Below are 70773 nucleotides of genomic sequence, written 5' to 3' on the forward strand. Positions count from 1 at the left end.
TCCCCAAAGGCAACTATATTTACCAGTGTGTGTCTTGTATGGTCTTTCAGAGACGGTCTTTATGGAGACAAGGACATCGATAGTAAATATATATATATATTAGTATGCACATCCCTTCGTTATGTAACACAAGTGGGACCCCACACACTAACCTACACCTTGCTTTTTCCTCCCCAGGTCCAGTATCCAATGCCTTGAAAAGTGTTCCATATCATTAACACAGCTATCTCTTGCAGGACTGCAGACTTCCATTGTATGGATTATACCTTAATCACACAATTTATCTAACAAGGGGACTGGTGGTGGGCACTTAGACTAGATTAAAATGGTCTGCCCCTACAAACAAGGTGGCAGTTTCAATGAAATATCTTGTACACACGTCTTTTACTCCTGATCAAAGGTGTGTTACATAAAATGTTGATAGATTTGTCCAAATGTCTTCCCGAAAGGTTACACTAAATTACACTTTCACCAGCTGGGAGGTGAGGGCCCCTTGGAGAAGCCGGGCAGGGGCAGGGTATTATCTGTTTTCTCTCTGCTTATCTGATGAGGGAAAGTGAGATCTCACCGTTACAATTTGCATTTCACATGAGTGGGATGGAGCGTTTGTTTTTTGGTTTTTTACATATCCAAAGCCTTTTCTGTCTCTGTCTCTCTACCTTCTAAACCACACCTTTGTGTCCTTTGGTCACCAAGTTGATGAATTAAGAGCTCTTAGGCTAACTGGCCCTGCTGATTAGATTAGATCATTAATCAGCGAGTCAATCAATCAGAGTCGGTGTTAATCTTCACTGGGAAGAATACATTGTCTCTGGAGAGTTCAATGAATGATGAGTCAACCTCCACCTTTATCCTTGATTTAAAAAACAAAAACCTTTTGAGCGTCTCACACTTGCCTGAAAACAAACAGTGATTCAGCCTTGGGCCTGACCCAACAGGCCCCTGTGAAGCAATCCAAGTCGCCCTCCCAGGGTCCCAGTGGCCTTCAGGGGAAGTTCCGGGGCCAAGTCTGTTGGGTGTGGTCCAGAGTTGGGGGCTCCAAGAAAAGATGTATATAGAAACCCTTTCACTCCCATTCGCTGAGCACCTGCTCTGTGCCAGGTTCTTGCCCTCGAGCCCACATGGGCACCAGTTAATAAATGACAGTACAGTCCTATTACCCACCTGTCACACAGGAGAAAGCTCTGTATGTAATAGGTGTGGAATCATGTCAAGACATTAAGTGGTGCCCTAGCTGGTTTGGCTCAGTGGATAGAGCATCGGCCTGCGGACTGAAGGGTCCTGGGTTCCATTCCAGTCAAGGGCACAACATCAACGTGTGCAGGCCAATCAATGATTCTGTCTCATCATTGATGTTTCTGTCTCTCCCTCCCCCTTTCTCTCTGAAATCAATAAAAATATATTTTTTAAAAAGATATTAAGTGGTAAAGCGCAAAGTGCAGGACAGCATGTACACTGTGATACCGTTTGCAGAGAAAGAGAGCAAAGTATGTAGATATTTCTTAGAGACAGAAACCAAACTGGTTGTCTCTGGGGAAGGGGATCTGAGTGGGCAGGAGTGGGAGGGAGTGGGAGGGAGATTTACTACATGCCCTTTCCCGTGTCTTACATTTTTAAAAATTTGCAGGTATTTACCTCATTAATTTTAATAGCATAGCAAAGTTGTCCATCATCGAGAACTTGTTAAATACATAACAGTCCAGTCAGTGGAATGTTATGCAGCTGTTAAAATGTTGAAACTCAGCCCTGGATGATTGCTCAGTGGTTAGAGCATTAGCCCTGCACCAAAGGGTCTCGGGTTCAATTCCTGGTCAAGGGTATGTATCTGGGTTGCAGGTTCCATCCCCGGCCCCAGTCAGGATGTGTGCGGGAGGCAACCAATCAATGTGTCTCTCTCACATCAATATTTCTCTCTCCCCCTCTTCCTGCCCCCCTTCCACTCTCTCTAAAAATCAATGGTCCTCAGGTGGGGATTAACAAGCAAAAAAAAAAAAAAAAATGCTGAAGCCTTACTATGTCCACATCAACCCTCCATGGTTACCATCTCTCATTGGAAAAGCCAGCCTTCACTGTGGCCACAGGACGCCTGCAGGACCCGGCCCCCTGTGGCCTCTCTGAGCTCACCCAGCCCTGGAGGCTCCAGCCACGGTGGACCCCACCCCACGCTCCAGCCCCGGCGACTTTGCAGGGGGTGTCTCCTTTCCTGAATGTCCTTGTCCCACCTGTCCCATCCCACTCCCTATCCCTCCTCCTTGTTTAATCTTTCTCCCCAGCACGGGCCACAGTGTGACAATAACAGTGAATGTTTTCCTTATTTTGCTGGTTGCCCTTTAGACCAGAGTTTAGCAAACTACAGCCCTGGGCCCAAATCTGACCTGTGGGTTTTGTATGGCTCTTGAGCCAAGAATGGCTTTTACAGATGAACATTTGCAATTGATCTGAGATTAGGACACGAACTTGGAGACCCAATGACAGGGGACTATTCATCTTCAAAAGAGAATTCCATACTCATTCATAGATCTGTAGTACAAGAAAAAAGAAAAATTATATTTAAATACTATTGTATTTTCAATTTTGTCCATCAAAAAATTGTGGACATTTGTTTTCTCTTGTTATATAAGTACCTACATACCACCCTCACTGTGGAGGCCCCAAAACCTAAATATCCACTCTTTGCTCTAGAGCCCTGGGAGAGACTGTCCCTCTTGTTTACTGCTGTGACTTGAGCACCCAACACAGGGCCTGGTTTATAGTAGGTTCTCAATAAATATTAGCTGAATGAATGGATGAATGAATGGACTTTTAAGTGAAAAAAAAAAGTCAAGTGAGCAGAATATCTAATAGGCTGCCCTTTGTGCAGAATCAAATAAATAAGTTAATATCCACCGTGTAAGCCCAGCCTGGCTGTGGAAGGAGAAGAACCTGGTCCTTCTGAGGAAGGGAGGAGACAAGGGTGGGAGGAGCTTTCTTTTTCTCCAAACCCTTTTTGAAGGGTGGGAATGTTTTACTTCAGATACATGTGTTGCCATTTTTAATAAAAAGCCCAACCACAAAACCCACTCAGATACTGACTGCCTCTGAGAGTCGGTTTCCTCATCCGGCCAGTGGGGTAGTAAGTAGGGTGACCGACTGTCCTGGTTCGCCCAGATCTGAAGGAGTTCTGAGACCGTCCCGGCAACCAGAACAAGGTGGGCACAGGGTTAAAGGAAGTTTCCTCACCTAGAGGGTGGCAGGTGGATGTGTGAGGGCCGAGGGGCTCTGAAACCAGTCTCTCCCCACCTGCTGGCTTGGCATCACCCCAGGAGGTCCACCGTGGCACCCCAGGGCTGAGACAGGGTGTTGGGATCTCCCTGAGGTGCAGGGAGCATCTTCCCCAGCTAATCTCCGAGCAGTATCTTTCAGACTGTGTTGCAAACTAATTGGGCCCGGGCTGCCTCGCCCTAGGCCCGGACTGATAGCACCCTGTTATCTCCATCTTCCTGGCAGAAGTCTGAACCTGTCTCCAGGAAAAGCCCCCGGGGCCTCCGCTCTCAGCACCCACCAGTCACACCTCTAGACTTTTGTGTGGGAGACAAAGGCAAGGAGGGGAAAGTGTCAGCAAACCATTTTCTTAGGTAACAGTTAGCTTTCGGTTATGGACATAAAATAAAACCCCAGCCCGACTCGAGACACCAAATAACTGGGGCTCATCTCCCCCACTCTCACCCTTGCTGGTCTGCTCCAGCCTCGAGGGCCTTCTTTCTGCCCCCTGTTCGCAAAGGTTCTTTCCCATAGCATTGCCTTTGTCCTTGCTGTTCCCTCTGTCCAAAACACCCTTCCCCAGAAGTTTCCTAGAGCTTTTCTCAGTTCCAACTTCATCAGAGATGCTAATGTCAATGTCTCCCTTTCCCCTCTAGGTCACATTGGCCCCTTTGATCCCCACAGCCAGCCCTGCCCAGCAGGCAAGATTATTAGCCCATTGTACAGATGAGGAAAGCAAGGCCCGAGAGGTGAGGTACTAACAGACTCAAGTCACAGTGAGCAAGTGGTGGAGTGTACCTGGCTTAGTGGACAGGGCCATTGTGATCAACCAGACAGGTCCCCACTCCCGTGGAGCTCACAGGTGAGGGACCCAGGGTGAGTCAGAGGAGTGACTTCCAGATTGACCCCAGGCTGAGGTCACAGGATGGACAGGTGAGAGGAGGGGAGAGTGGGAGGACATTCCGGACAGCAGTGACCAGTAACCTCCATGAATAAGAAGCCCAGGGGTAGATGAGTGCTCCCGGATGTGAAGTCCTTCGTCCTTCGTCCTTCGGCAAGGCAGAGGCCACAGCATGGAAAGCCCAAGCCCACTGGTGTTTCTGAGACTGCCAGTATGGTTTTGTTGTTGTTTTTAAATATATTTTATTGATTTTTTACAGAGAGGAAGGGAGAGGGCTAGAGAATTAGAAACATCGATGAGAGAGAAACATCGATCAGCTGCCTCCTGCACACTCCCTACTGGGGATGTGCCCGCAACCAAGGTACATGCCCTTGACTGGAATCGAACCTGGGACCCTTGAGTCCGCAGGCCGATCCTCTATCCATTGAGCCAAACTGGTTAGGGCTGCCAGTATGTTTTAAAATCAGAAATGCTCCAATGGAGTGCCAAAATTTGTGGTCTTTTTAATATTTTTATTTAATACGTGGACACTTTGAAGACAAATACACAAATTATCACAGAGCACAAAGCTGGGGTCCAGCCTAGCCCGACCACCTGTGGTTATGTGGCCCTGGATAAGTCCCTTCCCTTCAGCTACAGCCACCGCCCAGGTCAGGAGCTGGAACCTCCACACATACCCTCTATTCTGACTTTACCTTGCTGTGCTCACTGATCTTAGACACAGGGTTGCCAGATAAAACACAGATACCCAATTAAAGTAGAATTTCAGATAAACAATATGATAAGCTTTTTAAAATAAAACTGCATGGGACCAACTGATTCTTTCTCTGAAATTCAAGTTTTTTTTTATATTTTAATTTGCTAAATCTGGCAGCCCAACTTGGAGACTGTTCCTATCAGCACTTCTAGCACAATCTCCACCAGCAGGTAAATTAGCTTGCTTCTCATCTTTTGCTTTTCAGGAACGATTGTTCCACGAAAATCCTTGCACAAAGGACTCTGACCTCATCTACAATTGTATCTGTAGGGTGTGTGCCTAAGAGCACTTAGTCACTTCGCCTGGATTTTTGTGGCCATGGCTCAGACAAATTGCCTCTCAGACACTCTGGAGAGCAGCAACCTTTGCCTCTCCCAGTGTCTCCCTTTACCTTGCTCTCTTTCTCCTGGTCTCTCTCTCTCCTCTCTCATTCATTCATTCTCATTCTCTCTCTCTCTCTCTCTCTCTCTCTCTCTCTCTCTCTCTCTCTCGTCTCTCCTGGGGTGTGTGTGTCTGTCTCTCCTGACTCTGCCTTACTGTGTCTCTCTGTCTTTCTCCGTATTTGTCTCTCTCAGCCTCTCCATTTGACCCATCAGTTCTGCATATCAAATACTCAGGTAAGTAGGCAAAGCTGTATTTGTAAGGATGCTCACCCTAGCACTGTCTATAACAGTCAAACTGGAAACACACTAAATACCCATTAATAAATAAAGTGTGGTCCATCCTCCCCCGGAGCATCAGGCAGCCATAAAAATAACAGCACACTGACATGTGGTTATAGGCAGGAAGTAAAGTATTCACCTGTTTCAAGTTTCAACCAAAAATATGGTGACCCAGGACATGTGAGTATTCCACTATTGACGGAAAGGGCTGTCTGTGGGGTGGGATGAGCATTCTAGGCTGGTGCCATTGGGGGCTCAGCCCATCTGGTCTTCCAGATGACCTAATAAATTCCTAATTCTTTACCTCCCAAAAGAGCATTAAATGTGCACATCTGCTTTATCATATCCCTATATCTTTATACTTATACACAGACATACACTCTTTTTTTCTTAATCATTTGAGAGTAAATTGAAGGCATCATGTCCTTTCCTTTTAAACTCTTCCACGCATATTCCTCTCTCCCTCTCCTTCTTTTTAACAGAACTGTCTTTAAATTTTTTTGTTAATCCTCACCTGAGGATATTTTTCCCTTTGATTTTGAGAAAATCGAAGGGAGGGTGGGATAGGGAGAGAGGGAGAGAGAGACACATCAATTGGCTGCCTTCTGAACCTGCTCTGACTAGGGCAGGAGATTGAACCTGCAACCCAGGTATGTGCCCTTGACCAGGAATTGAACCTACAACCCTTTGGTGCTGGAAGCGATGCTCTAATCACTGAGAAATATTGGCCACGGCCATGCATCTCTCTCTCTTAAGAGCAAGGACATTCTCTTATGTAACTGTGGTATAGTTGTCAAAATCAGATCTAACATTGATGAAATATTGCTTATTCCACAGTCCACATTAAAATGTCAGCAATTGGCGCAATAACATCCTTTACGACAACCCGACCCATCAAGGATTCAATCTGGGGACCCTGCAGTAGTGCAGTGAGTTCTCACACCTCTCGCGTCTCCTTTAATCTGACCTAGACTTTTTTTCAAGACTCCAACTGTTTTGTGGAATGTCCCTTGGTTTGGCTGACTTGCCTGATGTTTCCTTACAATTGGACTCATGTTAGACGTTTTTCTGCTGGAACCTTGGAAGTGGTGCATCCATAGTCAGTGATACCGCCTGACCACTTGGTGAAGAAGATGCCTGGGAGGTGTCCCCACTACGAGGTTACTAATTTTCCCTTTGTAAATAATTTGTGGGAGATCAAGTAAATGTTCCAGGTGGTTTTTATGATCAGAAAAGGCAGCACTAAAGTCTTGCAACCTGTAAGGCCTGAGCTTGTCCACCTGATTCTAAACATCAGCCAAGTTGCTGCCCCACCTCAGCTACAATACCTTTGTTGCAACACACCTTACATTATTTCCTGAACTAGCCTAAGGATGCATTTTATCTGAGGCTCTTTTAAAAGATTCCCAGACCCCGCCCACATCTACTAACCAGACTCTCTGAGGGAGGCTCTGAGAATGTATTTTGTAACTAGTGCCTCGCAGGTAATTCATGGCTTCAGGCTGAGTTTGGGAAACACTTCATCTAATGGTGGTGTTTAGTCACCAAACAGATGCTAGCTGCTTGGGTGAGGAGGTCACTAGGTTGTCTCAGAAACGGGTGAGAAAAACAGTACTGATGTCCATAGCTCACATTTTTTTAAGCGCTACTTTGTGCTGGGCCCTGTTCTGATGTCTACATGGATTATTTCACTAGATTCCCACAACTCTATGAGGAAGACAAACTTTTCTTAACCCCATTTTATGGATGAGGAAACTGAGGCACAAAGAGATTCAAATAACTTGTCCAAGGTCACACAGCTGGCTAGCAGTGTGGATGCTGGGAATAGGGGACTGTGCTGAGTGCCCCAGACCATCAGTCTAATGACACCCATGAGGAACTAGGGATGAGAGAGGTTAGCATCATTGTCGTTAACCCTGCACTCATAAGGCCCAACTGGCCCCATAAGGGACATTCAGCAGACACTGTGGAAGGCCAGGACATAGGGAGAGGAACAAAGGCAAGAGAGCATCCGGGATCATGTGGAGGACCTGGGCAGGTAAGGTCTCCACCTAGTGGCGGCCACCTTGTTGGCCCACGTGAATCTTGCCTTCTCTGAACAAGTCCAGACTCCTGAGCTTCAGGTTTGAGGACATGCCTCCCTGTGGGGATGGGCGCTGGGGCCAGCCCAAGCCTTGGGAGACACTGCTCCCTTCAGGCTCTCTTTACCACTGCACTGGCCCCTAACTGTGGGCTGGAAGAGTGGCCACGGAAAGAAGTACTACTGTAAAAAGGTCCCATTTTAGATCCATTTCAATTGTAGGAATATTTAGAGTCTATTTGGGGCCAAGTATGGAGGACAGTGGTGCACAGACAGACATAATCCTTGCCCTCAAGGTTAACTTAGTGTGGGAGGCAGCCATCAAAACAAGTAATTGCAGCCCTGGTTGGTGTGGGTTGGTTGGAGGGTCGTCCCATACACCAAAGGTGGCAGATTCGGTTCCTGGTCAAGACACATGCCCAGCTTTTGGGTTCATTCCCCCTTTGGGATGTGTGCAAGAAGCAACCAATCAATCTCTTTCTCTCTCTCTCTAAAAAAATCATTAAGGCTTTTAAAAAACCAAGTAATTGCACAAGTATTTTTTAAAATATTTTTTATTGACTTCAGAGAGGAAGGTAGAGGGAGAGAGAGATAGAAACATCGATGATGAGAGAGAATCATTGATTGGCTGCCTCCTGCACATCCCAAGTCAAGCCCGAAACCCGGGCATGTGCCCACTGGGAATTGAACCGGGACCTCCTGGTTTATAGGTCAACGTTCAACCACTGAGCCATGCAGGCTGGGCTGCACAAGCATTGTATCAGGTGTGAGTTGCTTGACACATACAGATGTTCAGAACACCTGTACTGCTAATGTACACTGAGAAGGGTTTCCAGACTTAACCAATAAAAACACAGCATGCCCATGTGAATTTCAAACAATTTAGTATGCATATTCCTGGCATTCACTTTCTGACTTGGGCAAATTATACTCCCATGCAGTATTTGGTACATATTCATACTAAAAGTTATTTGTTTGAAATTTACATGCAACCGGGAGTCCTGTATTTCTGGCAACCAGAGTATTGAGCAATGAGGTTATAGAGGTAAACAGGAATCCTAACCTCAGAGAGCTTATAGTCAAGCAGGGATATTTATACACGAGTTTGATAAATGCTCTAATTAGTACTAGAAGTAGAATCTTGTACAGGAACATCATACATGAAATTCTGAGCTAGACATTCAAACTACATTTGGGAGGCAAAGACGGGGGTTAGGGAAACACCCAATATTCCAGAGGGAAGGAGGGGAACATGACCCATTTGAGGTGCAGAAAGGCCGGGATGGCTGAGGTGGAAGCGAGTGTCAGGAGTTGAGGTTGGACAGGGAGATGGGGACAGAGGACAGGAGGCCTGGAGGGCCATGGTGAGTGAGGTGCTGGGACTTTACCCAAGGATAACTGGAGCCTCTGTAGGGTTTTGAAGGATATGACACTCTGGCTGCTAGGTGGAGAATGGGTTAGATGTCAGCTAGAGAGCACTGGAGAGAAACCAAAGGAGAGTTGTGGCAATAATTCAGATGAGATCATGGTGGATTTGGAGATGCTGGTGGTAGCCCTAGCTGGTTTGGATCAGTGGATAGTGTCAGCCTGCTGACTGAAGGGTCCTGGGTTCGATTCCCATCAAGGGCATGTATCTCAGGTACAGGCTTGATCTCTGGCCCTGGTCAGGGTGTGTACAGGAGGCAACCAAAGTGTCTCTCTCATATTGATGTTTCTCTGTCTCCCTTTCCCTTCCACACCCTCTAAAAACCAATAGAAAAATATCCTTGGGTGAGGATTAACAACAACAAAACCCACACAAATGTGTTATATGGGAGCTAAAATCAATACAATTTGTTGACATGGGGTGTCGAGGAGGACAAAGTTTAAGATGATGTTCAGGTTAATTCTTGGGCAACTGGAGGGATGGTGGTACTACCTGTGGGGAAAAAGAACCTAACCTAGCAGATGTGAGTAGTAAGAGGGCAGGTGATGAGTTCAGTAAGAGTCAGGCAGTACTTGACTGATGCCTTCAAGTCATATGGGTGAACAACTCTATGAGGAAGCAGGCTCTATGGGCTTGGAGCTCCAGAAAGGTGTGTGGTCTAGAACTGTGGCTCTCAGCCAATGGGCACACAGATGGTAATGAAAGCCAAGTAGTGAGTGGGTAAGTCAGTCTGCCCAGGGAGAGGGTGTAGGGTGAGTGGTGTAGGCCGAGTAGGAGTCCAGGGCAGAGCCTTGGAAAATTCCAACAGCTAAGGGAAGGGAAGGGAACTAGGAGGCAGCTGTCAAGACATGAAAAGGAATATGGTAGAGAAATAGGAAGAGAGACCAGGATGGTGTTACAGAAGCAACTGCTTTTAAAAGAGGGAGAGCCCAGTAGTGTGGCTCAGTGGTTGAGCATCAACCTATGAACCAGGGGCTCAAGGTTCGATTCCCGGTCAGGGCACATGTCCATGTTGCAGGCTTAATCTCCAGTGTGGGGCGTGCAGGGGGCAGCTCATCAATGGTTCTCTCTCATCACTGATGTTTCTCTCTCTCTCCTATCAATAAAAGTATATTAAAAAAAAAAAAAGAGGGAGAGGTCAGGAGCACTGCATATGCTGAAGATGGAGCTGGAGGACTAATGTTCTGCCGGGTTTAGTGATAGCTAACCCAGCCATCTCTACGTGTTTAATATATATGTAATTAAGTAAAATTTGAGTATTTCGTCTGTAATAGTAAAAGCTCAACTTCTCCAAAACACTTTTTATCGTAGGGAAACAGAGAGGGAAAGTGTTTGCCAGATGTCCCGCAGCCAGCAGAAGAGTGCAGAACTTTAAGCATCAGGACCTCAGATCCTAACTTGTGAAACCTTTACTACCATGTCTTGGGGCTGCTGCTCAGTCACCTGAACGGAGCTGAAGCACGTGCGTAAAGCCTTGTTTCATGGAGCAGTCACTCCTCACGTCACCGGACCTCCCAACTGTGAGAAGTGGGGGTGCGCTCACTTTCCAGCGGACCGGCCCAGCGAGGCTCAGCTGGTGAAGTGTCAGAGCTGAGATCAGAGTCAGTGGGACTCACTTGTGACAGACAGGAACTTCTCAGAAAGAGCAACAACCTTCTAGAGGCGCCCAGGCCCAGACTTCAGCAGGTGGTAGCAATGAAAACAAGCACTGAAGCTGACCCGTTGGATAAATTATGAAATTTATTTATATTTCGCCTTTTAAAAGCCAGAACGTAACAAATTTCACTTTCTGGAAAGTCATCTTATTAGAAATACATGAAGTGCACTTAATACAAGGAAAGCAGTTTCTTCGTACCACCAGTGAGATGGACACGTTCTCTTCAGTTCCCTCCAATGAAGGTTTTACTCAAACTTCCCTTTAAACTTGGACCGAGACGATCTCAATTGAGGGAGGTCTGAGTAAACTCTTTCCAAAAACTACAGTGAGGAAACTGAACTTAACATCTGGGCCTCCCAAGCAACAGCACAATAGAAAATATTACTTTACCTCAAAGGGCCCTGTCTTTGCTGGTTACTAGGCATCCGAAGTTCTTACTGGCAGGTAAGGAGAGGCCTGTAGCAGCAGGGCACAGGCCCAAAGCCCTGTCACTTGCAACCTCAGTCAATGACCAGAAGTAATTTTCCTATCAGGTTAGAGAGGGCTGACATGAAAACGCAAACCTAGATCTAGATGCTGTTTGGTTGATCAGAGGTTCTGCTCCTGTGGATTTGACTGCCAGCTCTTAGCCCTGTGTTTATTAATATCGTGAAACATGTTGAACTTCAAGCTTCTTGAGCTGCTACCAAAGCAAATTTCCAGGAGACCATTTCCATGAACAACTGCTCACAGGAGATGTTGTGCCTTTGAAGTGTCTTGTCAGAAGAGACGGCAGGCTGTGATATTAGATTTCCTATCACCTCCCGCTGATAGAAAGGCAATGCTCATTTTAATCTAAGTTAACAAAAGATAAAGGAACTGGTATCCACTCGGGCCCCAAACCTCTTCTTTCTTTATTCACTTGAGGACTCCTTCTTGTACCTCAAGGACAAGAATGTAAGCAGGGTCCCAAATAGAAAAGTAAACATGACCCAGTCATTTGAAAATACCTTATTAGTTTGAAAATCATAAGCAAAGAGCTATGGTCCTCCCATCTCTCTTAGCCGACCTTCCTCCCCACTTATGGAGAAATGGAGTTTAACCTAAGTTTCTAACCTAGAAACACTTATTTCCACTAAAAACATGTGGTTACACCTTATCCTAAAAAGGCACCATGCAGGCATTTAAGACTGAACCAGTACATTCTAAGGGTGTGCAGGAATGGCAGCAAAATATCACTGATCAAAACTTCCAGCATCAGACCATGCTAAACCCAGAACATTCACCCCAGCAGGACTTCTAAAAGGTTTCCTGGGAGGTAACTCCAGCTCTGGCAGCTGCTGCAAGGACCAACTAGCAGGAACTTCCTCAGCACAGGAGTTCCCCAGTGATCAGATGCACTGCTGCCAGAGCTCACACACCTCAGGGACGAGGAGAGGAGACACTCATCTCATTTGTGCTATTCATGACCCACAAAAGGTCCTGGCTGGCTTGGAGGACCTGAGAGAGGAATGCTGGGTGAGAGGAACAAGAGTGAAACAAGGACAGGTGGAGAGGCTGGGTTTTCTTCGGGAAGCAGCAGCAGAAACCCCAGGAAATAGCCGAGGAGCAATCAAAGACAAGATGTGACAAACCGGTTAACTGTAGGGGAAGAGCCCAAAGGAAAGGAGGGCTCTGACCTGGGAACCTGCTTCCCCGTAAGAAGTGACCTTGTCCTAACACCACGTCCAGGTCTATTGTATATTTAAAAATTCACACATAACATGTAATGGAAGCTCTGGAACTCGAGGCGGACAGTAGAAGCCTTGCTCACTGATCGATGATGGAGCGTTGCAACACCTGATTCATCATGTCCTCTTCATCAACATCGTAATCCTAGGGGCAAAACACAGACACAACCTCAGCACTTGTTTGCAGTTGCAAGGACTCACTTTCAGTAGAAGCAGGAGAGCTGAGCACAGGGCCCTGGAGAAGGCTGCCAGGGTCCAGCTCCCAGCTCTATGGTTGGCAATGCTAGCCATGGAAGTCTAGACAGACTGCTTGATTTCTCTGTGCCTCTGCTGCATCATCCTGATGATTAAAACAATGTGGCTCCCTCAAATGGGGAGACTGAGGACCAGCGAGCACCCAGATGAACCTGACACAGACCAGTACTCAGATGTGGAGTGTACTGTTGTGAAACTAGCCTTTCTTTAATTTTTTTTTTATAATTCTCACCTGACGGTATTTTTTTTTCCATTGATTTTTTTTTAGAGAGAGTAGAAGGCAGGCAGGGAGGGAGATAAACATCGATGTGAGAGAGACACCTCACATTGATTGGTCGCCTCCCGCATATGCCCTGATCGGACCAGGGATCGAACTTGCATCCCAGGTACATGCCCATGACCTGGAATCAAACCTGTGATCCTTGGGTGCATGGGCCAATGCTCTAACCACTGAACTGGCCATGGTAAAACCAGCCTTTCTAACTCAACGAGGCAAAGTTTCTACTTGGGCATTATATTCATCTTTATGGCATTAACAAAAAGGACAGTTATTTTCAAGTCTGAGTGTCAGATACATATCAGACCATGAATACTCTTTACAACAACTCAGTAAAGAGTCATGCTTTCCTTCTCAGGTCTTGAAATACAGCCATTAAGACTGACTACTGCCTGGCTGGTGCAGTTCAGTGGTTGAGCATTAACCTATGAACCTGGAGGTCACAGTTCAATTCCTGGTCAGGGCACATGCTAAACCCCCAGTAGGGGGCGTGCAGGAGGCAGCTGATCAATATCAATGAGTCTCTCTTATGATTGATGTTCTATCTCTTTTTTTTCTCTCTGAAATCAATAAAAATATATATTTTTTTAAAAAAAGGCTGACTACTACAAAATTCTAACTTGACACTTACATGTATAAATAAAAGGTTTATTCCAAGCCACTGGCCAAATTTATCTATCACTATACTGCCAAGTCAACAGTGTGTCCTTCAAAATCACTCAGCTCTAGCGAAAGGACACAAATCTAATGACCACATCTGGCCAGTGGATATGCTTTGTTTGACCTGAAGTACGTTAAAAATAAATATGTAAGACGATATATGACATTCTGCATTTCCAGCTTCCTGGAGTTGGTACTGGCAGAGGAAACGGGCAATACTGTGCCTTTACTTACACATGACAAGGACCAGCTGGAGCTGACGGCAGCATAACGAGCCACAGGCAGTCTAGCCTGAAAATCCGACAGGGACCATTTCCATTACTTGCCTGGCCCCATGGGCATCTAAGCTAAGAATCCCAAACCAGCCCAGCCGACATGGCTCAGTGGTTGAGTGTCGAGCTATGAACCAGGAGGTCACATTTTGATTCCCAGTCAGGGCATATGCCCAGGTTGCAGGTTCGATCCCCAGTGTGGGGCATGCGAGAGGCAGCCAATCAATGATTCTCATCATTGATGTTCTATCTCTCTCTTCCTCTCCATTCCTCTCAATAAAAAAAGAAAAATTAAAAAACAAACTAAAAAATCTCTAGCTAGTTTGGCTTAGTGGATAGAGCATTGGCCTGTGGATTGAACAGTCCTGGGTTCGGTTCTGGTTGGGGGCACATGCCCAGGTTGTGGGCTTGATCGCCCGTGTGGGGCATGCAGGAGGCAGCTGATCAATGATTCTCTCTCATCATTGATGTTCGTTCTCTCTCTCTCTCTCTCTCTCTCTCTCTCTCTCTCTCTCTTTCTCCCTGTCTGAAATAAAAAACAAAGAACAAAAATAACCCCCCAAAAAATCTCAAACCAGGTTCTGTAACAGGTAGAAACTACACACACCAAAGGGATGGGGAGGATGGTGGCAAAAACAAACAAACAAACACCCTAGGAGCAATTTGTCACCATGTCTCAGTCTAGATAGCTGGCCAATTCATAATTTTATTTTTACTGATTTCAGAGAGGAAGGGAGAAGGAGATAGAAACATCAGTGATGAGAGAGAATCACTGATTGGCTGCCTCCTGCACGTGCCCCATGAGGGATTGAGCCTGCAACCCGGGCATGTGCCCGGACTAGGAATCGAACCATGACTTTCTGGTTCATAGGTTGACGCTCAACCACCAAGCCACACTGGCTGGGCTGGCCAGTTCATTTTCAATGTCATTCAAGAAAGGCTGTGGTCACTCATCTTGCTCAGACCACATGGCTACGTTCCAGGGAACCTATAGCATCAGTGAAAGCTCAACAATAGGGCCCAAGGTTCTCCGGGTAAAATGGGGGAGGAAAGGATCAGAGCCCCGGCTCCACTTACCACAAAGGTGTCGTAAGAAAACTGGTGCCGCCGCTGGATGTGCTCGATGAAGTTGGTGCTGCGGTAGTTGGGGTCTCCCCAGGGCATTGAAGCACATATTGGACAAACCTTTCAACAAAGAAGCATGGTCTTAGGCACCTGATGTCTGAGCTGATGTCCACTCTCTGTGGCTCGTGTCTGAACCCCGTGCTCCCAGGACAGTTTTCCTGACACACCAGTCCAGGGCCAGGCCACTCCCTTGTGTGCACATTGATATCAAGTCAAATAATACTCGGGGGTGGGTAAAGGCTTAAGCCATGATACTACCCTTTTCTTATCTCCTACTGTGGTTAGAACAATGTGTCAGCCCAGTGGGGGTCTAGACTATGGCCTTCCACCCTTCACACGAAATGATTCAGGACACAAAGAAAACCAAAGAAATGACAGATGAGCAATGTCCCAAGGAAGTTAAAACACAGCCTTAAGTTCTGTTTTTACAGAGTAAATGGTCAGATGAGGGGGCTCAGGCTGAAAAGCCCTCATACAAGCAGCTGATTTGGGTTTTGAAGACTGGGAGGCATTGGGAAAGCCAAAGAACACATGAAAGGGTATTCCAGAAGAGGGGCAGTGGTAGCAAGGAGAAAAGGCCAAGAGGCAGCATTATAGGCAAACAGCCAGACAATCAGTGCAGCTAGAATGGACAATTCATGGAAATGGGCAGAGGGAAGCTGTGGAGGGGCAGAAGCAGGCATATGCATCCGGCTTAGGGATGGAACTCCACCATTTACCAGGAAGATATGGTGACAAAGGGGGTAGGCAAGAGATGAATCTGAAATGGAAGAAGACTCCTTGAGTGGCAGAGTGAGGCAGGCAGCTGGAGCTGGAGCATGAGTCGGGACGAGAGCCGGAAGACAAGGAGCTCCCAAAAGGAAGTGCTGGAATACTGACGGAGGGAGTTCTGTAGAGGGAGAGAGATGGGACAGGGGGCCAAGGGCTGAAGAAAGGCTTCAACAGAGACAAAATGATCACATGAATTCCAGGAAGCCAAAGGAGGGGAGAAAAGAGAGAAATTAGGTTGTAGTACCAGAAACCAGAGTAGTTCAGCAATACTGATCAAAATTATGAATACACTTAACCCCCAACCAAGTCAATCCACAGCTAAGACTTTATTTTACAGACAGACATAAACAGGCAAAGATATGTTAAAATTTTATGTCAGGCTTTTAAAATTTACTATGAAAAACTTCAAACCTACAGAAAAGCAGATGATAGTTTGATGAACCAGCCCTTACCCCCAACACCTAGATTTAAGTTTGGCATACTTATTTCAGCAAAAAGGAAGCATTTTTAAAAAATACATTTTTATTGATTTCAGAGAGAGGAAGGGAGAGGAAGAGAGGGACAGAAACATCAATGATGAGAGAGAATCATTGATTGGCTGCCTCTTGGACACCCCCTACTGAGGATCGAGCCTGCAACCCAGGCATGCGCCCTGACTGGGAATTGAATCGTGACCTCTTGGTTCATAGGTTGATGCTCAACCACTGAGCAACACCAGCCAAGCAAAAAAAGGGAAGCATTTTTAAAATATATATATTTTTTATTTGATTTTTTACAGAGAGGAAGGGAGAGGGATAGAGAGTTAGAAACACCAATGAGAGAGAAACATCGATCAGCTGCCTCCTGCACAACCCCCAGTGGGGATGTGCCCGCAACCAAGGTACATGCCCTTGACCGGAACCAAACCTGGGACCCTTCAGTCCGCAGGCCGATGCTCTATCCATTGAGCCAAACCGGCTAGGGCAGCATTTTTATTTTTATATTTATTATTTCTTTTCATTTTTAAAAAATTAGAGGTTTTTTGTGTTTTTTTTTCTTTAAAGAATCAATTTATTCTTTTTTAAATTTATTTTTATTTATTTCAGAGAGGAAGGGAGAGGGAGAGATAGAAACATCAATGATGAATCATTCATTGGCTGCCTCCTGCATGCCCCCTACTGGGGATCGAGCCTGCAACCTGGGCATGTGCCCTTGACCGGAATCGAACCTGGGACCCTTCAGTCCGCAGGCCAACACTCTATCCACTGAGCCAAACAGGCTTGGGCAGCATTTTTATTTTTATTATTTTGTTAATCCTCATCTGAGGATATTGTTCCACAGATTTTTAGAGAGTGGGAGGGAGAGGGAGAGACAGAGAGAGAGCAGCATCGATGTGAGAGAGACACATTGATTGGCTGCCTCCCCCGCAGGGCCAGGGATCAAGCCTGCAACTAAGGCACATGCCCTTGACTGGAATCGAACCTGGGACCCTTCAATCTGAGGGCTGATGCTCTATCCACTGAGTCAAATCGGTTAGGGCAGGAAGCATTTTTAAAAGTTAAGGGAATTAAAATGTGTATGGGCCAGAGAGAACCCATAGGCTGCCAGTCTGTGACTTCAAAGGTAGATCACAGACCTCCTGAGATAGAAGAAAGAATGCACACCTGATACTTTGAGCTCATGCCAGGAACTTAATGCAGAGAATAGCCACTAGAGACTGTGCCTGCCTAGCAGTAACAGGGTCCCGAAAATGGGATGCTCGATGGGACAAGCCAGCCCAGTCCCCTAGTTTGGGGCGCAGGGATAAGCAGATGGAGAGGGGTTCACTGGTAGAATCTGTTGCAGCACACCATGAAGAATCCTGGGAGTCTAGTGTAGAAAAGTGGCTGCACTGACCAGAATTTGTACTTGACAAGGAGTTCAATAAAGTCAAGAGGAGATTTAAGATATTCCTGAAAAAGCCAACTGGATCTTAAGATTTCCAACAGAGAAATAAAGAATGCCACAAGGCCTACTCTTATTAGCAAAACTCACGAAAATTCTAGTGTGTGCCTCACTTTTTACAGCAATGGAGCTGAAGACTGCCCATAAAATTAGGTATATATTTCGGGAGAAACAGTCTGAGATAAATGGGAAAACTGAAACAAACTATAGAGGAAGTTGTATTAAGACCTAGTCTGTAAATAAATAAATAAATAAATAAAGAACTAATCTGTCCATCACAATAAGAGGGAAGGGCAGCACTGCTGAAGATGGACCAAATTCAAACATTTTTTTCAAAACAAGAAGCATCAATCTGTGTTATTTAAATTAAATGTCAAAGGACTGATAAGCATTTTCCTAATCATTTTAGCTTGAATTCTTTTTCTCCACAACTATGAAAAAGCTACTCTTAAAAGGAAAATGGCAGCTTGACAGAGGAGAAATGTGGTGGACACCAAGGGATGCAAGTTAAAGATACCAACAATGAACCAAGAGATATCACTTGCTCCCTGATGTGGAATCTGGAGGACACATCACTTATGGAGCATCCCTGCATCTAATCATGAAGAAGCAGACAAGCCCAAACTGAAAGACATTCTACAAAACTTGACTGTTCTCTTTAAAAATGTCAAGGTCATGAAAGACAAAGAATGGCTGAGGACTAAAGAGACATGACAACTAAACCTAACACACTGATCTGGGATTTGGTGACAGGGAAGACCGATACGAAGCACATTACAATTGCTAAAATGTAAACATGAATCCCTCAATAGATATTAGATTGTCTCAAAGCTACATTTCCTGAGTGTGACAATTAAACACACAAAAAAGTGATTTTTTTAAAGCAAATGTTCTTGGGAGATATATGCTGAAGTATTTAGGGGCATGATATCTGTAACTTATTCTCGAATAGTAAGCAAAAAATTTGTATATAGAAAGTATAGTTAAGCAAATATGGTAAAATGTTATTAATCTGAGAATCTAGGTAAAGGATACATAAGAGTTTACTATACTATGCCTGTAATTTTTTCTATAGGTCTAACTTTTTTCCATAAAAAATATTAAAAAAAAAAAAGTTACTCTTACCACAGATTTGGTGTCTGTGCTATGGGATAACTTGCAGTGTTCCACAAGTCCTTCTTGATCGAAGTTCTTCTCGGGACAGTAAGGGCAAGGAAAGGTATAACGGTTTGGGACATTCCTGGAAGATGAAAGGCAGGGAAAAAGAAAAACACCTCTGTGAGGACATTTCCATGCAACTTCAGCCACTTTACCTTGAAAAAGGAGCAAAGTTCACTGAACGTTTTATGACAGGGATTGTGATAATTACTTCAGAGTCAGGTCAAATGTTCTGAAAATAATATCAGCACAGCTAATATTTGAAGTGAACATCAGAGAGTGCTTCTCCACACCACCCCCCATACAAAAACTTGCATCAGCTTTAGCCAGCATAACTATTATACTTTTACTTTCTAGAGCTCATACAACTCAACCCCGAACATGCAAAGTGTCCAGTGTGACAATTAAACACACAAAAAAGATGACCTCGACCTAAGGGAGTGATGTGAGTCATTTACCTTGGCTGAAGGGACACATCCTTGGTGGTGGCCTTCACACCTTCCATGATGTAATTCTGATATTTGGAACAGGTAGCCACGTGGGCCCGGATCTTAGATAGGAAGAACTGGGACAGGAAGAATCAGAGTTGCCACAAGTTAGTCAGAACCCTGTACCAGGCCCAACATTATCCCAAACAAGGGCAAGATGAAAACTACACCTATTCCACCCTGGCAAACATCTCACCAGTCTCCTGGCTGTGCTGATGGGGCTGAACCCCTGACTGTTTGTTGCAGGGTTCCTGTTAAGACCAAGATTAGTGTTTTATTTGACCAAATCAGGACATTTGCTTCCACTCTTCACTAACTCTCCTAGAGGTCTGCTTTATTCACCACATGCTCTCTTACAGACACACTCCAAACCAAGTGAAGTTTTTAAAGTTTTCTATACTCTAATTTAAATTCATCTCCTTATAGCAAGCCAAGAACTACATTCCATTTTGTGCAGCAAAGAAAATTGACCATGTAAGTAAAAGGGATAAAGGCTAGTAATTCTAGCTAAAGTACTAATCAACAGATTACGGTAAATGATCTTTACAAAAAACCCTAAATCTGAATTATATTTCTTCTATAAAACCTAGTGGTTTTATAAAAAATTCAGATTTTTTCAGTGGTTTTATAGAAAAGAAAACCTGAAGAGTGCTTCATGACAGGTGTTCTGAAAAGAAAAAAAAATGTGTAAGGAATGATGAAAGGGGAGATACGGGGGCAAAAAAAAATACTTTTAGAGGTATACCACAATACTATCACTAATCTTTAAAATTGGGAAAATAAAAAGCATACAGAAAAATCCCCCCAAACCCCATTATGCTTGCATGATTTTCATTTCTTGATTTTTTAAAGAAAACTTCAAGAAAAAAAAGCTTCAATATTTGAGTTCTGGTTTACCATGATGCTTCTGTCTTATCTCCTGCTACAGTACTTGACTCCAAGCTAGCAACCAGAGCTCCCAATTAAAAGGAATGGGAAATAGCCTCATTCAGAACTGTACCCACTGTGTACCCCTCATGCTAAAGGCATATGCATTCTATGGCTATTTAACTAAGGTGTTACAGTAATGACATTAACGTGAAAGAATGTCCAACAGTCCTTTGGTGAAAAAATGTTTTAAATGTGAAAAAAAGTTGTCGAAATATATATTATAGTATGATCCTATTTTGTAAAAATCCTACATCTGTGTTTTTCAAAGGGTAGAAAATATTTTTCAGTCTTCTAAACTGAACCACTTTAAAGAGGTAAGCTACGGAGTGGGAACAAGCCTACATTATTTTATACTAGTGGCCTGGTGCACGGATTCATGCATGTTGAAAGGAAATTAACTAGAATATTTTAATATCGCTATTCACCCTTTCTCTATAACAGAACTGTCAACCAAATTCACGATCAACAATGACAGAAAACACATGCGTGCGATTGGCACCAGTTTGAGCTTTATATGTATTGCGCATGCTCGAGTCAACTTAGCCTTTTATAGATATAGAATAAACTTGCTTAATTAGACCCGCTTTCTGATTTAGCTAAACTATTTCCAGCCCAGTGAATCACCCCAACTTCTCTTTCAGGTAACTGTCAGCAACACAGCAGTAAATATCAACACAAAGCAGATTATTATTGTAGATCACGCAAGGTGAAGAAAGGGTAAAATATTTCATTGCAGCAGTGTTTGACTATATTCTGCACAATGAGAAAACCTGAAGTCATTTTCAAGGTACACTATTTCTTACTTCTTTTCAGTCGGGTCAAGTTTCTAAGCTTTCTAAATCTCCGTTTTCCAGCTAATGAAAAGAAAATAGGATTCCACCAAGTCTCCTATCTACCTACTCCAGGACTTCTGTGAGGATCAAATGAGATGAGGCATAGGAAAATGCTTCACAGACATTTGGTTAAAGTGTGAAATGTTTGCACCTGGCTATAAAGCAAGCTGTGTTCCTAGGTTGAAGAAACTGCAAGGAGGCTAGTCATTGCTATGTGATGTCATTACCCAGCGCCCCCATAGCGACCGTTTCTGGGCTGGGCTGGGCTACTGGCCGCATTTTGTGCCATGGGGTCTTGGCAGCAGTGTCAGCTGCGATTTGGTGGGCGGTCGCTCTGGGGTGGTGGTGGGGCCTGTGTCCCACTTGGGGTAAGCCAAGTGTTGCTTTATGGGCGCCAGGTCCGCAGTGCAGCTTCTCTGTAAATGGCGTTGAGCATCTGCCCCCTGGTGGTCAGTGCACATCATAGCAACTGGATGGATGGTCGGACACTTAGCATATTAGCCCTTTATATATAGAGATTTTCGTACTGTCTGGAATTAACAAAATTATAATGATTTAAAAACCAATAAGCCTGTGTATATCTCTTGGAAAACAAGAAAACAAGACAGTAGTATTTCTCGTTACAACAGATGTTAAAATAAATATATCTGACTCTAATATTGTTACACAAAAGAGCATGGGTGCATTTAGATGTTAGATCTTGCTATTATAATCAAACATTTCATACTGACCTTTTCCCTGTCAGGTGCTAAAAAGTGATTTTTATATCTGTAATTATATACACTTTTAATTGATTTTTAGAGAGAGGAAGGGACAGAGAGAAAGTGAAACATCAATGTGAGAGATAAACATCCCCTGGCTGCCTCCCACATGTGGCCTAACTGAGGATCAAACCCACAACCTGGGTATGTGCCCTTACTGGGAACAGAACCCACCACCTTTTGGTATACGGGACGATTTTCCAACTGAGCCACACTGACCAGTGCTGATGTAGATTTTTAAATTTCCTCTCAAATTAACTAAAGCAGATAACTTTTTTGAGTCACTGACTTTATATTAAAGACATTAAGAAATATCCTTCTGTCATATTTTAATTAATATTGGGCATAATGCTTTGGAAAAATGAGTCATTTATAGGGAAAAACTGGGATAATTGATTTCTATGATTTTCAGAGCTAAAATATGTAATTACTAAGCCCATTCTTAAAACAAAAAAACAACCCAAAAACCCAATAAGGTTACCGAAATGAAACAGCACAGCCATTGCCACAGATAACCAGCAAGCACATGTGCTATTAGTCATCCATCATGCTCTACCTTCAGAAACTACATGGCAACAGCTCTACGTTTTACCCCATCTCATCACAGAAAGACCAACTCTTCCGTTTTCCCTCCACATACATTTTTACGGCAGCCATGGCAAGAAGTCTCTGTGCTCTCAATCTGCCGCTCGAGCTCCACGGCTCGTTCGCCAGGTGCCAGAGGGCTGCGACATACCCCACAGACAGGCTTCTTCGGCTTCAGACATTCCTGCAGGCATGCAGAGCAAAAGCTAGAACAAGACATACAGAGAACCTGAGTCATGCATTGTGAAGACAAGACAACAAAATGGATAAACTTTTAAAAGACATCAATGAATAATGGGTTAAAGACAACTTCCTCCCTACTCCTGATTCAAATACCAAGTCCCCCTGCCGTGGGCAGTGTGCTCAGTCGTTAGAGCGTTGGCCTGCGCACCAAAGGGTCTCGGGTTCGAATCCTGATCGAGAGCATGTACCTGGGTTGCAGGTTCGCCCCTGCCCTCTCTGGGGCTCAGGCAGGAGGCAACCAGTTGTGTCTCTCTCACATCGATGTTTCCGTCTCCCCCACCCTTCACTCTCTCTGAAAAGCAATGGAAAAAATACCCTCAGGTGAGGATTAACAAAAATCAAACAAAAAAACCTGCTTCTCCCTATGCCAGAAAAATTAGGGTGGGGGGATGGGTCCTGCAAAGAACACACAGGTCCAGCAACAGAAACAAAGGCAAACTACTGTGATACAGAGCAAAAGGTGTCACAGTACACTGAGGGGTTTCCTGAATCTCGGTTTTTCCTCTGTGAAATGGAGACAGTAGTACTCAGCTCTAGGAATGTGGGGAGACCTTAGTACAGTATCTAGCACATTTGAAATGCACCACAAACAGGAGCTGCTATCATTAGAGGTGAATGCAAAGCACTATGGGAACACAAATACAAGAGCAACTAGTTGTGACCTAAGGACAGGGCTAGGAAGACTTCAGAGGCAGCATCTACAAAAAGAACCTTAAAAGAAAGTTTAGCTGGCAGAGCAAGAGGATATCACAGATCCTTAGACTTAAAAACTCATGATGCAGCTAAGGAAATAAAAGCCTAACATTTTCCTCATAAGCAGATGTTTAAAGCAAAGTATCAACAAGACTAAATTCACGTTTTAGAAAAATAACTCTGGGACTATCACAGAAAATAGAGTTGTTGGTTTTAAATATTCTTTTAAACATTTTATTTTTAAGCATGTATCTTTACTGATTTCAGAGAGGAAGGGAGAGGGAGAGAGAGAGATAGAAACATCGATGAGAGAGAATCATTGATCAGCTGCCTCCTGCACACCCCACACTGGGGATGGAGCCCACAACCGGGCAAGTGCCCTGACCAGGAATCAAATCGTAACCTCCTGGTCATAGATTGATGCTCAATCACTGAGCCCAAGTTTCTATCCTGAAGCCTGGACAGGTGGTGATGCTGAGATCAAGTACACAGAAAGAATGGATAATAAGGCATGAAAATAGCCCAGCTACATACCCAACCTGATAGGTTTAAGGCAGAATGTATAATCAAAGGTAATCTGCACATCTGACAATTTTTTTTTACTGTTTCTAAGAATTTTCTTCCCCTTTGTCACTAAGCTAGATGTTATTCTGCTAGGCAAAATTCTAGACCAGGCTGGGAGAAGGTGAGGGGTCTAGTGATTCACCACTGAAGGCACAATGTTGAACGAAACTAAGTCCCGATCCTCATAATTGCTGTGTTCCAGAGCGGAGAAAAACACAAATATTAGGTTCAGATAGTGATTAAATGCACAAAGGAAATAAAACAAAGCAATGAGTTCAGCTGGGGTGGATCACAGAAAGCTTCATTAAGAAGCTAACATTTGAACTGAGGCCTAAATTTATGAGGAGGCACACAGACCTGGATGCAGAATTCCATACAAAGATGACACCAAATGCAGAGGGGTGTCCGAAAAGCAGAAAGGAAGACCTTTGGGGCCATGATAAATGCCTGCTAAGAAAATAGCCTGCTTTCAGTTTCCATTTCCTACATCTGGCCTTCTTCTAGTTCAGCCTTTCAGATGCTCCACCCTTTCTGTGACAGTGCTATGTACAAAGTCCTTTCTCCTGGGCACCAGGCCACCTGTATTCTACTAGATTGAAGCAGGACAGTCATTTAGAGGTTGAAATAAAAGTTTTATAAAAATCTAATGCTACACCCAGCCAGAGCTACAGTGATGCTGAAGTTTCCAAGTACAAAAGTTATCAAAAACCAATTAGGCGGAGTAAAAGAGCACTTGGCTGGCCCTAAGGGAGGCTCAGAGAGGTGCATCCGTTTTCAATCAACTCTGAACGGATGAACATGTAGAAGTAGTATGTATGGCGAGCAAAGAGAGTCAAGGTTTGAATCCCAGCGCTGTCCCCTGACCTCTGACCCAGGAAAGGTTCATCTGGCTCAAGGAAACCTCAAGGTCTGTTGCTCTTCAGTTGGTAAATTCTGCTAAGTCAAGCTTCTTTATTCATCCATTACCCCCACCCCCACCACCTCCCACCCTCAGTTTGATTCCTATAATACTCTCCCATTGCACAGTGAATTTTCACAATAGCCTGAACATTTGCTGATACTTATTTATTCGGCAGATTGTGAACTCTGCGGGCAGAATCACCTTCTTTCTTGCTCTGCCCCAAGCATCTGGCATACAAATATTTTGGTCTGTTGAACCTAAGACTGGAAGATGGATGCTCACTGTGCTGGGCACCGGGGATATAAACGGGGCAGAATAAAAATGGTCACTGCCCTCATGACCCTAAATTTTGCTCGGTGCAAGAAACTGGGAGCCATTTAAATGGGGATGGGGGGGATAGGCCGGGAGCCGGCGCCCTCTTAGCGCAGTAGGCAGCGCGTCAGTCTCATAAATGGGGATGGGGACAAGGGAGGTAACACATTGGGACTTGAAGTCTGAAAAGGATCTGGGGTGGTGGGGACGGGGGTGCAGATGGGACAGGAGGAGTTCCAGGCAAAATGTGCTGCAACCACAACAGCCCAAAGCTAGAAAGAGCTTGGTGCCCTCGAAGGAACGAGCAAAAAGCCGTCAGCGTGCCCGGGGAGCCCTTCCCCGGCGGGGGTGGCTGCAGAAATAATGCCCGCGAGGCCCAGCAAGTGCCCACTGACCAGTAAAGGGGTCCCAAGGCCAATGCCAAGGTGACGGCCATGATGCACACCGAGGGAGACCGTGGAGAAAACGCCATCCCTCAGGGGCAAGAAGGAGATGGCCAATGCTTTCAGTTTAGGTGTTTTGAGTGTTTGACGGAGCAAGGCTGAGATTCAAACGCGGCCAAACTCAAAACACCTGCCGCAGCAGCCCAGGACCGGTCCCGACATCACCGCACACACCTCCGTCAGCCGCCCCCACGCCCCCCAGCAACACGCAGGCCACGGAGGCTTCGCTCCCCACAGCCCGCAGCACACCTGCCACCGAGGCGGGAGGAAGGCCGACGGCCCCTTTCCCAGGGAAGGCGGACCGCTCCGACGGACAGCGTGGCTTCCCTTTTGTTCCTGCAGCCTCGCTTAGTTCCCCCAACCTCAGGGCACATGGGCATTACCGGGCAGAGCTGGGTGATGACGCCAGATGTGCCCCCTCGAGGGGCGACGCACGCACTACCCCAGGGAAACGGTGGCTCTCGCGGGCAGAGCCCCGGCGGGGTTTAGCGCCACCGTCCCGCTTGGGAGGCGCTGACAGGCCGCTCGGAACACAGGAGCTCGTCGGAAGAGCGGGACGCTTGGGAGGAAGCCGGCAACTTCCACGGGTCTTCGGAAGGCCCCGCGGAGAGGCCGCGCTGGGCCGAGACCCCCGCCCGAGACCCTCCCGGCTGGGGCCTCGCCCCTCGGCTCCATTCCCCTCCGCCCAGTCAGGCGCCCCCCGACCAGGCCCGGGCTCGCCGCTTACACGTGTCCGCAGAGCACCCGCACCGGCTTCTCGTACACCTCTAAGCACACGGGACACGTAAAGCGGGCCAGTGGGTCGGCCTCCGCCGCGGGCCCCGCCAGCTGCGCACCGCCCGCAGTGCCCTGCTGCTGCGCCGCCATCTTGCTGCCGCGAAGCGCAGCCTAACGGCGGCCGAGAAGGAGGAGCCCGAGGGGGCGGGGCCGAGACAGCCGCCAGCGCGCGAAGGGCGGGGAGGGGGCGGGGCTAGTGGACGGCGAGGGCCTCTAGGAGCGAGGCTTCTGGGATATGCCCCTGCCTGAGGGCGGGGCTAGGGGTGCGCCACGCCTCCTGGCCTCTCTGATTGGAGGGAGAGAGAAAGGCAAAGTTAGGGGAAATCTGGAAAATGTGGAAAACGAGTTTTTGAGATTGGCAAAATTCGAACCGGTTTTGGGCTTCCACCTGTTTCCTAAATATAAATCATTACTGTTACTTAGGTATTTACTTATGCACGATTATTTAATATTTCTCCTCAACCCGAGTTGATTTCTTTAAATTCAGGCAAACAAAAAAAGGAAAAAATTAGAACAAAAAGAATAATAAATAAACTTAAGCAAACAAAATTTAAAGGGAGATCTGATATCACTCCTGAGCTATAAATAAAAAACAGGCATCACTTACTTCTACAAGGGAACTGTAAAACTACAATGGAAATTTTAAAAAATATCATTTTGCCTTAACCAGTTTGGCTCAGTGAATAGAGCATTGGACTGAAAGGTCCCGGGTTGATTCCAGTCAAGGGCATGTACCTTGGTTGTGGGCACATTCCCAGTGGGAGGTGTGCAGGAGGCAGCTGATCGATGTTTCTCTCTCATCGATGTTTCTAACTCTCTATCCCTCTCCCTCTCTGTAAAAAAATCAATAAAATATATTTTTAAAAATAAAAATAAAAAATAAAAAAATATCATTCCCCCCCCCCCCCCCAGGTCATTTTGAGAGTATGTTTATTAAAACTAGGGACAGCCGAAACCGGTTTGGCTCAGTGGATAGAGCCTCGGCCTGCGGACTGAAGGGTCCCAGGTTCGATTCCGGTCAAGGGCATGTACCTGAGTTGCGGGCACATCCCCAGTAGGAGATGTGCAGGAGGCAGCTGATCGATGTTTCTCTCTCATCGATGTTTCTAACTCTCTATCTCTCTCCTTTCCTCTCTGTAAAAAATCAATAAAATATATTAAAAAAAATAAAAATAAAAAATAAAAAAAAATAAAACTAGGGACAGCCCAGCTGGTGTGGCTCAATGGTTGTGCCAACCTATGAACCAGATCATGGTTCCATTCCTGGTCAGGGCACATACCTGGGTTGCGGGTTCAATCTCCAGTAGGGACGTGCAGAAGGCAGCCAATCAATGATTCTCTCATCATCGATGTTTCTCTCTCTCCCTCTCTGAAATCAATAATATATATATATATGTATATACACTCACACACACATACTCTAGAGGCCTAATGCACAAAATTTGTGCAAGGGGTTTGGCCCTTGCAGACCCTACTGCCTCGGCCCTTGCAGCCCTGGCTTTGTTTGGCAGGTCGTCTGGACGGTTGTTCTGCTGTTTGGTCTAATTAGCATATTAGCTCTTTATTATATAGGATATATGACAGTGAAACACGGAAGGGCTTAGGACAGAAGAAGCAACAGGAGAGCGCCTAGGTGGGGCTGCTATTGGCTCACTGAAAAGTCAGAGAAAAGGGGGTCTTAGAGACAGGTTCAGGGCATGAGCCCAGTGGAGCTGCCACGGCCAATTGCTTCCTTGGTTGCAAGTCTCCTGGGGACTCTTAGAGTTTAGGAGATGCACACCTGAGAGGGAAGAAAGACTCGGACAAGCTCTGGGAGGTGGGGGAGAGCACCCCTAAACTATATCATTCGTTTATGCTGAATATTGTTGATGCTGAAAAGAGATTAGCCATTACTAAGTAGGTGTTGAAGACAGGCTATCACCACACTGAGACTTGCTAGTGAAAGCAGAAATAATGGGAAGCGTGTCTCCCTCCCTAAGTCAACATTATTTCATATTATGTTCACCCGCCTCCTGGTGATAAGGTTCAGCTTCTGATCTGTACAGGTGGGGAAGCTGAAGCTTGAAGAGCTGGACTAAACCTTACCCTCACAAGAAAGGAGCAGACCTCCATCCCAGATGTTTTGAATCCCAACTTTCTCCACTTTCTACTGCACCCAACTGACTCTTGCATATATCTATTTAACAAGAAACAGCTTTTTTAAAAGGAAGGCTGTACTAACAATTCTACATGGTTTTCGTAACCTGGAAAGTTAATGATCAATTAAGCCTCTACCGGAAAGCAAACAAAAGCCTCACAGTAAGGAGACTACGTGGGATCAATAAACCATGTTAGTTAAACCAGGTTAATTGAATGCAAATTTGTGCCTTTGTGTCATTCCCAATATGCCAAAATTTCTGGTTTGATCCTCAGTCAGGGCACCTACAAGAAGCAACCAATGAATGCATAAGTGGAACAACAAATCTCTTTCTCTCTCTAAAAATAAATCAATAAATTAAAATATTTTCAACTCCTGTGTCTCACTAGCCATATTTCTAGTGCTCAGCAGCCCCATAGAGGCTATGTATCAGGACACAGCAGATACAACCATTTCCATTATCACAGAAAGTTCTGTGGACAGTGCTGCTGTAGAGCTACTCACACACGAGGGAAGGATACAGACACACAGATGTCCAGGACAGCACTGGTCATGCTAGCAAAATTATTAAATAAATACAATAGATATAATTACTGGTATGTCAACTCCATGAGGACAGGAATTTTTGTCCGTTTGTTTACTGTATCTTTAGCTTTAAAATATATTTTTTAATTGATTTCAGAGAGGAAGGGAGGAGAGAGAAACATCAATGATGAGAGAGACTCATTAATCAGCTGTCACCTGCACGCCCCCTACTGGGGGTTGAGCTCGAAACCCGGGCATGTGCCCTGATGAGGAATCAAACTGTGATCACCTGGTTCATGGGTCTATGCTTAACCACTGAGCAACACAGGCCCAGCTGTATCTTTAGCTTTTAAAAACAGTGCCTAGTGCATGGTAAGTAACTCCATATATATTTGAAATTAAAGATGAAACTACCTGCCCATAGATTAATAAATGTGCCTAGTGCATGGTAAGTAACTCCATATATATTTGTTAAATGAATATACAGCTGATATAGAATGATCTTCAAAGTATATATTTAATTAAAATAACACCAAGGTGCTGAGTAATGTAACTGGTATATAATTGTGTATGGTGAGTAGATGTCTCTGAATGGTAGGGTGATCAATCCTCCTGGTTTGGCTAGAGTTGAGGGTTTCCCAGTCCTAAAGCTTGGAAGTCCCAGCACATAAATTGATCACCTGACTGAACAGAGTTCTGAGAATCTGGTACCGGTGTCCATCATCAGAAAGGAAAACGAGGGCCCTGGGGTCTAGGTTCTAGGCCTGGAGGAAGACTTACTTGTCATTCTCTTCTCTCTTGTATTGTCTAAACTTTCCCCTCTTTTATTTCTGCATTACTTTTTAAGTAAAAATTAAAGAATATTAAAAAAAATTAAAGAATATTGCATTAGGCCCTGTGGAAGAATAGATGATTAGACATGACCCAGCCCTCAATCCCTATCTCTTAGCCTCAGGTCACATGTAAAACTTATTGTTATACTTATCTAAAGTAGGCATAATTCACACCATTATGTGTTATTACATTTATTAATCTATGGGCAGGTAATTTCATCTTTAATTTCAAACTGATAAGAGATTCAAGATTGCCAAACTGGTATGAGCCCAGAGGCATTTCCACCTACACCACTAGGGGGCAAACAAGTACATACCTCACAGACTCACCTGGCCCAACTAGGTGAACACTGCCTCCTTTTTCTCTCCAGTTCCTTCAGGGTTTACTGTCCCTGCCCATTATGCCTTACTGTACTTAGACTGAAAGTAAAAATCAATAAGGGGCCCGACAGTGTGGCTCAGTGTTTCCAGGAGGTCACGGTTCCATTCCAGTCAGGGCACATGCCTGGGTTTCAGCTTGATCCCCAGTAGGGGTCGTGTAGGAGGCAACAGATTTATGATTCTCTCTCATCATTGATGTTTCTACCTCTCTCTCCCTCTCCCTTCCTCTCTCTGAAATCTGTAAAAAAATATTTTTAAAAAAGGGGGACATAGTCTTGGATTGCAAAGAGTTTTTTTCTTTTAATTAAATCTTTATTGTTCAGATTATTACAGTTGTTCCTCTTTTTCCCCCCCCATAGCTCCCCTCCACCCGGTTCCCACCCCACCCTCTGCCCTTACGCCCCCCCCCCACTGTCCTTATCCATAGGTGTACAATTTTTTTCCAGTCTCTTCCCGAACCCCCCACACCCCTTTCCCCCGAGAATTGTCAGTCCACTCCCTTTCTATGCCCCTGATTCTATTATATTCACCAGTTTATTCTGTTCATCAGATTATTCACTTGATTTTTAGATTCACTTGTTGATAGATATGTATTTGTTGTTCATAATTTTAATCTTTACCTTTTTCTTCTTCTTCCTCTTCTTAAAGAATACCTTTCAGCATTTCATATAATACTGGTTTGGCGGTGATGAACTCCTTTAGCTTTTACTTTTTTTTTTTTTTAATATTTCATTGATTTTTTACAGAGAGGAAGGGAGAGGGATAGAGAGCTAGAAACATCAATGAGAGAGAAATATCGATCAGCCGCCTCTTGCACACCCCCCACCGGGGATGTGCCCGCAACCAAGGTACATGCCCTTGACCGGAATCGAACCCGGGACCCCTGAGTCCACAGGCTGACGCTCTCTCCACTGAGCCAAACCAGCCAGGGTCTTTAGCTTTTTCTTATCTGTGAAGCTCTTTATCTGACCTTCAATTCTGAATGATAGCTTTGCTGGGTAAAGTAATCTTGGTTGTAGGTTCTTGCTATTCATCACTTTAAATATTTCTTGCCACTCCCTTCTGGCCTGCAAAGTTTCTATTGAGAAATCAGCTGACAATTGTATGGGTACTCCCTTGTGGGTAACTGTTTTTCTCTTGCTGCTTTTAAGATTCTCTCTTTGTCACCGTGCCCGGCTAGCTCAGTCGGTAGAGCATGAGACTCTTAAGATTCTCTCTTTGTCTTTTGCTCTTGGCATTTTAATTATAATGTGTCTTGATGTGGTCCTCTTTGGATTCCTTTTGTTTGGGATTCTCTGTGCTTCCTGGACTTGTAAGTCTATTTCTTTCACCAGGTAGGGGAAGTTTTCTGTCATTATTTCTTCAAATAGGTTTTCAATATCTTGCTCTCTCTCTTCTTCTAGCACCCCCATAATTCGGATATTGGTATGATTGAAGTTATCCCAGAGGCTCCTTACACTATCTTGATATTTTTGGATTCTTTTTTCTTTTCTGGTTGGGTGTTTTTTGCTTCTTTGTATTTCAAATCTTTGACTTGATTCTTGTGATCCTCTAATCTGCTGTTGGATCTCTGTATAATATTCTTTATTTCAGTCAGTGTATGCTTAATTTCTAGTTGGTCCTTTTTCATAACCTCGAGGGTCTCACTAGATTTATCGAGCGGTTTCTTGAAAATTCTTGAAAAACCTTAAAAGTGTGGTTTTGAACTCTATATCCAGTAGTTTGCTTTCCTCCATTTCTGTCATTTGTGACCTGTTTCTTTGTCTCTGCATTTTGGCTGCTTCCCTGTGTTGATAGAGTGGCTTTCTGTGCTAGGTGTCTTATAGGGCCCAGTGGCTCAGCCTCCCCAATTACCTGAGGTGGACACTCTTGGTGCACCCCTTTGTGGGCTTTGTGCACAGTCTTCTTGTAGTTAAGCCTTGATTGTTGTAGGTATCACTGGGAGGAATTGACCTCCAGGCCAATTGGCTGTGAGAATCAGCTGTGTCTACGGTGGGAGAACTTCTGTGCTGAAGACACCCTTATGGGGCAAGACTTGCTTCAGTGGGGCTTTTGTGCTCACTGAGTCTGCCCCCTGAGTGTGTCCCTTATGGATCTGAGGAGTTGTAATCTGGATGGTCCCACTCTGGGTACACTGGCTCTTGGATCTCTAAGGAGGTGCTAATTTAGCCTCTGCCTGAGGCTACCCAGCAGGGGCTATGAGAGATCTGCAGATTCTTCCTCTTTGTTTGGGGTTTGGAGGTGCCCAGATGAGGCCCAGCTGTGAAGCAATGCAAGCTGCTGTAGGGCCTTGGGCCTTCTTTTGGAAGTTCTGGGTCTCTCTGATCCAGCTGCAGTTTGTTAGGTAATTTTCAGATTGCAAAGGGCCAGACCATTCATATGCAAAAGCCTCTGTGACCAGCTTGGATGGGGCAGGGTCTCAGGGAATCAACAGGGTGGAGCAAACAGCTATGGCTGGTCCTCAGCACTGCCCTAAGAGGCCCCGGGTCTTAGTGTCCCGCGGTAATCGCTGCAAGCACCTTTGAGAGAAAGCTGCCCTGTAGTTCTGCCTGATGCCAGTCAGTCCAGTTTCTCCCTGTATGAGTCTGGGTCCCCAGAGACTCACCCAGAACTGGAGTTCAGAGCAGTTGGGAGCTTGTGACTCCCTTCAGATTGAAAAAGACAACCACATCCTCAGTGCCAGCCCTTCCCGCTTGCGCCTCCGTACCTCTGCACTTTACTTCCGCACCTCCTCTGAGTCTCAGTGTGCTTTTCTCTTTCCTTCTAGTTGTAGAATTTCCACTCAGCCAGCCTTCCTGTGGTTATGGGTGATGTCCGTTTTGTCTTTAAGTTGTATTTTTGAAGTGGTAGTGCGAGGCAGCAATTTCAGGTGTTTACCTATGCCGCCATCTTGGTTTCTCCTCGGATTGCAAAGAGTTTTAATGTGAGTAACGCTGATGCAAATATTCATTCAACCAATACCTTCTATGTGCCAGGCATCCTAATGGATGTTTGGAATATGGCTGTGAATGATTTGGACAAACAGGAAAGATGTAGGGGGATGACCACATAAAAATAGCAGTTTATCTATTACTTCAGCAGATCACACAGCATTTTACAGTTTATATTATATCAATAATATATGCAAAAATTATGATCCAGTATGATGTGACAAGAACTAGAACTAAACAATGAATATTGTCAAGACTGATTGAAATAGAGATTTAAATCCACTACCATCAGCAGCAACTGCATATATTGTGACTTGAGACATTGGCTAAAGATAGAATGAAGTCATCACAATTAGTAAGACATTGGAAAATGAAGTATTCATATAGAAGTGGAATTGCTGGGTCATTTAAATTTATTAAAAACTGCCAAACCAAACCATTTCCCAAAACCTCTAATGATGTATGAGTTGCTCCACATCCTCACCAACATTTGGTTGTCTACATTTTGCTTTTAGCCATTCTAGTAGGTGTGTAGTAGGATCTTGTGGTTTTGATTTTTTAAAAAAAATATTTTTATTGGCCGAAACTGGTTTGGCTCAGTGGATAGAGCGTTGGCCTGCGGACTCAAAGGTCCCAGGTTCGATTCCGGTCAAGGGCATGTGCCTGGGTTGTGGGCACATCCCCAGTAGGAGATGTGCAGGAGGTGGCTGATCGATGTTTCTCTCTCATCGATGTTTCTGGCTCTCTATCTCTCTCCCTTCCTCTCTGTAAAAAATCAATAAAATATATTTAAAAAAAATATATATTTTTATTGATTTCAGAGAGGAAGGGAGAGGGAGATAGAAACATCAATGATGAGGGAGAATAATTGATCAGCTGCCTCCTGCGCACCCCATGCGGTTTTAATTTTTATAATGATGGATGATGTTGAGCACTTGTTCGTTTGCTTATTGGCTATTTGTATGTCTTCCTTTGGAAAATGTCTGTTCAAGTCTCTTGTTCATTTTTTATTGGGTTGTCTTTTTTTATTCTTTGGTTGTAGGAGATAAAATATTATTTTGTATTTAGGCCATTATTTTTGTAAGTTTTTATTTTGAAATAATTTTAGACTTACAAAAAAGTTAAAAAATGTTTTAATGAACTCCCAGAAACCCCTTCAACCAGATTCCCCAATTCTCTCGCTCTCTCTCTCTCTCTCTCTCTCTCTCTCTATATATATATATATATATATATATATATATATATATATATATATATCCCATATAATAAAAGCCTAATATGCTAAGTGTCTGGTTGTCCGGGTGTCCGTTCAACCAGTCAAAGCGTAATATGCTAATGATATGTTAAGGCTGCTTAACCAATTGTTATGATGTGCACTGACCACTGGGGGGCAGACGCTCAACACAGGAGCTTCCCCCTAGTGGTCAGTGCACTCCCACAGCGGGAGTGCTGCTCAGCCAGAAGCCCTGAGCTGGGCTCATGGCTGGCAAGCGCAGTGGCGGTGGCGGGAGCTTCTCCTGCCTCCACAGCAGTGCTAAGGATGTCCAACTGATGGCTTAGGCCCGCTCCCCGGACACCTCCTGAGGGCTCCCGGACTGCAAGAGGGCACAGGCCAGGCTGAGGGACCATCCCTAGTGCAGGAATTTCATGCACTGGGACACTAGAATATATATATATATTTACACACACACACACACACACACACACACACACACACACACACTCGAGTGTCCCAGTGCATGGATTCATGCACATTGAAAGGAAATTAATTAGAAGGTGGCCGGCAGGGCGGGATTGGGCAAGACAGGCTGGCGCCACGGCTCAAAGGGCATTTGCAGAGTGAGCAGGATCACTCCAGCAAGTGGGGTCCCTCAGCCTGGCCTGCAGGGATTGGGCCAAAACAGGCTCTTCAACATCCCCCGAGGGGTCCCAGATTGCGAGAGGGTGGTTCTCAGGTGACACACCCTGGAATCGGGCTCCCTCCTCTCTGGTTCTGGGGTGCATCATCCAAGAACTCCCACTGCTAAGTCACCACAGCTCAGCAGTTCCTGTGTTGAGCGTCTGCCCCCTGGTGGCCATTGCATGTCATAGCTACTGGTTGGATGGTTGCTTAGCCTTTTCTATATAAAACATTTGTAGACATGATGCACCTTATAAATATTTTAGTGGCATTTCCTTAAAAGAAAGACATTCTCGCCCTGACCTGTTTGGCTCAGTAGATAGAGCGACAGCCTGCGGACTGAAGGGTCCCAGGTTCCATTCCAGTCAAGGGCATGTACCTTGGTTGTGGGTACATCCCCAGTAGGGGGTGTGCAGGAGGCAGCTGATTGATGTTTCTCTCTCATCGATGTTTCTAACTCTCTATCCCTCTTCCTTCCTCTCTGTAAAAAATCAATAAAATATATTTTAAAAAAGGAAAAAAAAGACATTCTCATACAAAACTATAGTACAATGATCAAAAAGGTTTTTATTGTGGATATGTACATATTCATATAGATATATCTATATGGATATATATAATTTGCCATTTTGACCATTTAAAACTGTATAAGTCAGTAGCATTGATTACATTGACAATATCAGGCAATCACCACCACTATTGTTTCCAAAATTTTTTCATCACCCCAAACAGAAACTCCATACCCATTAAGTAATGTCTTCATTCTCCCCTCTCCCTAGTCCCTGGTAACTTCCAATTTACTTTGTGTCTCTTCAAATTTTCCAATTATAGACATTTCATGTAAGTAGAATGATATAATATTTGTACTTTCACGACGGCTTCTTTCACATAGCATAATGTTTTTCAATATTCATCCATGTGGTAACATATCAGAACGTCATTCCTTTTAATGGGTGAATAGTATTCCAGTGTATGGGTATACCACATTTTGTGTATCCATTCATCTGTTGATGGATACTTAGATTGTTTCCACCTTTTGGCTATTGTGAATAATGCTGCTATGAATATTGGTGCACAATGTTCTATTCAAGCCCCCAAGTTTAACTATTTTGGGTAGATACCTAGGAGTAGAATTGCTAGGTCATATGGTAATTCTTAAATATATTTTTTTAATTGATTTCAGAGAGAGGAAGGGGAAGGAAGAGAAAGATAGAAACATCAATGGTGAAGGAGAATCATTGATTGGCTGCCTCCTGCACGCCTTCTACTGGGGATTGAGCCTACACCCTGGGCATGTGCTCTGACTGGGAATCGAACCATGACCTCCTGGTTCATAGGTTGACGCTCAAACACTGAGCTACACTGGCTGGACTAAACCAGTGTCCTTGGTGTAGGGAAGATAGCATTTACTAGATGGCTGCAAACTGCTTGTTTAACTATCTGTCTCAGTTTCCTTATTCCACTTGTCCTGGCTTACTAGCTACCTCAACAGGGCTACTAAATGCTATACTTGAACCCAGGTCTACTGGCTGTAGGGTCATTTCTGTCCCACTGTACCATGTTGCTGGGGACCTTAAATGCTGATTTCTTATTCACCATACTCTGTTGCCTCCCAGCACCAAACACGTGGTCTAGAGAGCAAGGGCTGTGATCACCATCTTTCTTGCTCCTAGACCTTCAGTGGCTCCCAGGTGCCCACAGGGACAAAGCAACTCTACCTGACACTTGAGATCCTCAGAGACTAGGCTGACATCCCATCACCCCAATTCCCCAGCTCATCCTGTGCACTCATTTTTCTAACCTGATGAGCTGTGTGTTCCTTATCCATTCTCAGTGCAGGGGTCAGACCTGGCACCCAGGGCCACACAGCCCTGTGCATGTGACTCTGGCAAACAGTATTTTATGTTTGGTATCAGGATGGGATCATGGTTTCTTTTCCCCTCCCACTAAAGCCTTTCAGTCTGTTACTATCATTATTAATTTTGATGTTCTAATTGTCCCAGATTTGACCAAAAGGAACTCCTCCAACCTGGCTTTTGTGTCCTTTTAACATGTCCCATTACTCTTTTAGCATATCCTTACTTCCTGTCTCAATAAGATGTTCCAGGTACACGTTGCAATTTCCCTGCCCGAGCCCTGAGAATGTCATTTCTCCAAGGAGCCTTGGTTCCTTTTAGTGGAGAATGGTATTTAGAAAGCAAGATCTGGGTGATTGTTGCTCAAGGGGTGTCATTTCTTGTGGGCTCTCAGCAGGTGGAACTAGGAAGTGTATTTACACCTGGGGTTTGTGATTGAGAAGTTTCACTTAAAAATCTGTACTGCTCCTCTTCAGAAACCTAAATATCTCATCACAATTAGTGGGGAAATTGGCAACAATCAACTGGAGCATGGTAGGGGTTCAGTAATATAGATTTTCTCACTAAAATATTTATTGAAGACTCCCTGTAAGCCAGATATGATGACTATATTAATACTAATGGCTGGTACTACATATAGTATGAGACTATCCTTCTCTAGTAATGCCCACTTTATATGCTTGGAGACAGTTGAGTTTCAATTTCCAGGATTTCCTTTCGATTGCTTTCTTCCCTCCAGCTGGAGATCCTCACAAGTCCAACTCACTCAAAGCCCAGCTCAAATGCTACCTCCTCTAATTTTCCCCGTCAAAGGTCCCCTCTCTATTCTATAAGCTCTATACCCTTCTCATAACATTTACCACCTTCAATTTTGAATTATAGGCTTTTAGTTCGTCCTACTCCTAGTTTATTGTCTTTCTGATAAGAAGACTGTCCCTGTTGCTGGCTCCCCTTGAGGGCAGGAGCTGTATCTGTTTTGTTCAGTTATGCCCTTTAAACCTAACATCAATGAAAAATTCCATCAGATATAAATACTGTTGAACCTCTTATTGCATGTGGGGCAGATAGTAGTAATAAAATTGTGAGCAAAACAGGTGTAGCTATCTCCTCATGGAGATAACTGACTTCTGTGGGAGAGAGAAATTAAAATCACATAATATGAATTTGTGGAATGACTTGAAAAACAAATGATCTACATTTGTATTGTTGTCCCAATATATACGCATCCTTAGAAAATATCTAGTCTTGGTTGATGTTTTGTTTTCCATTCCAGGGTATGTCTTTTTCATTCCACTGCATGTCTCACAGTTATGTAATCCTTTAAAAGTGATCCATAGTAATCATTGGTACAGATACACCATTCCTCTACTGATGGACATTTAGAATGTTTTTTTATTTTTATTTTTGGAATGTTTAAAAATATATTTTTATTGATTTCAGAGAGAAAGGGGGAGAGAGAGATAGAAATATCAATGATGACAGAGAATCATTGATCGGCTGCCTCCTGCACACCCCCTACTGGGGATTGAGCCTGCAACCTGGGCACATGCTCTGACAGGGAATCGAACTCTGACCTCCTGGTTCATAGGTTGATACTCCACCACTGAGCCACACTGTTTTTGCATTACAGACAATGAAGTGACAGGTCTCTTGTATATTTACATTTGTTTTTCTGGTAGGTGCCAGGAAATCGATTGCTTGGTCATTGGATTGCTTTCCTTTTTTGTCCTATACATGCCTGTATTGCTGGAATTCATGTGTTACTTTTGTGATTAAAAAACACCACCCTCCTATAAAACAGAAGTAGGTAGATCGTTCCTGTTGTTGGCTCTTAGGAAGCAGAGGTGCTTAATCATTGTCATATGACTGTTATATAATCTGCTAATCATTATGTAATAAAATCTGTAAAAGATACTCCTGTGATTCCACATCACCAAGCAAAGAAATCTCGGACCTTCAACCCTGTCTAAAATATGAGAAACATGGCTCTCTCCAGTGACTTTGGGTCTTTTCTGATGTGAAATATCACCAAGTCTCAATGACCAAGGTTTCCTATTGGTAAAACCTTAAAAATCTGTTTCCCTTTTGACTGTCACAGAACCACAGGGCTGGAAGGGACTTATTAGCAGGCTCATGCAGTCTTACAACAGTTTCCAAAGGACAGTTTTGAGTTGTTGCAAAGTCAGAGAGTTTGGATGACCTGGAATTCCTGTAAACACTATCACCTTGCAGGTGATTAGAGAGGAGCTTAAACATTAGCTGATAAAAGCTGAAGTACATAAAGTCCTCGAGTGATGCTCAGACAGCAACAGATATAGTAATCGCTGCTGTTTGAATAGCAGGTTGTTGGTTCTCCAAATGCTTCCCCATGTACTATGTCATTGACTCCTGAGACGAGCCCACTGGCTTTAGCTGGGGACACCAAGGCTGAGAGAGAATCCGACCATTAAGGAACAACTATTGGGCACCTCATGATCAGGCTTGTTCAGAGCTCAGGGAAAACAGATGTATAAGGAGCTCCAGGTCTTGTGGGGGAGTCAGGTTTAAAAATGTAATCCACTGTGGTTAAGAGCTGAGATAAAATGATGAAAGACAGCCCAGCCCGAGTGGCTCAGGGGTTGAGAGTGGACCTATGAACCAGGAAGTCACAGTTTGATTCCCAGTAAGGGCACATGCCAGGGTTTTGGGCTCCATTCCCAGTTGGGGGTGTGCAGGAGGCAACTGATCAATGATTCTCTCTCATCATCGATGTTTCTATCTCTCCCCCTCTTCTTCCTCTCTGAAATCAATAAAAAATATCTTAGAAAAATGATGACAGTGTTGTGGGGAACCAGAGGAAGGCTGGTCTTTGCTGGGAAAAATCAGGGAAAGCTTCCAGAAAGGCTGTGAGGACTGAGCTGGGGCTGGAAGCCAGAAAAACTAGGAAGGGATGAGGTGAGGGGAAGGACATTGACACGGTGGGAACAGCATATAGAGGCACAGAGGCCAGGAGGGTAGGAGAGCATGAGAAGTGCAGGGAGCCAAGGGCATGTTGGAGGAAGAGAACTAGGCATGGAGTGGGCTCTAGTCTTTAATAAATGTCTGGGATAAGTTAGGGAGATAGAATGAATGGTTCAGTTGCAAATATGCCCAACAGTCTTGAGTATGTACTAGAGATTCAGTGAGTGGTGAACCACAGAAACCGAGTCCTCGGGGAGCTTATGGGCAAGGTGGTGGGTGGGAGCAAAGACAAACCCATGAAGTGAAGTAACAAGCCACCAATATCGATGCCAATGTAGCCCACGCCGCTACCACAGGTGCCTGTTGAAAAGTCAAAAAGCAACGAGGCACTATCTTGGTTTTCCCCACTGCCGACTTCCATTTAAGGAAATTGAGGGCAGAGAGAGGTAATTTCTTTTAACTTAACCAGGTTTAAAAAGAAAATATATTTAGCTCTTTCTGCCAACTATTGTAATAAGCGGTTTCCATATATGAACTCAATGCTCACATGAATTCCAGGAGACGGCACTATTACAACTCCATTTTACAGGTGAAAAAACTGAGGCGCGGGGAGGTTAAGTAACTTTCCCAAGGTCAGGCAGCTAGTAAGTGGCAGAGGCCAAGCTGGGAGGACAGCCTGTAGCATCAACCGTGCTCTCTAGGCTAGATTCAGTCTCCGCGATCCCGGCTTCTCTTGCTTCTTTAAGCCTGGGCTTCTTCGCCCGTAAAAAGGAGGCGAGGGATCCAGCTGTCAGCCTCTGCCCAGGCGCAGGCGAGAGCACAGTTCCGGGGTCATCTCCACGGAGGGCAAGTCCGGGAGGCGGAGGCCCAGGGTCGCTCAGTCTGGGCTAGCGGCTCGGACTCCACCGCCCCGCTCCTCACCGGTTCCCATGACAACTCGGCTAGCTGCCATCCAGGGGCGGACGGCGTGCGTCACTTCCGGATCCGTTTACTTCCGGGTCCTGGCCCCAGCCCGGGTCGTGCCTTTCAGTCTCTACAGTGAAATTCCGCCTCTTCTATCCTCGCTCTTCTGCCTTCCGCTCCTTCCTCCTTCGCCCGTGGGCATCGGCTTTTCCCGGCCCAGCGCGCAGCCGCGGCCCGGCCTCCCTTCGGACCCGCCTCCGAGAAACGTCATTTCCTGGCCGATTGTTTCCGGGTCGCCGCTGGCGCCGGGGTACAGGTCTCAAGCCCCTGCAGCCGCCCGGAGCGGCGAGAGCCCACCCGGCCCGGTCCGGCGGCGGCCGCGGCTCTTTCTCGCTTCCCTCGGCCGGGCGTCTTCGGGGGCAGTGGCGGGGTAAGTGCGGTGACCGCGACGGAAACAGCCTCTGGGGTTTTCCCAGGCGGAGGGAGCGTTCGTCTCGGCGTCCAGGGAGCGGAGTCCCCTCCCGCGCGGCGGGAATGACGGGCGGGCCCGCCTTCTCCGCACCCCGGGGCCCAGCTTGTCTTCAGGATCCCTGCTCCCCCAGGGACTGCTCGGCAGACCCCTAGGACCAGACATGGGTGGCTCAGGGCAGTCAGGAGGAACACCCCCTCGTTGGCGTCTAACGGAGAAGGAGGACATCCCAGTTCCACCGCGAGGCCGTGACGGCGCAGTGGTCCTCAGCCCGATTTTTGGCGGCCGACCTGGGCTTGTACTCACTGTGTGACCTTGGACAAGTCACTGAATCTTCTGAGCCTCAGTTGCCTAATTAATTAGTTAAACGGGAGTGAGCTTGCCTGTTAGGACTGTCCTGGGGATGAAATGAGCTAATGCTTGTGGAGCACCATCTCTGGCATACAGCAGGCGTCCCATAAATGATAGCTGCTGTCAGTTCATTCACGGGCCCGTGGGGAGGCCCCGAGTTCGGGTCTAGGATTTTTGTTGTTGTTTGTTTTGTTTTGTTATCATGACGTGGCCTTCCAAGGTTACCAGGCTGGGAATAGCCGCCGCCCGCTTCTGTCCCCTGCAGGGAGGGGACACTGCTTCCTCCAGAGCCCCTCGCAGAGGCAGCTGCCGCCAGGGCAGCCCGATGTCAGCACCGCCGGGGTTATTTTCAGAGGTTGGGGAGGCCTCTGTCTGTCTCTGATCTTCTCTGGAATCTGGTTGGGGTGTGGGGACCCTCTGGTCTTTAACAGCCAGCGGAAGCTGTCTAGGATATGCCCCCAGAGCCTCGGGCTTGGAAAGGAGTGGGGTGAGGAGGTGACAGGGTTGAACTGCTCTGGCCTTGCCGCTGCTGGGAGGCCGAGGGGCGTCCAAGCCCGCGGAAGCTAGACCAGGGATCCGTAAACCTGAGGACTGGGGCAGTGCTGGGACCAAAATAGCTCCCGCTGTGCAGGGAGGGGGCGCCTTCCTATGCAGCTTGGGGAATGTTTCTGCTTGAATGGGCCAGCTGAGGAAAAGCCAAGCCAATGCTTTGCTTCCCAGAATCATTTCAGTTCCATTCAGTGGGGTTTTAAACAGATTAAGTTTTCCTTTGTGATGTTTAAAAAATAATAATTAAAAAGCTGCCTCCTCCTATCTAGCTCTTCACTGATTTGCTTTTCATAAGAGGTCCAGGTTGTGCCCCTTTTGAAAAGCAAATTAGTGAAGTGCTGACCAAGCCTTTGGCTCTGAGCACCTGCCTGACTTTGTTAGGGATGTTCAGTGCCTATTTTTTTTTTTTTTTTTTCCGCCAGACTGGCACATCTTGGCTTTCCAGTGCTTGGGTTGCCTGGAGAAATTAACAGCTTCTGTCACTGTGCTGTCTGGTCTGTAACCACACTGTTTTTGCAGTGAGCGTGTTTTCAGTTCTTGCAGAGTGTTGGAAATAAATTGCTGGTTCTATGCTCAGAAAAGACACCTGCTATGACCAGCTATAATGCAGCCTGTATTCTCAGAAAATGTAATCAGGACGGATGATGTCAGCTGCTTCACCACTGGCCAGTCTCTGGCCAGCCTCTTCCCTTGGCCCTTAAGCTTACATCATAGAGCTTCCAGCCCCATTCTGTGTGGGAAGATGAATTTTGCTACTACAGGAATTTTGAACTCAACTCTGCTCTCCCTGCCATAGGGTGTTCTAGCTTAGCTGAGCCCTTTCAAGTAGAGCTGTCCAGCAGACCCAGCTGACAGCTTTGCTTAAAAGCAGTGCAGCTGAGAGCTCGAGCCAGGATTTTGGCATTCGACGAAGGTTCAGATCTCAGATCCACTTCTTAGCTAGCCTTGTGACTTAGGACAAGTGACTTGGCTTCTCTGAGCCTCAGTTTCCTCTTTAACCTTGGGGCTGTCCTGTGGATTTCATTGAATTACATTGAGCTTCAGCAGAAGGCCCTTATATACTAATCACTTGGTGAATGGTATTAATTTTAACAATAAATAAGACAAATGGGAAAAAGCACAGGCGCCAGGATTGGCCAACTCAAATTCAAATTGCAGCTTTGATTTGAAGCTCTTTTAGCTCTTTTGGGCAGATTATTTAGTGACTTGGTTTCCTCATAGCATTATTACATGGTTTAGACAGGATGATGGAGTTGAAGCAGAAAGCCCAATGCTTAGCACATAGGACCTCAATAATTGTTTGTTTCCTTCTCTCCTTTCCTTAATTATCTTTTTTTCTTTTTAAAAAAATATATTTTATTGATTTTTTACAGAGAGAAAGGGAGAGTGATAGAAAGTTAGAAACATTGATGAGAGAGAAACATCAATTTAGCTGCCTCCTGCACACTCCCTACTGGGGATGTGCCCGCAACCAAGGTACATGCCCTTGACCAGAATCGAACCTGGGACCCTTCAGTCCGCAGGCCGACGCTCTATCCACTGAGCCAAACCAGTTAGGGCTCCTTAATTGTCTTTTAGCATTAATTTTCTTTCACCGTTTTTCTCACTACCTCGGTTGGTACAAAATTCTTCTTAGATGGGTTCTCATCCTTGACTTTAGGATTTTGAACACCAACTACGCTGTTTGGATCCCTTCTCCTTGCTTATTGTTTGCTAGCAACAAGCAAGGGTGTGGATGTGGTGTGATTACAGAGCAGCAGACGCAGAGCTTGAGGGTGGCTGACTTTGTAAAAAAAATAAAAATAAGAGCCCTAGCTGGTTTGGCTCAGTGGATAGAGCGTCGGCCTGCGGACTGAAGGGTCCCAGGTTCAATTCCGGTCAAGGGCATATGCCTGGGTTGCGGGCTGGATCTCCAGTGGGGGGTGTGCAGGAGGCAACTGATCAATGATTCTCTCATCATTGATGTTTCTATCTCCCCTCTCCCTTCCTCTCTGAAATCAGTAAAAATATTTAAAAAATAAATAAAAATAAGAAATCATCTTCTAAGGCAGTGGTTCTCAACCTGTGGGTCGAGACCCCTTTGGGGGTCGAACGACCCTTTCACAGGAGTCGCCTAAGACCATCGGAAAACACATATATAATTACATATTGTTTTTGTGATTAATCACTATGCTTTAATTATGTTCAATTTGTAACAATGAAAATACATCCTGCATATCAGATACTTACATTATGATTCATAACAGTAGCAAAATTAAAGTTATGAAGTAGCAACGAAAATAATTTTATGGTTGGGGGTCACCACAACATGAGGAACTGTATTAAAGGGTCGCGGCATTAGGAAGGTTGAGAACCACTGTTCTAAGGGCTCAAGGTTGACTTTCTTGAATGAAAACTCACAGCAGTGTTTAGGAGGCTAGATGTCCCTCTGTTTAAATTGTTCTCAGGTACCAACAAGCAGTCCTTGGGGCCGGAGGCAGGATGGAAGCTTACCTTAGATAAATAAAAAGTGATAAATGCATGTGGGTTTCTATTAGCAAGGACAGTGATGTCTTCTCTCAGGTTGCAATACAATTTTGTTTTCCAAGAGAACATACATAGTTTGATACTAGACAGTAAAGTCTTTCAACTAGAATTGAGGGCAGGACTATGTCTTCTCAACGCTGTCCCCTATTGTTCCTACCACCTGGTATCCGCCCACACTGCCTCCAGCCCAGTGCCTGGCACGAGGTAGGTGCTTCGTAAATCCTTGATGAACTCAGGAATCGTGGGGTGATGGGAGCACCACAGGCTCCAAGTCAGAAGGTCAGGCTTGGAATCTTGGGTCCACCGTTGTCTAACCCTGAGCTACTTAGGACGTAGAGCACGTCCTGTCTCGGAGCCTCTGCTCCTCTCTCCAGCTGATCGCCAGGATTCTTGGGAGAGGTAAAGAAACTAAACGGGTGGCATCATGATTGCTCACATCCTTTGCATCATTCATTTAACCTGCTTTATCAAACACTAAGTGGCAGGCCCTGTGTTAGGCAGCATGATGAACAGAACAGATGTGGTCCTTTGCCTTTGTGGAGTTTACTGGGTAATGGGGGGAGACAAAGAGAGGAAGTTAGTAAATGAATAAATACGGTGATAATTTCAGATGGTGATTATCCCAGGATGAGTGGATAAAGGACTGGGAAGGTGGGAGTTACTGAGCTGGGGTTGTCAGGGACGGCTGCTATTTGAGCTGAAGCCTGAATTAGAGAGCCAGCTATGGGAAGAGTCAGAGGAAGAAGATGCAAAAGGAACATGTGCCACGGTCCTGAGATAGAAAGGAGCTTGTATTTGAGGAGCAAGACAGGTCATGTGGGTGGAACTTGAGGGAAGGGAAAGACTGCCATGTAGAGCCTTTGACCTTGGTCAGGGGGTCAAATGCCATTTCCCACTGCTAGGAGCCTCCTTCACTCAGACAGCAGGTATTTCTAAAGCACATGCCCTGCTCCCTGCACCCATGGTGCTGTGATCAGGAAAGGCAGGACAGGTGAGTGTGAAAATGCATATCCTGTGAGATTTGTCCCACTCTGATCTTACCTTCCTGAGAAAGCTTGGCATCTTGGGGGGCATAGCACCTTCAGACACAGGAATGGCTGCTTGTCTATCAGGGACTTCTTTTAAGCCAGCATACTGATTGCATACAATCCTCCCACCAACTCTGGACTCTGGGTACTATTATCAACCCCTTTCTTCAGATGAGAAAACGGAAGCCCAGAGAGGTTGAATAATTTGCCAAAGTAACCTAGAAAAGCAGACCCAGGATTCACACCCAGGAAGCCTTGCTTCGGAATCTGTTTGTCACCCCTGTGCCATGTTGCCCGCCCCTGGCCCTGGCAATATCCTTCAATAAATCCAATTTACTCCCAGCATTGTAGCATGAAGAATATTGCTGGATCTGTAAATGTGCTACTAATGGGTGGCCAAGCAGACAGCAAGAGCGTATAAATTGTGTGTATCTCAGCTCAGAACGTTCTATCCTCTCCCAGCAGAACTGTAAACTGCTCTTAAGGTAAAGGGGAATGTGGGCCATCACAGGCAGATATGAGCACTCTCCAGGGGCCAGCAGCCAGTGTGGTCTCTTTTTAAAATTGCAAATAGGATCATGTTCCACTTCCCCTTGCTTTGAACTCTTCAGGCAGGTGCTTCACATGGCTCTTGGAATAAATATAAAATTCTTAACTTGCCTTTTGAGGCCTTGGGGAATGGGATGCCGCATTTGCCTGCAGCTTCATCTCCCCTCCTCTCACTGCTGCAGCCGCGCCGTAGGCGTCCTTCTGTTCATAGCCAAGCTTTTTCCTTCCTGCCTCAGGAAAGCAGGGTGTGGTGTTACAGGCATGGACTTTGGAACCAGACTGCCAGGTCTCTCATCTCAGATCTGTTTCTGAATAGTTTTGTAACTTTCAACAAGTTTCTTAGTGTCTCTAAGTCTCGGTTTTTACATCAGTAAGATGGGGATAACAGTAATATCTATCTCTGAGGGTTGTTTGAGAAGACAAAATGTGTTAGTACAGGTAGGTCCCTGGCATGCAGTCAGCACTGATAGTGTTAGCTCAGGGCCTTTCTCCCTTCCGACACCTCTGCTGTGACACCCTTTGTCCACCTCTTTGCCTGGCACACTCCTCATCTTTTGTGTCTGTCACGGCCTCAGGAGGATTTTTTAACACTACTCTTCCCACAAAACCAGGTTATGTGCCCCTAATACTTTTCATTTGTGAGCTCACCTGGGAGCATGTAGTACGTGTTCAGTAAATGTGCTGAATGAATGAGCAAATGGGGCCCAGGACTGGTGGTGCCCACTGTACCTTGGGCCAGGTCTGTGTTTTGTTTTGCCACAGCTGATATGTGGACCATTGCAAGGGATGACCTGCTTCTCGTTCTTCCCCTTCCAGAACACTCCGCTGGTCCAGGTGGGCAACATGTTAGTGCTTCTAGCCATGTCCCTGCCTCTAACCCAGAGGCCATGGAGGAGATAAGGTAGCCCCTCATCCCTGGATCTGATGGGGAAGCCCAGTTCAATGGATACAAAATATAAGGATGACTTATTTCGGAAGTATGTGCAGTTCCATGAGGGCAAAGTGGACGCCACCCCCAGCAAGCAGCGGCCTGGCAATGATGAGTACCTGCGGGTGGCAGCCTCGACCTTGCTCAGTCTGCACAAGGTGGATCCCTTTTATCGATTCCGGCTGATCCAGTTCTATGAGGTGGTGGAGAGCTCCTTGCGTGCCCTGAGCTCCTCCAGCCTGCGGGCTTTGCACTGCGCCTTCAGTGTGCTGGAAACGGTGGGTGTCAACCTCTTTCTCTACCCATGGAAGAAGGAATTCAGAAGCATTAAGGTAAGGTCTAAGGTAGGGCCCTCCACACTGGTCTCCCTTCTGCTTTCTTGTCCCTTCCAGTCCGTCTTGCGAGGGCTTGTGCCAGTTTGATCACATTCCTCCTCTGCTTGCAGACTCTCCCGTGTTTCCCACTGCCTTTGAGATAACAACCAGAATTACCCCCATGGCTTCTCACCTTGCCTGTCTGTTAAATGTCATCTCTTAACTGGGTCCCCACCTCTGGCAGCTCACATCTGCTGCTGGGAGGTTAGACAGGCAGGCAGCACCCAGGTTGTGTGGAACCTTGAGGCCCAGGGCAGAGGGCCTGGATTTGTCCTAAGTGGATTGAAAAGTAAGGCGGTGCCATGATTAGTTTACATTTGAAGAGAATCCTCTGGCTGGTGTACGGGCAGTAGACTGTATGGGCAAGAGTGGGCCAGGGAGACCAGTTAGGAGGCTGCTGTAGAGGGCCAGTAGTAACAGAGGAGTGAGGAGGAGGAATCTGGGAGAGAATTCTGAATCATTCTGAAGGCAGTGATGGCTCAGGAGGGTTTTCACTAAGTCAGGGTCTTAAGTCTGACATAGAGGGCGGGGCAAGAGGAGGTTTACAGTTTGTGAGGACGTGAAACACAAGTTTATTCTGGTATTGTTATTTATTATTTTCCACATGAACAATTTAAAACCTATTTTTGCCCCACCTGTATTCTTCAGACCTTTTAGAAATGCCAGAAAGGAATATTCTCATTGCTCGTCTGGCCCTGCTTCTGATCCTCGTTCCTCACCGAGTTTGCCCTGCTCCTCACAGGGAGTAGTGCTGTGGTGCCGAGTAGAAAGCTAGTTGAAGGCTTTGTCCCCTGTGCTTAAGATAGGAGTGGTGCGCCATTTCCCTCACACCAGGCGCTGAGCTGTTGGTAAGCATTAGCCTCTGCCTCCTGTAGTGAGAAGCTATTGGGATCACTCCCTTCCCTTCTGTGGTTTCCTGCTTCCAGTTCAGACTTGGATGTGCTGAGCTTTGAGGCAGTCTCCCTTGTGTGTCAGAGAGAAAGTCCCTCCTCTTTGTCCCCCTTCCTTCCAGACCTACACAGGCCCCTTCGTTTATTATGTCAAGTCCACGTTACTGGAAGAGGACATCCGAACCATCCTGAATTACATGGGCTACGTGCCTGAGTTGGGGACTGTGTACAAGCTCACAGAATTGGTGGAGACCCTGCAGGTGAAGATGGTCTCCTTTGAACTCTTTCTGGCCAAGGTGGAGTGTGAGCAGATGCTGGAAATCCACTCCCAAGTCAAGGACAAAGGCTACTCCGAGCTGGACGTGGTAAATGAGCGCAAGAGCAGTGCAGAGGATGTGCGGGGCTGCTCCAACGCCCTGCGGCGGCGGGCTGAGGCCCGGGAGCACCTGCCTGCTTCAGTGGCTCGAGTGGCACTCCAGAAGTCGGCCAGCGAGCGGGGGGCCAAGGACTACTACAAGCCGCGTGTGACCAAACTCTCGAGGTCAGTGGATGCCTACGACAGCTACTGGGAGAGTCAGAGCCGGAAGCCGCCCCTGAAGACCTCGTTGAGCCTGCGGAAGGAGCCTGTAGCGGCAGAGGTAGGGGATGACCTCAAGGATGAGATCATCCGCCCATCCCCCTCGCTCCTGACCATGTCCAGCTCCCCCCATGGCAGTCCTGATGACCTTCCATCCTCCTCCCCCAGCAATGGCCTTGGCCTGCTGCGTGGCACGTACTTCTCTGCTCAGGATGACGTGGATCTCTACACAGACTCAGAACCTAGGGCTGCATACCGGAGGCAGGATGCCCTGCGACCAGATGTGTGGCTGGTCAGAAACGATGCCCACCCTCTCTACCATAAGCACTCGCCCCCCACCAAAGAGTCCGCCCTATCCAAGTGCCAAAACTGCGGCCTGTCCTGTAGCTCCTCCCTCTGCCAGCGCTGTGGCAGCCTGCTCCCCTGTCCCCCAGCCTCCAAGCCCAGCACCTTCCCCAGCAAGTCCTCCACCCATGACAGCCTGGCCCATGGGTCATCTCTGAGGGAGAAGTATGCGGGCCAGACTCAGCTGGTGCACGTCCACTCAAAATCCAAGTCCTCCACCACAGCCACCTCCCGCTGTGGCTTCTGTAATCGCCCAGGTGCCACCAACACCTGCACTCAATGTTCAAAAGTTTCCTGTGATGCCTGCCTCAACGCCTACCATTATGACCCCTGCTGCAAAAAGAGTGAGCTGCACAAGTTCATGCCCAACAACCAGCTGAACTACAAGTCCACCCAGTTCTCCCATCTCGTGTATAGATAAACTGGGCCTTGCACCTCCCTGCTACAAGGGCTACACCACTGATCTTTCTGGTTTCATGGGGAAGATGTGTTCATGCATTGATCTGGGAAGCAGAGAACCGCACTTGACCATGTAGGTGCCGGGGATATGGGTCAGCTGCACCATGTAGAAGTTCACTTAGTGACTAACATATATCTCAGCTGATGGCTCACTTAGTGACTAACATATATCTCAGCTGATGGCTGCTTTGTTGCCTGACAAGGGAGAGGGTGGCACTTCCATTTAGATTCATTTTTGCTAATCTCTACCCCCCCCCCCCTTTTTTTTTGGACTCTTGCCACATCTACCCTTCCCACCACAAAGCCAACTTGGACTGGGAAGGGCCCTCCAGGTCACTTCCTGGAATGGAGAGCTAGAGGCGTGTTGGCTTGTGAAATGAGCCCTCCTGCCACACTGGGCCTCTTCCAATGGCTCATCCCTTTGCCACCCCCTCCCCAAATACAGTATTAGCTGAATGTCATCCTGTGGCCACCACAACTCAGTTCAGCCCATGGCGTTTGTGAACTTTGCTCCAACACATTGAAGTGTGGACCTTCAACAGCAGGACTGACTCCCCCTTTCTGTTGTTTGCACATGCCCCTCTTACTGTACTGTAAATAGGTAATTTTGGAAGTTTATTTTTAAATAAATAATCAACTTGCTGTGCGTTTCAAAGTGGTTAAAATATTATGTAGCTATTTATAAAAATGCCCGGGTTCTTTAGTCTTCCAAGGGAGTGTCTCATGCCCTTCTGTGATGTGTCCTCCACTCACTGCAGTGAAGGTAGAGCAGAGAGTGTGGGGGCAGATGAGGCACAGAGACAGTATCCCTGAGTCGTCAGTGGAGAACCACTGTCTTCCCTACAATAAATCTCTATACACCTACCTCCAGTGTGCACTTCGGGGGTTAGGGCGGGCCAGGAGGTCGGTGTACCTGCAGACTGTGATACCTAGTGACGAGTCAGGAACCTCACCTGCGGATCTACAGCCTGGTCTTTGCCACTTGCCGAGTGTGAACCTTGCACTCCAAACTTCTTCAGTCTTGCTTCAGAAGGAAACTCATTTGGGATTCCCATCACCCCTCCATCTCAGTCCTCTTCTCTTCATCTGTTTCCAGGACTCTGCAACATTTGCGATCTTTTTGCACTAAAAGTGGGCAGGCGTTGGCGTGCACCCATCAGACAGGTGTCTCCGGAGATTCTCAGCTGAGCCTAAGCACTTCCAAACCCGAAGGCCCCTTAAACTCCTCATGTGAATCACTGACCCCTGGATGTTCCTTTTGGGGTGCAGAGCAGGAGTGGGGCAAGAGTTTGAAAATAAAACTGGTTCCTTGTGAAATAATAATATATTCTAGCCATACATGTTTGTGATGTACAGAATGTTATAGGAATTTACATTCAGTGGGTTTTCTGGTGGAAGGAGGTATTCAGCTCTTGAACAAATTTAAATCTGGCTGAATCCTGAGGCCACTGTGAATTTGCTGGTGTTCTTCCAACTCAGTTGAGTGATTTTAAGGTTTTTCAAATCTTCTATGGCTTTTTTATATATCTAGTAGATCAGATGTAGATATTCAATGTGTATGTAAAGCTGAATTTCAACCAACTTTATTACTAAGACCACCCCTTTCTGGGGCATTCATCTTTGATGTTCTTCCTTTCCACATTTCAGAAGTGTTAATGCCTGTCCCACTCCTGAGAGCTCTAGTTTTCCATTTCCAGGTCACTCCAGCACTACAGTAACTTAACCAGCCGTGATGCCACGTAACTTATGCAGTGGACAAAAGCAGGAATGGCTAACTTGTTCTCAGAGAGAAAGTCCAGTATTTGTATCATCACGGAAATACTGTGTTCGTGGACTGGAACAGAACTGCTCTGACCATGCTCCTCCTTGGTGTGTGTCTTACTGTATGAAGTTGCTGTGAGTGAGAAAGTTAAATATATGCTAATTTAAAAATGCAGATGTTTTGCATTTGATTTCTACCAAGAGTTGAAATGTTGAGAGATGATTTAAAAAAAATAATAAAGTGTCTTCCATTATTAAATAAAGTGTTTGTGGTTTTATGTCGCCCTTCCCTGCTGCTTTGAAGTTTGAGTTGCTCAGTCCCCCCCCCCCCAAGCTATATTTAGTTTTTTAATAACATTTTCTTCTTCATGAAACTGACAAGTAATAAGAGCCAGCATTTGAGTGCTTATACTGTGAGCTAGGCACTTTATATGCTGAGACTTTACATGCTAGATCTTATATAAGTCTCAACACTCCTATAAGATTACAGATGGGGAAACAGGTATACAGAGTTCAGCCATGTTGCCCAGGAGAAATTACAGTTGGTGGTGACTGACAGGCATTAAATAATATTTGAAGGATGTAATGAAAAAAATTAATTGCATTTTTAATTCTTTCGATCCATTTAAATGCCTCAAGGAGGAAGTCAGTTTAATGCTAGCTTGTCTTTAACAAAGAGAAAGCAGGTGTCAGGCTCAGAGCCTTTGGCAGAATCTTAGCTAGGTTTTCAGTTACCTTCTTTTTAGTATAGGCGTACTGGTTTTCCATCTAGAGCAATGATAGGAGATTCCTTTAAAAATAAATTTAAGGTGTTTTTTTAAAAAATGGTTGACTCAAAAGCAAAATATATGGCAAAAATCTTAAGGATGGTATAAGAGCAGTGGTTATTTGGGATGTCCTGTGCCCACGATGTTGAATCCACTGCTGGGTTGGCCCCACACAGTGGCTCAGCTGCAGGGGAAGAGACTGAACAAGTTTCTCCATTTCAGGCACTGGTTGAACAAATATCCAGGCCTGGGGCCATATCAAAGGCCCAGGTGCTGGGTTTGGTTTTAGCTATAGCATAGGAAATGGCTCCCACCATCCTGGCTGCCAGGAGCAGCAGCTCCTAGAGGTGAACACCCAGCCTGGGAGAGCAAAGGAAGCCACACACTCGCTGCTGCATCCAAAGTGGAGCGGAGACTTCCAGCAGATTGCTTAATTTGTATATGTAAATGACAAGCATATTTAAACATCATCAGGCCCACCAGATGTACATTAGCTCGGCTGCCAGCTCCGAGCACCCATCTGTGGCACCCACATGCCTGTACCAGTGTCAGAGGGATGAGAGCTGCAGCAGGTTGAACCCTGATCTCCATTCACCCTTTCTCCCTTGATAATGGAAGCCCTGATTTTCAGACATAGCCATCCAGAATAAAAATGGCCTTTTCCAGCCTCTCCTGCAGCCAGGCATGGCCATAGAACTGTCTGGTCCCTGGGATACAAAAGTGCTTTGTGTGGCTTCTAAGATGTCCTTCCCACCCTGCTCCTCCTCCCTGGCTGGAGAGGCCGTGGTGCTGGTTGGAATGGAGCAGCCACATGAAACTCAGGTGGAAGCCAAATGAACAGAGGGTGGGACAGTAGCTGGAAGGGTTGGGTCCCGGATGCTATTATCTTTCTTAAATCACATTTTCCCCACTTGCTCTTTTAAAAAAAGCTTTTAATTTACCTAAGAAGTATAATGAACTTCCATGTGCATTGAACTCAGCTTTAGCGGTTCAACAGTTTTCAAGTTGTGGCCAACCTGGTTTCCTCCCTACCTGACCATCCACATCCCCAACCCTGAATTCCTTTGAAGCAAATTCCAGACATCTATTTCACTTGTGACTATCCCAGTATGTGTATCTAAAAGATAAGGACTTTCAAAATGCAATACCATTATATCTAAAATTTTATAGCAATTCCTTTATAGTGTCGAATATCCAGTCACTGTCACCATGTCTAGTTGTCTTATAAATCCATACTTTAAAAACAGTTTGGCCCGGCCGGCGTGGCTTAGTGGTTGAGCATCCACTATGAACCAGGAGGTTACCATTCGATTCCTAGTCGTCAGGGCATTTGACCAGGTTGCAGGCTTGGTCCCCAGTGTGGGGCATGCAGGAGGCAGCTGATTAATGATTCTCTCTCATCACTGATGTTTCCTATCTGTCTCTCCCTCTCCCTTCCTCTCTAAAATTAATAAAAATATATTAAAAAATAAAAAAAAATTTGTATCAGGGTCCAAATAAGGTCTCTACATTGCAATTGGTGGATAGCTCTTGATTTCAGATTGGAAGGGAGAGGGAGAGAGAGATAGAAACATCAATGATGAGAATCATTGGCTGCCTCCTGCATACCCCGCACCGGGGTCGAGCCCACAAGCTGGGCATGTGCCCTTGACCAGAATCGAACCTGGGACCCTTTAGTCCGCAGCTCTATCCACTGAGCCAAACCAGCTAGGGATGGTGGATAGCTCTTTAAATCACACTACTCTAAAATGTCCCTATAGAGCAGCGGTTTTCAACCTGTGGGTTGTGACCCCTTTGGGGGTCGAACGACCCTTTCACAGGGGTCGCCTAAGACCATCGGAAAACACATATATAACTACATATTGTTTTTGTGATTAATCACTATGCTTTATGTTCAATTTGTAACAATGAAAATACATCCTGCATATCAGATATTTACGATTCATAACAGTAGCAAAATTACAGTTACGAAGTAGCAACGAAAATAATTTTATGGTTGGGGGTCACCACAACATGAGGAACTATATTAAAGGATCGCGGCATTAGGAAGGTTGAGAACCACTGCTATAGAGTACAGGGGCCCCATTTTTCTCTTCTTAAAATGTATTTGTTGAAGAAACCAGAGTGTCCTTTAGAGTTTGCCAGAGTCTACATTTTGCTTATTGCAGCCCCTGCTGTTCCTGTGTTCTCTCAATTTCCTGAAAATTGGTAGTTGGCTCTTCTTTTTTTCCAATTCCTTACTGATTACAACAGTAGAAAAATAAACATTTCTTATGAGTCAGGGCTGATGCTTCATAAATAAGGGGTGAGAGGAAACAACTTAAGGCCTGGGTGGGACTTATTGCATAAATAAGGTCTGGGCCCCGGACAGGCTGGGGGGTGGGTCCAGGTTCTCAGATGGGCAGGTCTTCACTGGCAACACATTTAGGTGCCATGTGAGGAGACAGAGGAGGTTGAAGGTGACAGAGGCCTCAAGGCAGTCTTGGGACTCCTTTGGGGCCTTCTAGAGACAAAGTCAGTGGCAGAGGTCGTCCCAGGGGTTGGGGCCTGCTGTAGACTGAGCCGAGAAACAAACCTGGAGCTCAGAGTGGCTGTGGCATAGCCTGCGAAGAGGTTGGTCCAGGACACCCCCAGGGACAAGTCAGCCTTAGTTTCCAAGGACCTTCCGCAGCAAGTCTAGCCCCCAGGCCACGGGTGCTCCCACATCTGCAGCTGCCTCAGGTCCTTGGTTCTGGGGAAGAGGCGAGAGCTGCAGCTCCAGTCATTCAGCGAGAGCAAATCTTCCCAGGTTTCACTGGCCTTCTTGAAGGCTTCCAGCTCCCACGGTAATAGAGATTGGAACCCCTCCTGGTTGTGGTGAGCTGGGAAGTAGGGACAGGGCCTGCTCTGGCCAAACCCAGTACCAGGACCCAAGCTGGTAGCCATAGCTAAGTCTCAAGTGCTTCCCCAGCCACATGGCTCTGCTTTTAGCCAGGCTCATTGGGCAGTCCCAACTGATGTAAGTGAAAAAGTAAATGGCCTGGCCAGTGTAGGTCAATGGTTGAGCATCAACCCATGAACCAAGAGGTTGCTGGTTTGATCCCTGTCAGGGCACATGCCTGGGTTGTGGGCTCGATCCCCAGTAGGGGGCGTGCAGAAGGCACCCAATCCATGATTCTCTCTCATCAATGTTTTTATCTTTATATCCTTCTCTCTCCCTCTCTCTCTAAAAGAAATAAAACTTTTTTTTTTTTTTTAAGAAAAAGCAAGTGGAAATTGGCATCTCTAGTTTAACTGAGAAGTCATGAATGGATGGGGCCAGGTGAGCCTGGGCCTGAGCCCTTGACCGGAATCAAACCCGTGACTCTTTAGTCCACTGAGCCAAACTGGCTACGGCTCAAATTCCCATCTTTAGCCAGTAGAAACCTCCTCAAGTTGGCTCCTGAATCCTGACATGACCCTGAAATCTCTGATTGCTTCCTGTCTGGTATGAGAGGGTGCTTCAGGTTCATCTTGTACATGTCCTGCCCAGGTCCTGGAATCAGATGTTTCTCCAAAGAGCCCTGAGTCCCTTCACTGTGAAATGACATTTGGAGACCATATTCTCAGCACTCGGGGCTGAATGCCACTGGGATGGTCACTGTTTCTAGGTGTTTTCAATGGGTAGAGGTAGGAATAGGTTGACAGTTTAAAAACAACAACATACAAGATCATATTTATGCTTTAAATTAGAATTCAGGACCACAGAGTTTTCACTTAACCTCATTTGTCTTTTTCTCCCCATGCTGAGAATCCTGGTTCTCAAAGACTTCAGGGAAGCGACTACTAATTTTGATTTTGTCACCCAGGACTAAAGCTAATCCTGATTGATGTGAGGGCGTCATGGGCCTGAGATGGCCCTTGGAGAGTGTCTGTTATTCACCAGAGCTGGGGCAAAGGACTGAAGTCAGAGAGCATGAGGAGCATTTGCAGGTTTGCACATTTTGCACATACGCTGAACTGGTTGCTCACTGCTCTATTAGGAAATGAAAAATCAAGGATACAGGTGAAGCCAGGGTGGGTGGAATGTGGTTTAAATGCAGTTCCTCACTTTCCCCCCCACCCCCCACCCCAGAGGGCCCAGGGTCCTGGTGTTGAGTGTGAAGCCTTTCTTCACACTTCTTCTAAGTTGTCCGCATCCTTGAGCACCACTGTTCCACAGCGTTGTTCTGCATGGTTTTATATGTACTTCCTATCCTGCATTCTTCTGCAGCTTGCTTTGAGCTGCAGATTGAGTCTAAGATTTATCTGTTAATATGTTCATTCTGGTTTTGTACATTTGTCTATCCATTCTTAACTGCTGTATAGTATTCCACTATATTACTGTGTCACAGTTTATCCATTCTTTTTTTTTTTATATTTTATTGATTTTTTACAGAGAGGAAGGGAGAGGGATAGAGAGTTAGAAACATCGATGAAAGAGGAACATCGATCAGCTGCCTCCTGCACATCTCCTCCTGGGGATGTGCCCGCAACCCAGGTACATGCCCTTGACCGGAATCGAACCCGGGACCTTTCAGTCCGCGGGCCGACGCTCTATCCACTGAGCCAAACCGGTTTTGGCAGTTTATCCATTCTTGTAGTGACAATCCTCTAGCTTGTGTACAACATCTTGCTATTATAGATATTCTTGTAGGTGTCTCCTAATGCATGAGTGGGTAAGAATTTCTCTAGGCCTGGCCAGTGTGGCTCAGCTGGTTGGAGCATCATCCTGTATATCAAAAAGCTGCAGGTTCAATTCCCAGTCAGGGCACATACCCAGGTTGTGGGTTCAATCCCTGATCGGGGTGCATATGGGAGTCAACCAATTGATGCTTCTCTCTCACATCAGTGTTTCTCTCTGTCTCCCTCTCCCTTCCTCTTTCTCTAAAATCTATATATATAAAAGCCCAAGTGACCGAACAATCGGTCAACTGGTTGCTATGACGTGCATTGACCACCAGGGGACAGACACTCAACGCACTGGATTGGGCTCCGTCCTGTCTGGATTGGGCCTGGGGGGATGGGGCCAAAACTGGCTATCTGACATTCCCCGAGGGGTCCCAGATTGTGAGAGGGCGCAGGCCAGGCCGAGGGACCCCACCGGTACACGAATCTGTGCACTGGGCCTGTAGTCAAAAATAAAAAAAAAAGTGCTGGCTGGTTTGGCTCAGTGGATAGAGTGTTGTCGGACAGAATGAAGTGTCCTGGGTTTGATTCCAGTCAAGGGCATGTATCTTGGTTGTAGGCTTGATCCCTGCCCTGGTCAGGGTGCAAATGGGAGGCAACCAATCAATGTGTCTCTCTCACATCGATGCTTCTCTCTCTTTATCTCCCCCTTCCTTCCACTCTCTCTAAGAATCAAAGGAAAAATATCCTTGGGTGAGAATTAACAATAACGAAAAATAAAGAGAAAAAGAATTTCTCTAGGGTAGGCCAGGGATAGGTAAACTTGTTTTGTAAATGACCAGAGAGTGAATATTTTCAGCTTTGGGAGCTAAGAGGCAAAAAAAAAAAAAAAAAAAAAAAAAAAAAAGGTAGGTACTTATTTAATTAGAGAAAACAAGCTTTAAAAAATTCAAAACTTTATTTATGGCCATTGACATTTGAATTTCATATAAATTTCATGTCATGAAATGTTATCCTTTTAAAAAATTTTCAAACCATTTGAAACTGCTGCGTCAAAGCATGGGACACTTACAGGCTTTTGATAGGTGTCCCCACATCGTCCTCCAAAAAGATTGAACCAGCTGGCCCTCCCACCAGCAAGTAGGACTTCACCACAGTGTAAACCAACTACATTTTTGTGCCCCTCCCCCCTTTTTCTTTTTGGTAAGCAAAGCCCTATTTTCTTCCCCATTTGCATCAGGGCATCATCTGAAAACTGCCTGTGTGCAGAGGACCAGGTCCCCAGGACCAGGCTGATGCTAAAGTCCCCAGGTCCCCCCATCACTGACCCATCTTCCTCTACACAATCTGAAGCCCCATCAAGAAGAGCAGCAAATCATTTCTCAGGAACCAGGACCTAACAAATGACAAAAGAATAAGCCTGACCTTCCAAGTGGTCCTTAAAATAAATAACAAATCCTTCATTTTGACAAAGAAAATTGCTTGACAAGATTATGCCCTGGCTGGGTGGCTCAGTTGGTTGGAGTATCATCCTGATACCCGAGGGTTGCGGATTTGATCCCTGGTCAGGGCACATACAAGGAGTCAACTAATGAATACATGAATGGGTGGAACAACAGATCAATCTTTCTCTCAAAATAAAAACGAAAACCCTACATGATTTGGATTCACCTTGAGGACAAATCAAGCTTTGCAGGAGCTGTATTTGGAGAATACGTTAAAGCCTTTGGTAAGCCAGAAACCTCACAGCTCTCCAGCAAGTAAGGAGACTTCCCTGGCTAGTGTGCCCCCTGTTACTTAGAGCAGGGCTGGGACTGTGGAAGTGAGCACCAGGAATATGCTAACAGGCTCTTCCATGTGGCTGAAGGCCCACAGGTGACCTGCATATCCCCATTCATCCCCACACCGCACTCAAGCACTCAGCTCTCTCTCTCACCCACTTCAGGCAGGTCCTGCAGAGCAGCCTGGGAGGACACCAACTCCCGTTAAGAAAGGCTAAGTTTTTTTTTTTTTCCCCCGTCTGGGATAATGCTGGCTGGGGTGGGAAAGGATGGAAAACAGGATGGGCCAGTGGGATGACTGGATCAGAGGAAATTAGAGTCTTCCTTCTTTTGACACATGGCCAGTGAAGTCCCTGAATATCTAACCCCAGCCCTAGCCAGTGTGGCTCTGTTGGTTGGAGTGTTGTCCCGTGCACCAAAGGTCTCGGGTTTAATTCTCTTACTCTCTCCCTCTCGCTTCCCCTTTCTCTGGGATTAAGGAAAAACATATATTTGGGTGAGGATTAAAAAACACACAACTCCATTTGTGTGAGAAATGGCAGAAGCTTAAATGGAAGGGAGAGTGGCTACTTTTCCCCTTTAGGCCTTTACTCTGATTGTGGTGTTTTCATTGAAAACATATGGCCTCGGGCCTTGGGAACTGGGTTCCTGGTTGAACATCTTCTTAATGATCCTGGCTGCTGTATCAGGAACATTTCAGATTTGATTTCCTACTTACCAACCAGCAGGAGAAACAGATGCCTGCATTCTAGAGGGAATAGGGGGAGGGTCTCTTTTTTTCATTTAAAGCTCTAGTCAAAGGCAGAGCATTGCTGCTGAGAGATTCCTTCTCACACTTAAATCAGGGACCAGTTCTAAGAACAGATCCACCCCAAGCCAGGCCTGCAACTTGATGGCCATGACTCGGCTGAGGAAAAGCTGGCCACCACCCTGACTCTCCCGCCAAAGCAGAAGTGGGATCCTGTCCCTGCTACCCCACTGAGGACTTTGCCAAATGTGTGGGCACCTGTGGGAATGTGGAACTGAGACCTTATAGGCCAAGTCTTGCTGATGGCATCTGTGATGTGGGTTTTAAGGAGAGAAGGATTCCCATTCACCAATCTTTCTGCATTCCACTCACACAAAGGAATCTGCAGGCAAATCACAGCCTGTCTGGGCTGACTTGGGGGAGTCGGGCTGCCAACATTCTGGGCCAGGCCTTGCCCCTTGTCCTCACAACAACCAGGGCTTGGTCAACATTCCCACTGTGAAAAGAGGTGGCTGGTCTGAGGGTGGGAGGTCTCAGTTTTGCCTCTAGGCTGAGGGTCTGAGCATCAGACTATGGAACTGAGCCACTTTCTGCCTGGCCCAGGCCAGCCCAAGCTTGATCTCTGGAGACCTAGGAAAAGCCAGCTCCTTTCCCCAGCTCCACAGGGCAGGCATGTTTTCTGAATTTTCTGGCTAAACGGCCAGCTTCTCCAAAGGCACTGACTCCACAGCCTTCACCTCACTCTGAAGTTTTCCTTCTCTATGTGCTGTATACAGCTCTCCTACCCATGGCCTAGACCTAAAAGGAAATAAATATGCACGAAGTCAAAGTTATGCTGGATTTTTAAAATCTAGGCATTTATTACACCAAATAATATAATTATTAGATACACTAAAGGTAGACAGAAGCAATTTTTTATTCTCAGGCAAAGACGTGAAAAAACCACCAGAAAAATGCCTCTTTGTGGGCGTTTGCCTGTTCCAAAGGTGACTAGCCAGCCAGCCAGACTGCTGAGGAACAGAGGCGGCCCACAGGAGATCCAGACCAGTGCTGGGACCTGCCAGGAAAGGTGGCCCATACCCCATAGCCAAGCCTTGGGGACCTTCCACCAACTCCCCCACGTACTTCTCTACCGTAGTGTCATTTTTAGGTCTCAGCTAAAAGTGGGAGGCCAGGCAGGACCCGGTGGCAAGAAGCAGTCTGAATGGAAAAGAACCTGTTTTCATTGCTTACTCTATGAACTAAAAAAATTTTTTTCCTGGCAAGATACTGAGTTTGCAATGCGACTTCCACCTCTGAGATCGGACCCTGAGTTTTAGGGCAGAAAGTAAATTACTTGTGAGTTGGGGGATGAGAGAACAATATGATCCCTGCCTATCCCCCCACCTCATGTGGACTAAGGTCTCTCCCTCTTTGACCTCTTCTCTTACTTTTCCACTAAAAGGAAATAAGAAAATTATGCACATATTACTCCTCCAGTGGGAGTATCAGGTGGAGTAAAAGAATCCTGTTTGGCTCAAATTATTGGGTTAAGGGGGGAAATTACAAAAACAAAAATGCTCATATTTTAGCTCTATAAAGTACAAATTTACTTTTCATGCATAAAAAGGACACCTCGTGCTTCCGGCCTGACTGGCCTTACAACTTACACTTCTGGGGAAAGGGAAGGCATTAGGGAAGGGGCCTGGCCTTGTGGGCTGGACATGAGTCCTGAAGGGTCCCAAGGTCAGTCCTTCCTGACATCCAGGGCCATGCTGCCTGAGGCAGAAGAGATGGACACATATTTGCTGCCAGCCAGGGCCCATGCTGGCCTACTGGGTCCCCACAGAGAACCAAGCACATGTACATGATGAATTAAATCACCCAGAGGGTGCTAAGTCCCAGCTCCAGCTGGGACCCTGAGCCACACATGGAAATGCCAAAACAGCCCATAGATGGGCAACGGCAAGCAGGTACGAGGCTTGTTAAATTAGGGCAGGTGAGGAGTGGATGTGAAAGTCACTAACTCCAAATCATCTGGACATGATTGGCAGCTCTTTGTCCTCAGAGGCCCGGGGGCCAGGCCCATGAAGTCAGGGCGGGGTATGTGTACGGGAGAGAGTGTAAGCACTCTGTGACAGACGGGAGGAACAGGTCCTGGGGTCCCAGTGGCTGCTTGGGGATTTTAGGTGGGGATCGGATGCATGTGAATGCAGGCCACTGGGGAGGGGGTGGCAGGCTCTGGCCCGTCGCCATGCTTGGGCGAACTGGGACCCTGGCATGGAGGACAAGTGGGACCCCAAACAGTAGAGACTTGGGAAGAGGAAATGCTGATTAGCTGTGAAGGTGGCAGCAAGTAAACGGTGGGCAGACCCCATGGAGCCCAAGAAAAGGGGCCTCTGGACACACCACTTTGTTCAAGTGCATGAATTTAAACTAAATTCAGAAGTTGCTGGCCTGCCTAAGCACTGTACTGTTAGATTTGTCCTCTAGAGGGCGCTCTGACACCACAAAATAGGCCCACTCACCCCAAAACCAGCGATGCAGCTTCCAAAGGGGCTCCAAAGAAAGGCCTGTGCCTACGTGCTGGTTACCAGTGTAAACATTCACAGTATTCCCAGAGAAGGCAGTGGCTGCCTGTCACCCAGGGAGACAGCCTTCGAGGTGCCCGTCAGAGGTAAAGAAGAAAAAGGTCACTGTTTTTCTTTCTCAGGGTGTGCAAGCAACATCACAAAGGGGAGTGTGAGGTTTTCAAGGTTTCTGGGCCTGCCACGTAGGTCAGAACTGCTGATGCTGAGGCCCAAGGCACCTTGATGATGATAGGGAAACTGGCAGCTGGCTCCTCGCTCTGCCCGCCCCTAGGGTCATGATGATGGCGTTAGCTGGGAATGACAGAAACTGCAGACCAGCGTTCCCCCGAGGACACCCAGTCACAGCGGCTTCCACACAGGATTTCTCCTCGCAGGCACCTGGGATGGACAGATGACTGTTTGTCTTGGCTGCAGAAGCAAAAGGAAACATTTACCTGGACAGGTTTCCATCTAATCTGCAGGCTGGAAGTGACGCTTTGAGCAGAGGTCTGGCTGGGTGAGGAGTGGGAGATGACATGTTTCAGAAGCCAGCTGGCCTAGATGGTCCGGGTAAAGAAGGCAGCATCTTGGCTCCACCAGGCTTTCATCTTCCTGAAGAGGCTGCCAAATGCACGCACCTCAGGGGCGCTTGCTGGGTGTCCATCCCAGGGACGTGGGGGGGCCCTGCTCGGTCACAGCAGCTCCTGCTCCTCGTCCTCAGAGCCAGAGGGGCCCTGGCGCACCTCCTCGTACCACTTGTTGGTGAGGGTTTTCATCTGGATGCGCCCGTGGTGGAGGTCCTGAGGCAGAATACAAGCAACCCAGAGGGTCAGGGTCAAGGAAAGGAGAGGAGCTGCTTTGTGTCTCGTGTGTGTGTGTGTGTGTGTGTGTGTGTGTGTGTGTGTGTGTGTTGGGGAGGAGGGGATAGGAGGCAGGGTACAGAGCCACAAATAATCGTATAGTGTTAAGTAACTGAGCTAAGGTTCTTCTTTGTGGGGGTGGAGATAACAGGAGGTGTCACTCAGAAACAGGAGGAGTAGGAGGCAGGATGGCATGATGTTAAAAAACAGTGGCTCTGGAATCAGACACACTCGGGCTCCACTCCCAGCTTGGCCTTGCACTGGCTGTGTGACCTCAGGGGGCTACCTTACCTCTCTGGGCCTCAGCTTCCTCAGCTGTCAAGTGGGGTAACAGCTGCATCTGCTGCATGGGTTGTTGGGAGAATGAACCGAAGCAATCATGAACACCATTTGGTGTGGCGCCTGGCTGGTAGTAAGAGCTTAAATACAGCACCGTGACTGTCAGAGGAGGGAAATAGGGCTCTGAGACAAAGGGGGACTACAGCCAGGAGAACCCCACCCCAAAGGCCTGCATGGGGCTGGATGACCTGTTCAGCAAAGTAGATCCAAGCTGGTCCCCATTAAACTGCCTGTCACCCAGAGGTTGGCAGTGCTGGAAGGACGGAATAAGAGCCCGAGCCTTGGGACATTGCCTGTGGTCCTGGCATGTCTGAAATTCCTCAGCTCAGATTCAGTAGCTGATCAATGTCCCGAGTCTTATCATCCAGGAAAAGCAAACTGTGTTAGCAAGTCTATTATTAAACTAGCACTAAATCCGGTAGCAAAGGAAAAACAGCAGATGGGATCCTGGGAAGGAGAGCCAAGTGGGAGGAGGCGGCCTGGCTGCCTCTCCCCAACACAGCACGTGGGCCTTCTCTGTCCCCCACTCCTGGCCACTGCAGGTTCTGAGGGAGGAAGGCAAGAGACCCCTGGCCATGTGGCCCTGGCCTGTGTCCCACCTCCTGGGTCAGCCGCCGTGTGAAGAAGGGGTTCAGGTACTTGACATCCAACCACAGGAAGCCTTTGAGGTCCTGCCGCCTGATGTAGTGGGCTTCATACTCCTCCTCGGTGAGCTCCGACAAGTGCTCCGACTCCACTGTGTTGCCCTGAGGAGGAAGGAAGGAAGGCAGCTGAGGGTCGGTAGATGGGCTGACATCTTCCTGGAAGCCCCCACACCACCCAGCCTACCTAGCACCCCTTCACCCTGGCCACCAGTGTCCCCAACCCTAACTGCACTTTCTAATCAATGCAGTGTGTCTGTGGGTAGCAAAGGGCTTCCTGGGAGCCTGTAGGGAGGTAGGGAGGTTTGTAAAAACATGATGGATACCCAGGAATAAATCAGAATTGTGAATAAATCAGAAGTTCTGGCTGGGGCTGGTCCTGGTTTGTAAGCTTCTGGATTTTAATGTGCAGATCAGTGCCAGGGAGTGGAGGGTGAGGGTAGTGGGAGGACAGGAGACACAGACACAATCCCAGTGGGAACCAGAGAGGAATGAAGAGAATGACTGCACATGGCGCAGAGCAGGTCTGGAAGGCAAGTAGGTCTCAGGTTCACTGATCTACTCAGCCCTGCTCCAGGCCTCTGCAGAGCCGACCATACAGGTTGTGAACAGTGTTTGCTGTTTTGCTAGAGGAGCTGCTCTCCAGCCACCGTCAGCTAACTGGGCCTCCACTGGGGAGCCCTGGCAGCTGGTGCAGGTTTGAAGGGCTTGTGAGTCCATAAAATGCTGGGCCCACTTGCAGAGCTGATTTAGGAGGTCTGGGATGGGGCCCAAGAATATGTATTCCTACCAAGTCCCCAGTGATGCTGCTGGTCCAGTCCCACCTTGGGAACCACTGGTGGAGACTGGCGGTTAAGAGTGCAGGCTCTGGAGTCTGTGTGACCTTGGCTGTGTGATTTGGCCTCTGTGCCTCAGTGCTCTCATCTGCAAAATGGGCATAATGAGAGCCTCTGCGTCCTGCTGGTTATGGGTGACCTGAGACAGTTAAGGAGCCTCAAGCACAGTGCCAGTGCCACAGGACATTCCTTGAACAGCATGTGCTTCCTCTGAGCAAACATCCTGCTTCTTCTAGAGCCCAGGGTGGTAAATTCACCAAGTGTGGCTGCAGGATCAGCACCTGGCAACCTGTTAGAAATGCAAATTCTTTCTAGCCCCACCCAGACCTGTAGGACCCTGGAGCCCTTCACCAATTCTGACCCCACTGAAAGGTCTCAGAACCTACACTAAAACTGTTATTAAAAACAAAGTTTGGCCCTGGCTGGATGCTCAGTTGGTTGGAGCATCATCCCACATACCAATAAAAGGTTGCGGGTTTGATCCCAGGTTAGGTCAAGTATGGGAGGCAACTGATTGATGTTTCTCACATCAATGCCTCTCTCTCTCTCCCTCCTCCCCCTTGCTCCCTCTCTAAAATCAATAAACATATCCTCCGGTGAGGATTAAAAAACAACAACAAAGTTGGAGAGTGGGGGTGGGGGAGAAAGACCGCTGAGAGGAGGAAGGTTGAGCAGCCCAGCATGAGGCCGTCTGAAAGTTCCTTTCCAGCAGCGCAGAGACTAGAGGCCAAGATCTGCCCAGACCTAGACTTTCAGAAGAAGTGGGCACATCCCCTTTCCCTGTCTCCTGGTTGAGGATCTCTGTGCCATCCAAGACTAATTCAAGTGACTGATGGCCTCGAATAAGGCAACTAGAAAAAGATGCATTTCTGGAAATTTGTGTGGGGGAATGGTGGGTGCACAGAGGTGGGAGGAGAGACTAGGGCGCCCACTGCTCCTGTCAGAGTCTTGCTCAGCACATGGGCCTGAGGGGGACACAGGGCAGGAAAGGCATGCCCACAGCTGACCTGGGAGTAGCGGCCCACAGGCAGGAGCACTGCCGGGCAGGAGGGTGGCTTGGAGGAATAGAGGTGGGCAGTGGTATGGGGGCCTCAGGTTCACTGCAGCTGGGCCCTGGGTGCGTCAGCCCCAATCAGGCCCTTGTCTGGCCTTGGTGGAGGACACCTCTCTCATGGCCCTCAAAGCCACTGTAAGCACCTTCCTCCACTCCAGCCCCAATAGGAGGCATTCAGCAGACATTGGGGAATGACAGGATTTTGAAACCTTCCAGTCCTGGGCCCTGATGGGGTGGGCGGTTCCTGGCAGGGGAGGAGTGTTGCTGGGAGAGTCTGATACAGGTCCACGCTTCCCACCCCTGACCTCCATGGCTGCACCAGGCCACGAGGCTGGCAGATAAGCCACCACAAAGAGCCAAGCTTCAGAACCTTAGTTCACCCCCTAGTCAGGTTGGGCAACTGCATGTACATGGGTGTGTGTGTGTAGGTGCTGAGCATCCTCAGATTGTTCTCATTTCCCCATTTCCTGGCAGTCGGTGGGGACCAACCCTCTGCCCTGCTCCGGCCCACCAAGCACTAACCATCTTCTCGGTCTTGCTGAGGTTGACATCCTTCTTGTTCCGGCGACGCGCCTTGGCGTCCTCGATGTCCATGAGGCGGATGAGGGGCATGGTGCTGCCGCCCAGCAGCAGGATGGTGAAGAGCACGATGATGATGGTGGTGGTGCCGATGAGCTGCCGCTTCTCCATGGGCTCCAGGTCCAGGTGCAGGCTCAGGGCATAGGGGATGGCACCCCGCAAGCCTAGGGGGACAGTGAAGGGAGTCAGAGGACCATTGGAAGGAGGAGGAGAGGCAGCGGCATCCTGACCCAGTTCTCAGGGGACCTGGGACAGCCCAGCGTCATGGGCAGTCAGACATCCTAACAGATGCCCTGGAGAGCACAAACTCATCCTGTGAGGCTCTGGGGTGTGAGAAAGGCAGGCCACAGAGAAGGGGGGCCCAGGTGGAGGCTCACCTCCGTTCCCACTTCACAGGGGGCTTGAGCAGATCAAATGAGGTGCCCTGTCCAGGCTATGAAGCCCGTGTGTGTGTGTGTGTGTGTGTGTGTGTGTGTGTGTGTGTGTGTGTGTGTTTATCAAGCCCAACACTCACATTTTAGAAATACAACAGCTAGTGCAGACTGAGCCCTCCCTGTGTGTGAGCCAGGCCTGTGCTAAGCGCTCTGCCTGCATGACCTCATCTGCTGTTCCCAGGAAACCCTGTAAAGCAGGTCCTATTATTCTACAGACGAGGAACCGAGACTGAGGGAACAGTGTCCTCCCAGGGCCACACAGCTTGATGGGCAACAGCACAGAATGCAATTTGTCCGGTGCCTCCCAAGCAGTTCCTGGCAGCACTGGCAGCCTGGGAACCTGTATTATTTCTGGCTTGTGAACACACTTGTTTTTAAAGGGCTCTAGCCCGTGTGCCCTCTGCATGGTGTGTGCCTTTGTAAGAGGTATCTTCCCTCCACTGTTCATTCAAGATTAGACTTACCACTAAACCACATGATGAACATCATCTTCGGTGTGATTTTATGATCACGGAAGAAATTCAGAAGGTAGGAAAGAGGGAAAATATTCACTGCTCTGCCAAACAGTACAAGCACCTGTTAATAGCAACAAACCAAGTCTTAGATGGGAACTTCTGGCTCTTTAATTTGAAGCTTACTGAGGCTGACACAGGCCTGTAGCACACCCACTATAAATAGGGCGTTCCCCTGGGTTATAAAAGGTGTGAATAACAAGTGCTAGTCAGAAACCCAGCTGAGGTTGCCTGGTTTGTGTGTCTGGGAAAGGATAATGCTTTTTACGTCACATCTCAGTAGTCAGTGAGAGAGGACATCAGCAATGGCTTTAGTAATGACAGCAGAACAGAACCGAATGCCAAGAGGCCGTGCAGAAGTACCCAGAGATTATTTAGTTTAAGGGCAATCTAACTCCTTCAAAGGTGCTCCACCATGGGACAGGGCTGTGCTAATCACTCCCAGTGGGCTAGCTCTGGAGGCACGGACAGGTGTTCCTGCTTCTCCCATGGGGGCCCTACTCCTCAGGGAAAGGAGGAAAGACTGAGAAGGGCCAACCCATATACCTAAACGCTACTCCCTGAGCAAAAGGAACACACAGGTAGGTTTTAAAAGGTCACACAACCCAGCAACTTGCCATGGCTTTGGGTTCCTAACCATTTCAAAAGGCATGTTGGTCTTAACAAAATACAGCTTTATGTTAAGTTTAAACCTTATCTAAGTAGATACTTAGAGCTACTTATTAATTTACCTCCATTTTTTAATCTTGAAAAGGATAATATACACACCCACATTCTGTAGGCTCTAAGTTTACCCTTTTAACCAGCACGGATTGAGTGTGCTTTGGAGTGTGCATGCCTTGGACGGTCAAGTTAATAATGGCTCCCAATCATCTCACATTTACATGTCAGACAATGTGCTAAGCATTTTATATGCATTATTTTGTTAAATTTAGATCCCTGCAATGGTCTTATAAAGTAGGTATTACTGTCTCCATTTTGGAGACAAGGGAACAGAGACAAAGAGAGGTTAAATAACTGGCCCACGCTGAACCCGGCAGGAAGTGGTGGAGCCAAGTCTCAAATCTGGTCCAGTCCCCAAAACCCATGCCCTTGACCACTGAGCCAGTGTAAAGTAATCCATTCGCAAAGCATAGGCTGCGTCCAGGAGGGGCAGGGCCAGCCTATGTGCTCAGAGAAAACCAAGTCACCACCCCAGGGCATCTTCTCATTCTCCTTTTCCTCCCAACCCATGGCTGACACAGTCACCTCCCTTTTTCACCCACTGGAATCCAACCTCCCAATCTGACACTTGCACTTCAGGTTTCACCAAAGGTGGCCCCGTTTACCCAGAGACCACACTAAAGACTATTATACTTTCTGAAAAGACTGGCTTCTGTCCTCCTGTCCTGAAACTGGAGTTTGGAGGACAGATAACAGAGACAAAAGCCACACACTCTTGCCGAGAGAGGTGAAAGCACCCAGGTTTCAAGGAGAAACATCTTTTTCCTTAGGGCTCCTTATCTTCTCTGTGTCTCAGTTTCCCCACAGGCCAAACAGATAGACCTCCCTGGTTCGCACATGGTAGATGACTATGCAAAATAAAAAGTTTGACTCTCAATAGCTATGCTTTATTAAGTGGAGCTGGTAATAATAGTTAACTGAAGATGAATTATGATAATTCAAAAATAATAAGGTATACTTCTTAAGTGCCTTAGAGTAACATAGGATCTAAAGGGACAACAAAGATCAAATTAGGGATTGGAGTCTGAATCAGTTGGAGGGCCTCCGGGAGATGAACTCACTCTGAGGGAAGAGACACAAGGAGGAATACAGACAAGCAACCTGGGGACACCAGGCTAAATGCCCGAACTGTTAGAAGCCCCTCATGTCACTTTGATCAGATGCCTGAGAGAGCTGGACCTTTCTTTTATTTTTTAAATGTTTCTACTAATTTTAGAAAGAGAGAGAAAGGAAGAGGGAGATGAGAGAGAAACATCAATGGCTGCTTCCTGCATTTTCCCTACTGGGGATCGAGCCTCCAATAGGGGCATGTGCCCTTACCAGGAATCAAACCAATGACTTCTTGGTGTATGGGATGATGTTGAACCAACTGAGCCACACTGGCCAGAGGTGGACCTTTCTTTTAAATGCTAAACTTTTATTTTTCCCACAAGGACTTGATTCTCCTATAAATGATTAATCTTCTACTTTCCTTTTTTAGAGATGTATTTTAATGTGTCTCCTACTGCCACCCCCAGTCCAACTATAACAGTTTCCCAAACCTTCTTGATAGTAAGAATCACCTGGGATGAGTACCCTGGATGAATCTTCAGGGGAACTAAGGGCCTAGTAATCTTTACACAGTGTCCAAGGTCAAGCTTATGAATGGACATCTGAAGAGAACTACAGTAAGAAATACATGCATTATAAATTATCCAGAAAGCATGGAAAAGAAAAAAAAATCATCCTCAGTTCTACAAGCACTGGGAACATTTGGTGAAATTTTCTTTTTCTATGCATAATGTTTTTACATGGTTATGCTCAACTACATATTCAATTTTGAAATCTGCTTTTACCACCGAACATAGAAACACATACAATGTGCTTTTAAAAGAAGACCATATCATTTAAGGCCATTTAAAATTAAAAAAGAAGCAAAAATCTTTTTCTGGGGATATTCATTCACTTAATTCCACCCCTTTATTTTATGTTTGTGATTTTGTAACAACAACAACAAAAAAACTTAAACGTAAGAGTGTCTATGTAGCTGTTGACTTTGAACAGTTAACAGTTACATAAATGAATCCAGAACATGTGGTCATTGAGCTATGAATAAGTAATTAAATAAAAAACAAGGAAAATACTTACTATGCACCAGACGACAAAGGAAATTTCAAACTTGTGAGGGAAACTAAAAATGGACAGGCCAAGAAATGCAAACACACATGTTTCTGAAACAAACCAAAGAATGGATTATTTAGCCCAGACTATTTCTTCCAATACAGTACTAAATTGTTAAGCAAGCAAACTTTCACAAGTAAGTAACACTTTGCATATTTTCTGAAACATCTGCAACCAATACCTGGTGAAACTAGTACTGTGATTATCTCATTTTTCTCTATCACACAAGCAACATGTGCTTGCTATTCCGAATCTCCTAATTTAATGAGGCAACTGTCACATACTCATGTAAATAAGTACTCAGTCCATTTGCTGAACACTGTGATTAGCAAGGATCCCGACTGCCGGTAAAGTGACAAAAATTCAGAGCCAGTGCTGCAGACACCACCTGACTAGTGTGAAAGGGCCCTTTGTTATCTTCCTGGCCATAGCGGACAAAGCCAAATGATTGACCTCATATATTTAATCCCACCCCAGGTTTAGAAGACAGCTCACACCCTGCAGCATTTGCAGGAAGGAGTACATTTCCAGCTCTGGGCTCCACCCCACA

The 70773-nt window shown here is 46.5% G+C and overlaps 3 protein-coding genes across 4 annotated transcripts in view; 1 reads left to right on the top strand and 2 right to left on the bottom strand.

Annotated features, from left to right (window-relative positions):
- Positions 1-10788: 10788 nt before the first annotated feature.
- Positions 10789-26522, bottom strand: RNF114 (ring finger protein 114). Its single transcript, XM_006097980.3, has 6 exons — positions 26354-26522; positions 22526-22676; positions 19332-19438; positions 18841-18955; positions 14974-15081; positions 10789-12577 (listed from the first exon to the last, which is right to left on the bottom strand). The coding sequence occupies exons 1-6, from the start codon at positions 26491-26493 to the stop codon at positions 12512-12514; spliced, it is 687 nt and encodes a 228-aa protein (XP_006098042.1). The 5' UTR covers positions 26494-26522; the 3' UTR covers positions 10789-12511.
- A 14509-nt stretch (positions 26523-41031) lies between these two features.
- SPATA2 (spermatogenesis associated 2) lies at positions 41032-49983 on the top strand. 2 transcript variants are annotated; one of them, XM_006097981.3, is made up of 3 exons: positions 41032-41238; positions 47097-47540; positions 48595-49983. In XM_006097981.3, the coding sequence occupies exons 2-3, from the start codon at positions 47205-47207 to the stop codon at positions 49813-49815; spliced, it is 1557 nt and encodes a 518-aa protein (XP_006098043.1). In that variant the 5' UTR covers positions 41032-41238; positions 47097-47204; the 3' UTR covers positions 49816-49983. The 2 variants fall into 2 exon arrangements, with proteins under 2 accessions (XP_006098043.1, XP_023617496.1); XM_023761728.1 differs by lacking the exon at positions 41032-41238 and adding an exon at positions 44465-45102.
- A 7995-nt stretch (positions 49984-57978) lies between these two features.
- Positions 57979-70773, bottom strand: part of SLC9A8 (solute carrier family 9 member A8) — a 67046-nt gene continuing 54251 nt past the window's right edge. The window contains exons 12-16 of the mRNA XM_023761748.1: positions 70191-70273; positions 67293-67404; positions 66338-66558; positions 63884-64030; positions 57979-62885 (exon numbers count right to left, since the gene is read on the bottom strand). Coding sequence (XP_023617516.1) covers positions 62778-62885; positions 63884-64030; positions 66338-66558; positions 67293-67404; positions 70191-70273 — 671 coding nt within the window. The 3' untranslated portion in view covers positions 57979-62777. The remainder of the gene's footprint in view (positions 62886-63883; positions 64031-66337; positions 66559-67292; positions 67405-70190; positions 70274-70773) is intronic.

The sequence above is a fragment of the Myotis lucifugus genome, unplaced genomic scaffold, assembly GCF_000147115.1.
Source record: "Myotis lucifugus unplaced genomic scaffold, Myoluc2.0 scaffold_215, whole genome shotgun sequence".
Lineage (NCBI taxonomy): Eukaryota > Metazoa > Chordata > Mammalia > Chiroptera > Vespertilionidae > Myotis > Myotis lucifugus.

What these genes read in the sequence shown, in the direction of transcription:
- RNF114 (XM_006097980.3), bottom strand. Translation starts at nt 26,493, where the DNA reads ATGGCGGCGCAGCAGCAGGGCACTGCGGGCGGTGCGCAGCTGGCGGGG. An exon ending in GCACAGACACCAAATCTGTG is followed by an intron (nt 15,082 to 18,840) that starts GTAAGAGTAACT and finishes CTTTGTTGAAAG; the next exon opens with GTTTGTCCAATATGTGCTTC. An exon ending in TTTCTTACGACACCTTTGTG is followed by an intron (nt 12,578 to 14,973) that starts GTAAGTGGAGCC and finishes TTTTGCCCCTAG; the next exon opens with GATTACGATGTTGATGAAGA.
- SPATA2 (XM_006097981.3), top strand. Translation starts at nt 47,205, where the DNA reads ATGGGGAAGCCCAGTTCAATGGATACAAAATATAAGGATGACTTATTT. An exon ending in AGGAATTCAGAAGCATTAAG is followed by an intron (nt 47,541 to 48,594) that starts GTAAGGTCTAAG and finishes CCTTCCTTCCAG; the next exon opens with ACCTACACAGGCCCCTTCGT.